This window comes from Ranitomeya imitator, chromosome 2, assembly GCF_032444005.1.
Source record: "Ranitomeya imitator isolate aRanImi1 chromosome 2, aRanImi1.pri, whole genome shotgun sequence".
NCBI classification, from domain to species: domain Eukaryota; kingdom Metazoa; phylum Chordata; class Amphibia; order Anura; family Dendrobatidae; genus Ranitomeya; species Ranitomeya imitator.
Genome location: NC_091283.1, coordinates 783,719,341 through 783,791,429, shown reverse-complemented (window position 1 = coordinate 783,791,429; position 72,089 = coordinate 783,719,341). Strand labels below are relative to the sequence as shown.

The 72,089-nt window shown below is 43.6% G+C and overlaps 1 protein-coding gene across 1 annotated transcript; it reads left to right on the top strand.

The window, feature by feature from the left end:
- The first annotated feature begins 13,929 nt into the window (after positions 1-13,929).
- On the top strand, positions 13,930-57,620 carry UBE2D1 (ubiquitin conjugating enzyme E2 D1). The gene is made up of 7 exons (XM_069753547.1): positions 13,930-14,122; positions 45,238-45,301; positions 45,400-45,431; positions 46,110-46,187; positions 49,534-49,639; positions 53,658-53,751; positions 55,301-57,620. The coding sequence occupies exons 1-7, from the start codon at positions 14,099-14,101 to the stop codon at positions 55,347-55,349; spliced, it is 447 nt and encodes a 148-aa protein (XP_069609648.1). The 5' UTR covers positions 13,930-14,098; the 3' UTR covers positions 55,350-57,620.
- The last annotated feature ends 14,469 nt before the right edge of the window (positions 57,621-72,089 follow it).

The following is a 72,089-nucleotide window of genomic DNA, read 5'->3' as shown; positions in this document are numbered from 1 at the left end:
CCAACCCCTGCGGTACCCCAATGGTCACAGCGACCCAGTTAGAGACTATACCATTTATAACCACCCTCTGCTTTCTATCACTAAGCCAGTTACTAACCCATTTACACACATTTTCCCCCAGACCAAGCATTCTCATTTTGTGTACCAACCTCTTGTGCGGCACGGTATCAAACGCTTTGGAAAAATCGAGATATACCACGTCCAATGACTCACCGTGGTCCAGCCTATAGCTTACCTCTTCATAAAAACTGATTAGATTGGTTTGACAGGAGCGATTTCTCATAAACCCATGCTGATATGGAGTTAAACAGTTATTCTCATTGAGATAATCCAGAATAACATCCCTCAGAAACCCTTCAAATATTTTACCAACAATAGAGGTTAGACTTACTGGCCTATAATTTCCAGGTTCACTTTTAGAGCAGACCCCGTCGCTATAGAGTCCCTAAAAATAAGAAATAATGGTTTATCTATTACATTACTTAGTTCTCTTAGTACTCGTGGGTGTATGCCATCCGGACCCGGAGATTTATCTATTTTAATCTTATTTAGCCGGTTTCGTACCTCTTCTTGGGTTAGATTAGTGACCCTTAATATAGGGTTTTCATTGTTTCTTGGGATTTCACCTAGCATTTCATTTTCCACCGTGAATACCGTGGAGAAGAAGGTGTTTAATATGTTAGCTTTTTCCTTGTCATCTACAACCATTCTTTCCTCACTATTTTTTAAGGGGCCTACATTTTCAGTTTTTATTCTTTTACTATTGATATAGTTGAAGAACAGTTTGGGATTAGTTTTACTCTCCTTAGCAATGTGCTTCTCTGTTTCCTTTTTGGCAGCTTTAATTAGTTTTTTAGATAAAGTATTTTTCTCCCTATAGTTTTTTTAGAGCTTCAATGGTGCCATCCTGCTTTAGTAGTGCAAATGCTTTCTTTTTACTGTTAATTGCCTGTCTTACTTCTTTGTTTAGCCACATTGGGTTTTTCCTATTTCTAGTCCTTTTATTCCCACAAGGTATAAACCGCTTACAGTGCCTATTTAGGATGTTCTTAAACATTTCCCATTTATTATCTGTATTCTTATTTCTGAGGATATTGTCCCAGTCTACCAGATTAAGGGCATCTCTAAGCTGGTCAAACTTTGCCTTCCTAAAGTTCAGTGTTTTTGTGACTCCCTGACAAGTCCCCCTAGTGAAAGAGAGGTGAAACTGTACAATATTGTGGTCGCTATTTCCTAGATGCCCGACCACCTGCAGATTTGTTATTCTGTCAGGTCTATAAGATAGTATTAGGTCTAAAAGTGCTGCTCCTCTGGTTGGATTCTGCATCAATTGTGAAAGATAATTTTTCTTGGTTATTAGCAGAAACCTGTTGCCTTTATGGGTTTCACAGGTTTCTGTTTCCCAATTAATATCCGGGTAGTTAAATGTTATGAGGTAATTCAGAACCACCATGGACCTTGAAGTTCAGAGCACACAAGGTGACCTGACCTTTACCAAAAACATAGGACGAGCTCTGAGACGTGGAAACTCTGCTGACCGCAATCCCTAATCCTAACATACCACACTAGAGGTAGCCGTGGATTGCGCCTAACGCTCCCTATGCAACTCGGCACAGTCTGAGAAACTAACTAGCCCTGAAGATAGAAAAATAAGCCTACCTTGCCTCAGAGAAATTCCCCAAAGGAAAAGGCAGCCCCCCACATATAATGACTGTGAGTAAAGATGAAATAAAAACACAGAGATGAAATAGATTTAGCAAAGTGAGGCCCGACTTACTGAATAGACCGAGGATAGGAAAGATAGCTTTGCGGTCAACACAAAAACCTACAAACAACCACGCAGAGGGGCAAAAAGACCCTCCACACCGACTAACGGTATGGAGGTGCTCCCTCTGCGTCTCAGAGCTTCCAGCAAGCAAGAAAAACCAATATAGCAAGCTGGACAGAAAATATAGCAAACAAAAATAAAACAAGCAGAACTTAGCTCATGCAGGATAGAGAGGCCACAGGAACGATCCAGGAGGAAGCAAGACCAATACTAGAACATTGACTGGAGGCCAGGATCAAAGCACCAGGTGGAGTTAAATAGAGCAGCACCTAACGACTTAACCTCATCACCTGAGGAAGGAAACTCAGAAGCCGCAGTACCACTCTCATCCACCAAAGGAAGCTTATAGACAGAACCAGCCGCAGTACCACTCACGACCACAGGAGGGAGCTTGGCCACAGAATTCACAACAGTTAAAGTCCCCCATAACCAGGACCTCATTATGGGTTGCAGCTTCATCTATCTGCTTTAGAAGTAGACTTTCCATGATTTCTGTTATATTTGGGGGTTTGTAACAGACCCCAATGAAAATTTTGTTACCATTTTTCCCTCTATGAATTTCGACCCATATGGACTCGACATCCTCATTCCCTTCGCTAATATCCTCCCTTAAAGTGGACTTTAGACAAGACTTTACATAGAGACAAACCACTCCTCCTCTCCGATTTTTACGATCCTTTCTAAACAGACTGTAACCCTGTAAGTTAACTGCCCAGTCATAGCTTTCATCTAACCATGTCTCGGTTATTCCCACTATGTCAAAGTTACCTGTAGATATTTCTGCTTCTAGTTCTTCCATCTTGTTTGTCAGGCTTCTGGCAATTGCGAGCATGCAGTTTAGAGGATTTTGTTTTGTTCCAGTCTCCTCGCTGTGGATTGTTTTAGATACTTCTGAGTATGTTTTCCTGGGTCTTCTTTGTTCGAGTCTAATGTTTTTCTTCCCGTCCCCTCTTCTTCTAGTTTAACGCCCTCCTGATGAGTGTAGCAAGTCTTCTAGCGAAGACTCGCTACAAAAGGTGTTACCTTTCGTTCTTCAATATATGGCTTAACCAGTGATCTTCCCAACTCCTCTACAAAAAGTCTTCTCTTATATAGTTTATTTTTGTTCCAATTTGGGTCTATTTCCTTCCATAGCACGAATGCATTGTATGCTGACACATCAAGCATATTGTAAAAAATCACCATTGGCCACCGATTTGTTTTGCGCTTACAGGTGTAAGTGCCTATCAGTTGATCTTCTATAGTATCAACAGCCCCTTTTGTAGCATTCTAATGTAAAATGATATCCGGTTTTCTGTCGTCTCTATTACTGATTTCACTATCATAATGAATTGTGCTCATCAGAATTACCTGCTTGTGTTTCTTTGGGACGTAATAAACTACTGTGGTATCCTTAGTAAAATAAAACATAGAACTTATCGTTTGTGCACATGTTCAGGATTTCTTGCAGAAATTTCCTGAGCAAAATAGGACATTTTCTACAAGAAATCCGCATGCGTTTTTTGCGCGTTTTTCTCGCGTTTTTACTGCGTTTTTTTGCGGATTTTTCCGGAGGTTCCCAATGCAATAATAAGCTGCCATCACATTCAGTATTTGGTCAGTATTTTACATCAGTATTTGTAAGCCAAAACCAGGAGTGGGTGATAAATGCAGAAGTGGTGCATATGTTTCTATTATACTTTTTCTCTATTTGTTCCACTCCTGGTTTTGGCTTACAAATACTGATGTAAAATACTGACCAAATACTGCTAGTGTGACGGCAGCCTCAGGCTGTGTGCACACGTTACAGATTTTTCGTGGTTTTTTTTTGCGTTCGCTATAAAAACACGAAAGAAACGCATACATTATGCATCCCATCATTTAGAATGCATTCCACAATTTTTGTGCACATGATGCATTTTTACATACTGCATAGTATGATGTTTGAAAAAAATTAACATCCATCAGGCAGGCACTGGCGCCTGTGATGTAGCATGATTAAGTGGATAATATGCCTGATTTCATTTGATTTTGTCATATAATTTTGTTGGAAAAAAAATTATCTTAATCAAAATGGTGCCGGCGGATGCGTTTGCGCAGTACCATCATCCGCAGGTGACATTTTGCTGGAGAAAAAAATATTGGCTCCATTAAGATGTTGCTGGTGCCGCCTGCGCAGTAGAATCTAATGGTCATTGACTTAGATACCTGTAGGTGAATATCTGCTAAACTGTACATTCATACTATACATAAGGAAAACAGTCACTTTCATTTTATACATCCAGTACCTCAAGAATCGGAAGACATTTTCAGCGTACCACAAAAACTACAACCACCAGAATTATCTGATGTCAAATTTGTCACCATTTATTGTTGGTTCAATGAACACAATGACTTTGGCTATGGAATCATCCAGCCTAATGATCACATAGACCAGGGGCGGTGAACCTATGGCACGTGTGCCAGAGGGGGAACACAGAGCCCTCCCAGTGGGCACGCACGCCTTCTCCTCAGGACTAGAAGACGGCAGGCAGGGGAAGCGGTGGAGCAGCTGGTCACAGGAGGCAGGAGCAGAATGTTCTGGCTAAAGCGTGTGCCTGCAGCTAAAGAGAAATGAATATTCACTGTACTGGCAGTGAGAATTCATTTTTCTTATAGCGCAGTTACAGCCGCAGGCGCCGGCTTCCAGCAGCTGCAGAGCTATCATGGGTGCCCGCTCAATAAGGTAACCACTCTCCACTCCCATAGGCGTGGAGTGAGGTTACTATTCATTCCCTTCATAAGCGGGGACATGTGATCACTTAGACGCAGATGCTGCTGGCATAGGAATAAGGTGCTGCGAGGGCGCAGGATGTGAGACAGGATGGAGACAGATGGGACAGGATGGAGACAGATGGGGCAGGATCATGGTGCAGGATCACGGGGCAGAATGGATACGATGCAGACAGATGGGGCGGCAGGATAATGGGACAGATGGGTCAAGATCATGGGACAGATGGGGCAGGATGGGGAGATCATATGGGGGCAGAATGTATACTCATGAGGGCAGGATGGGAGAACATATGGCTGGAGCCAGGAATGAGATACACGGGGGCCAGGATGTGGATATTATTACCATAGGGGCTAATTAAGGAATATTATTACTGCAGTGATGTATTTATTTTATTTTTTGAGGATACTGTTTTAAATGGGGGGGGGGCGGTTCTGTTACTGTGCAGTGCAACACTAGGTCACCTTTTTTTCTTCATCAGGGTGTAGTATAGAAGTCGGGAAAAATTAAGCAATGTGTTCTGCAAGCGGAGCTCTAGATAACTATGTTATTTCCTGCAGAGACGAGCCCTGGCTGGAAGAAGTGATGACGGTCTGTGCTGGATGAAGATGGAAAGCGAGGCTAAAGGACTTCACCAAGAGACGTCACTGGTGAGTTAGTGTGTTACCTGTACCCAGACACTGCATACTAAGTACAGATCTCCTATGTATAATGGCACTTATGGTGATAGTATTGTGTTTTTTTTATTATTAATGATCAGTATTGCAGTATTCAGTCCATATGCGGTGGTAATATGTTGTCCGGCCAAGGTGTGGTGGTATTTGTCCCTTGTATGTGCTATTATTTGGTCACTGTGGTGGTAATATGTGGTCTGGTCATGGTGTGGTGGTAGTTGTCCCTTGTATGTGGTATTATTGGTCACCATGTGGTGGTAATATGTGATCTGGACATGGTGTGGCAGTATTTGTTTCTTGTATGTGGTATTATAGGTTACTATGTGGTAGTAATATGGTGTCTGATCATGGTGTGGCGGTATTTTTCCTTGTTTTTTATATTATTGGTCATTTAAAAATTGAAAAATAAAACTATACCTCAATTGTATTGGATATTTTAACAAATGTTTAGTAGAGTCTGGCCAGAAGAGTCTACCTTGTCTTGGTGGTGGATTCAAAAATCTTTTGGCCAAAACAAAAGCTGCTGGCCATGTATGTGGTGATGGGAACTGTAAATGTGTGATTGGTGAGGATGTGGTGCAGAGTTTTTGCAAGAGAGGGCAGTGGGACTGTGGATGGTACGAGAGGTGGAGGTGGGGCTGTGGTGGAGCCTGGGCGGAGTCTCAAGGGGGGCCCCAAAAATTTTGCCAGTATAGGGCCCCGAAATTCCTAAAGGCAGCCCTCCACAGCAGTACTGTCAGGACAGGTATACTTTATTTATTTATATCTCGCGCCTTAATTTTATGACTCTTTGTAGTCACAGTATAATGGGCATGTTAGCAGGTTTTTTTTTAGGGCTTATTATAAAACTATATAGTCATTACCTGTTAGGCGGTTTTCTGATTCTCCTATTCAGATTCCTGGGTTACTAACCCTATAACTCTAATGCACTTTCTATTGCTAGTTGTAGACATCTCTTTAGTTTAATCTGAGCAGATGAGGAATATCAGTTGTTTTAGGCTACTTTCACACATCAGGTTTTCGCTGTTAGGCTCAATCCGGCTAAATTTCCAAAAACTGGATCCGGCGAATGTTACCGCGGGATCCGTTTTTTCCCCATAGACTTGTATTAGTGCCGGATTGCATCGAATGACATTGCGTTTCGTCCGGTTTTTGCTGGATCCGGCAAATCTGCCATTTCCGATTTCTGGAAAAAACGTCCATAGCAACGTTTTTTGTCTCCGGCGAAACAGCCGGAAGCGCAGGATCCGGCGCTCCGGCTGTTTGCTAGAATGGAAGCCTATGGGAGCCAGAAGGTGCTGGATCCGGAAAATGGTGGATTCCGGCGCCGGATTCTGTTTTTTTAAACTGAGCATGCTCCAAATTTTTTCTTATCCAATTATCTGAATATGATAGTCAGATCCGTCGAAAAAACGGTTCCTTGCATCAGTTTTTCACAATCAGACTGTGCCTGATGCAAAAAACCTGATGTGTGAAAGTAGCCTTACCGCTATTGGATTTTGTTGCACACTTTGGAATTAGATCCCTCTTTTTAGTCCTAGCACCTTTTGTTAGTTTAATTTTGTTGAATAAATTATGTTTTAATATTCATTTTTGTACTACACTTTATTTACCAGAGATTCATTGTGTGTAAATAGGGTTGGTATAACGCTAATAATAATAATCTTTATTTATTTACAGCGCTAACATATTCCGCAGCTCTTTACAGTTTGCACACATTATCATCGCTGTCCCCGATGGGGCTCACAATCTACATTCCCTATCGGTATGTCTTTGGAGTGTGGGAGGAAACCAGAGTACCCGGAGGAAACCCACACAAACACGGGGAGAACATACAAAACACTAACGCTAAAAAAATGTATTAACCCTCCACCAGGGCATTACAGCCATTACTACAGTATGGGGCCCGGTGATGAGGAGCAAAAATGGGGGCCCGAGCACGCTGGCAGCCCGGTCCGCGCTCCGCTTGGGCCCCTGACATTTTATTCAGACTGCCGAATGCCAACAACACTGTGGTGTAACAGAGACACACACAGTGCTGTAAATGCAGCGGAAATAAGCGCTGTAGCTTTAAGCCGCCGCCCGCGGCCTGGTGCATCATGGTCCAGTTCATGACGTCACACGCTGCCGTGCTCCACTTCCTCATTCCGGAGCAGAGCAGCGTGCGGTGTGCCACGTGGCTGCGGACGACGGAGCAGAAGAGGCAGCGGGGGACCACTCGGGGGATGAAGAATGCTGGAGACATGGAGGGGGGGGGGGGGGGGTATGAGGAAGATTGCTGGAGACACGGAGGTGGAGGAAGAATGCTGGAGACGCTGGGGGCAGAATCCTGGAGACACTGGGGACAGAATGCTGGAGACACTGGAGGCAGAATGCTGGAGACACTGGGGGCAGAATGCTGGAGACACTGGGGACAGAATGCTGGAGACACTGGGGGCAGAATCCTGGAGACGCTGGGGGCAGAATCCTGGAGACGCTGGGGGCAGAATAATGGGGGCGGAATCCTGGAGACACTGGGGGCAGAATCCTGGAGACACTGGGGGTAGAATCCTGGAGACACTGGGGGCAGAATCCTGGAGACACTGGGGGCAGAATGCTGGAGACACTGGGAGCAGAATGCTGGAGACACTGGGGGCAGAATACTGGGGGCAAAATCGTGGAGACGCTGGGGGCAGAATACTGGAGACACTCGGAGCAGAATCCTGGAGACACTGGGGGCAGAATCCTGGAGACACTCGGAGCAGAATCCTGGAGACACTGGGGGCAGAATCCTGGAGACACTGGGGGCAGAATCCTGGAGACACTGGGGGCAGAATGCTGGAGACACTGGGGGCAGAATGCTGGAGACACTGGAGGCAGAATGCTGGAGACACTGGTGGTAGAATGCTGGAGACAATGGGGGCAGAATGGAGATATGGGCATGATTGGAGATAAGGGGCAGAATGGAGATACGGGGCAGGATGAAAGACAATGGGGCATGATTGGAGACACTGGGGGCAGAATTGGAGACAGATCGTGCAGGATCATGGGGCAGGATGGATATTATGGAGACAGATGGGGCAGGATGGATACTCATGAGGGCAGGATGTGGGATCATATGGATGGAGCCAGAAATTAGACACACGGGGGCCAGGATGGGTAATATTGTTATCATAGGGGCTAATTAAAGGGATATTATTACTGCAGGGACATATTTATTTTATTTTTTTAGGATACTGCTTTAAATTGGGGGTCCTGTATGTCGCCTTTTTTTCTTCATGTGGTGTAATGTAGAAGTTGGGAAAAATTAAGTAATGTATTCTGCAAGCGGAGCTTGTTAGCTGTGTTATTTCCTGCAGCGACGAGCCCTGGCTGGAAGAAGTGACGGCGGTCTGTGCTGGATGAAAGTTGAAAGATGAAGGACTTCACCTACAGACATCACTGGTGAGTCAGTGTGTTACCTATACACTGACACTATACACTGTATACTATATACAGAGCTCCTGTGTATAATTTAACCGGTGATCACTGTATTACCTACATATTATATACAGAGCTCCTGTGTATAATACCACCAGTGATCACTATTATCTGTACACAGACACTGCATACTAAGTACAGATCTCCTGTGTATAATGGCACTTATGGTGATAGTATTGTGGTTTTTTTTTTACTGATAAGTATTGTAGTATTCAGTCACTATGTGGTGGTAATATGTGGTCTGGACATGGTGTTGCGGTATTTGTCCCTTGTATGTGCTATTTGGTCACTTTGTGGTGGTAATATGTGGTCTGGTCATGGTGTAGAGGTATTTGTCCCTTGTATGTGCTATTTGGTCACTTTGTGGTGGTAATAAGTGGTCTGGTCATGGTGTAGCGGTATTTGTTCCTTGTATGTGATAAATTTCTATCACTGTGGTGGTAATATGTGGTCTGGTCGTGGTGCGGTGGTATTTGTTCCTTGTATGTGATAAATTTCTATCACTGTGGTGGTAATATGTGGTCTGGTCATGGTGCGGTGGTATTTGTTCTTTGTATGTGATATTATTCGGTCACTGGTGGTATTAACCCCTCTGTGACCTTAGACGTACTATCCCGTCGAGGTTCCCTGGGCCTATCTGACCCTGGACGGGATAGTACGTCATAGCGATCGGCAGCGCTCACGGGGGGAGCGCCGCCGATCGCAGCTGACATCCGGCACTATGTGCCAGGAGCGGTCACGGACCGCCCCCGGCACATTAACCCCCGGCACACCGCGATCAAAGATGATCGCGATGTGCCGGCGGTACAGGGAAGCATCGCGCAGGGAGGGGGCTCCCTGCGGGCTTTCCTGAGCCCCCCGCAGCAATGCGATGTGATCGCGTTGCTGCGAGGGTCTTCCCTCCCTGCTTGCTCCAGGCCCGGATCCAAGATGGCCGCCGATCCGGGTCCTGCAGGGAGGGAGGTGGCTTCACTGAGCCTGCTCAGAGCAGGCACTGTGAAGCCTGCAGTGCTGCATGTCAGATCAGTGATCTGACAGAGTGCTGTGCAAACTGTCAGATCACTGATCTGTGATGTCCCCCCCTGGGACAAAGTAAAAAAGTAAAAAAAAATAATTTCCAAATGTGTAAAAAAAATAAAAAAAAATATTCCTAAATAATGAAAAAAAAAAAATATTATTCCCATAAATACATTTCTTCATCTAAATAAAAAAAAATAAACCAATAAAAGTGCACATATTTAGTATCGCCGCGTCTGTAACGACCCGACCTATAAAACTGGCCCACTAGTTAACCCCTTCAGTAAACACCGTAAGAAAAAAAAAAAAAACGAGGCAAAAAACAACGCTTTATTATCATACCGCCGAACAAAAAGTGGAATAACACGCGATCAAAAAGACAGATATAAATAACCATGGTACCGCTGAAAACGTCATCTTGTCCCGCAAAAAACGAACTGCCATACAGCATCATCAGCAAAAAAATAAAAAAGTTATAGTCCTGAGAATAAAACGATGCAAAAATAATTATTTTTTCTGTAAAATAGTTTTTATCGTATAAAAGCGCCAAAACATAAAAAAATGATATAAATGCAAAAAACAAGACCTCACATGACTCTGTGGACCAAAATATGGAAAAATTATAGCTCTCAAAATGTGGTAACGCAAAAAATATTTTTTGCAATAAAAAGCGTCTTTCAGTGTGTGACGGCTGCCAATCATAAAAATCCGCTAAAAAACTCGCTATAAAAGTAAATCAAACCCCCCTTCATCACCCCCTTAGTTAGGGAAAAATAAAAAAAATGTATTTATTTCCATTTTCCCATTAGGGCTAGGGTTAGGGCTAGGGTTAGGGCTAGGATTAGGGCTAGGGTTAGGGCTAGGGTTAGGGCTAGGGTTGGGGCTAGGGTTAGGGCTAGGGTTGGGGCTACAGTTAGGGTTGGGGCTAAAGTTAGGGTTTAGATTACATTTGCAGTTGGGAATAGGGTTGGGATTAGGGGTGTGTCAGGGTTAGAGGTGTGGTTGGGGTTACCGTTGGAATTAGGGTAAGGGGTGTGTTTGGATTAGGGTTTCAGTTATAATTGGGGGGTTATCACTGTTTAGGCACATCAGGGGCTCTCCAAACACGACATGGCGTCCGATCTCAATTCCAGCCAATTCTGCATTGAAAAAGTAAAACAGTGCTCCTTCCCTTCCGAGTTCTCCCGTGTGCCCAAACAGGGGTTTACCCCAACATATGGGGTATCAGCCTACTCTGGACAAATAGGACAACAACTTTTGGGGTCCAATTTCTCATGTTACCCTTGGGAAAATACAAAACTGGGGGCTAAAAAATAATTTTTGTGGGAAAACAAAAAGATTTTTTATTTTCACGGCTCTGCGTTATAAACTGTAGTGAAACACTTGGGGGTTCAAAGTTCTCACAACACATCTAGATAAGTTCATTGAGGGGTCTAGTTTCCAATATGGGGTCACTTGTGGGGGGTTTCTACTGTTTAGGTACATTAGGGGCTCTGCAAACGCAATATGACGCCTGCAGACAATCCATCTAAGTCTGCATTCCAAATGATGCTCCTTCCCTTTCGAGCCCTCCCATGCGCCCAAACGGTGGTTCCCCCTCACATATCGGGTATCAGCGTACTCAGGACAAATTGGACAACAACATTTAGGGTCCAATTTCTCCTGCTACCCTTGGAAAAATACAAAACTGGGGGCTAAAACATAATTTTTGTGGAAAAAAAATATTTTTTATTTGCACGGCTCTGCGTTATAAACTGTAGTGAAATACTTGGGGGTTCAAAGCTCTCACAACACATCGAGATGAGTTCCTTAGGGGGTCTACTTTCCAAAATGGTGTCACTTGTGGGGGGTTTCTACTGTTTAGGTACATTAGGGGCTCTGCAAACGCAATGTGACGCCTGCAGACCATTCCATCTAAGTCTGCATTCCAAATGGCGCTCCTTCCCTTTCGAGCCCTCCCATGTGGCCAAACGGTGGTTCCCCCCCACATATGGGGTATCAGCGTACTCAGGACAAATTGGACAACAACTTTTGGGGTCCAATTTCTCCTGTTACTCTAGGGAAAATACAAAACTGGGGGCTAAAAAATAATTTTTGTGGGAAAAAAATTTTGTTTTATTTTTATGGCTCTGCATTATAAACTTCTGTGAAGCCCTTGGTGGGTCAAAGTGCTCAAAACACATCTAGATAAGTTCCTTAGGGGGTCTACTTTCCAAAATGGTGTCACTTGTGGGGGGTTTCAATGTTTAGGCACATCAGTGGCTCTCCAAACGCAACATGGCGTCCCATCTCAATTCCTGTCAATTTTGCATTGAAAAGTCAAACGGCACTCCTTCCCTTCCGAGCTCTCCCATGCGCCCAAACAGTGGTTTACCGCCACATATGGGGTATCAGCGTACTCAGGACAAATTGGACAACAACTTGTAGGGTCCAATTTCTTCTGTTACCCTTCGGAAAATAAAAAATTGGGGGCGAAAAGATAATTTTTGTGAAAAAATATGATTTTTTATTTTTACGGTTCTGCATTATAAACTTCTGTGAAGCACTTGGTGGGTCAAAGTGCTCACCACACCTCTAGATAAGTTCCTTAGGGGGTCTACTTTCCAAAATGTTGTCACTTGTGGGGGGTTTCAATGTTTAGGCACATCAGTGGCTCTGCAAACGCAACATGGTGTCCCATCTCAATTCCTGTCAATTTTGCATTGAAAAGTCAAATGGCGCTCCTTCGCTTCCAAGCTCTGTCATGCGCCCAAACAGTGGTTTACCTCCACATATGGGGTATCGGCGTACTCAGGACAAATTGTACAACAACTTTTGGGGTCCATTTTCTCCTGTTACCCTTGGTAAAATAAAACAAATTGGAGCTGAAGTAAATTTTTTGTGAAAAAAAGTTAAATGTTCATTTTTATTTAAACATTCCAAAAATTCCTGTGAAACACCTGAAGGGTTAATAAACTTCTTGAATGTGGTTTTGAGAACCTTGAGGGTTTGCAGTTTTTAGAATGGTGTCACACTTGGGTATTTTCTATCATATAGACCCCTCAAAATGACTTCAAATGAGATGTGGTCCCTAAAAAAAAAATGGTGTTGTAAAAATGAGAAATTGCTGGTCAACTTTTAACCCTTATAACTCCCTAACAAAAAAAAATTTTGGTTCCAAAATTGTGCTGATGTAAAGTAGACATGTGGGAAATGTTACTTATTAAGTATTTTGTGTGACATATCTCTGTGATTTAATTGCATAAAAATTCAAAGTTTGAAAATTGTGAAATTTTCAAAATTTTCGCCAAATTTGTTTTTTTCACAAATAAACGCAGGTACTATCAAATAAATGTTACCAGTAACATGAAGTACAATATGTCACGAGAAAACAATGTCAGAATCACCGGGATCTACTGAAGCGTTCCAGAGTTATAACCTCATAAAGGGACAGTGGTCAGAATTGTAACGTGCAAACCACCCTTGGGGGAAAAGGGGTTAATATGTAGTTTGGACATGGTGTAGCGGTATTTGTTCCTTGTATGTAAGATTATTGGTCATTTTAAGAATTGAAAAATAAATAAAAATATACCTAAATTGTATTGCATAGTTTAACAAATATTTCATAGGTTACAGCAGAGTAGAGCTCGTGTCTACTGTGTTATGGTGGCGGCTTGAAAAATCTTTTGGCCAGAACAAAAGCTGCCGGCTATATGTGTGATCTGGTGATGGGAACTGTTAATGTGTGATAGGTGAGAAGTGGAGTTTTTCCAAGAGAGCGCGGTGGGACTGTGGACAGTTTGAGGGGTGGAGGCGGGGCAGAGTCTCAAGGGGGCCCCGAAACATTTGCCAGTATAGGGCCCCGAAATTTCTAGTGGCAGCCCCGCCCTCCTCTCTTGAGAACGGAGGATTTTTAGTAAGGAGTATATTGGATAGCTGCTGGTTGGTATAAGCACTGTGCATTTGTAGCCTTTGAGAACTTGAGGTAAAGGCACGCCTCGTTACTCAGGGACACACATTTCCGACGCCGTCTAGCTAGTTACGCTGACAAAAAAGGCGGGAAGTTGCAACAACTGTGCTTTGTTTCTTTGTCGTATTCCAATAAAGTTTCGTTAGTGAAAAAAAATCCCGCCGCAGACTACAATTCCCGAGATGCCGCCTCTGACGTCATCCATTGAAAGCGGAAAGAAGAAACGTTGTAAAAAGCCCCGCCTTCTGACGCCAAGCTCCGCCCACAGTGAATCAGGATACGCGCGCCGGCAGTTCTCGTGAGTGAGTCGCTTCCTCCTGAGAGCAGAGAGCCGCAGTGACAGGCCTGCGTCACCCCGGTCACCCGCGGCAGCACTCCCGCACCGTCCCGCCTTAGCTGCCGTTCTCCCGCTGAACTTCTCCATGGCACTGAAGAGGATACAGAAAGTAAGTGCGACTGAGGGGGAAACAATGGAGGCCGCCTGTGCTGGTGCTCTGTCATCTCCATCCATCTCCAGTCAATCACCTCGCTGTTGTAGCGCCCCCTTGTGGTGGAGTACTGTAATTACTCCCCTCCAGCACGTCATTTGTTTGCTGTCCCCTGTGATGACGTCACTGCTGTCATCCAGCATGGCCCCTTCCTATATATATCTGTGGGGGGCTGGGGATACTAATAACCATCATGTCTGCTGGGTCTGAACACTGTAAATACGTCTGGTCCCTCCAGGCCCTTTATTTGATATACTCTGAGTGGTTCCCACGCGACATAGTCCGGGTTACACACTCTGGGCCATTGCCCACACAAAGCATTTTCCACCCATGTATTGGGTTGGTCACTTGCACTGGAGGCAGAATGCGTGCCAAAATCCTGAACAGGACGGTAGAGATGAATGAAGATATGGGTCAGACCTAGCGATGAGCGAATGTGCTTGGGGCAAGGGGTTATCTGAGCATGCTCAGGTGTTAACAGAGTTTTCGGCGTGCTCGAATAATGTTAGTCACCTGCACCTGCATGTCTTGGGGCTGTTCAATAGCTACAACAATGCGGGGACTGCCTGATTGCTAGGTGGCCGCAGCAGCAACACATGCGGGGACTGCCTGATTGTTAGGTGGCGGCAGCAGCAACACATGCGGGGACTGCCTGATTGTTAGGTGGCGGCAGCAGCAACACATGCGGGGACTGCCTGATTGTTAGGTGGCGGCAGCAGCAACACATCCGGGGACTGCCTGACTGTTAGGTGGCGGCAGCAGCAACACATCCGGGGACTGCCTGACTGTTAGGTGGCGGCAGCAGCAACACATCCGGGGACTGCCTGACTGTTAGGTGGCGGCAGCAGCAACACATCCGGGGACTGCCTGACTGTTAGGTGGCGGCAGCAGCAACACATGCGGGGACTGCCTGATTGTTAGGTGGCGGCAGCAGCAACACATGCGGGGACTGCCTGATTGTTAGGTGGCAGCAGCAGCACATGTGGGGACTGCCTGATTGTTAGGCGGCAGCAGCAGCACGTGGGGACTGCCTGATTGTTAGGCGGCAGCAGCAGCACATGCGGGGACTGCCTGATTGTTAGGCGGCAGCAGCAGCACATGCGGGGACTGCCTGATTGTTAGGCGGCAGCAGCAGCACATGCGGGGACTGCCTGATTGTTAGGCGGCAGCAGCAGCACATGCGGGGACTGCCTGATTGTTTGGCAGCACATGCGGGGACTGCCTGATTGTTAGGCGGCAGCAGCAGCACATGCGGAGACTGCCTGATTGTTAGGCGGCAGCAGCAGCACATGCGGGGACTGCCTGATTGTTAGGCGGCAGCAGCAACACATGCGGGGACTGCCTGATTGTTAGGCGGTGGCAGCAGCAGCAACACATGCGGGGACTGTATAATTTAGACCTGGCCTATTCAAATGACTCTTCCCAAGAACACATGAAAAAAAACAAAAGGGCAGCGGAAGCAAATGTCATGGGTATCCAAAAACAGCAAAATTTTATTAAATACTATTAAAAAAAATTATTTTATATTATATTCTATACCGTCCTCTAGGAGATACACATGCAATATATAAGCGCAGGCGCAAGGCCATGTACAACAACCATAACATATGTAAGAAAGTCAGTATGCACAGAGACAACTATTACACAGTAAATTATTGGGCAGAGTAATATTATTATTCAAGATCAATCCAGACTAGTTAATGTCTCTTATTTGTGGGGGTCTCTATCCCCTTATCATAATATGCATGGACTGATACCAAAACAAGTAAACATTAAGTAAAGTGCTTAGTGCTGTGTAAACCAGTTTACATTGCTGCCACTAAATATTTAATTGTAATCACAGAAATACTGTGCATAAGGGGCTGGTAACCACGCCATGCCCCATACTTGGCACATATGAAAAAATAAGGAACATGGATGCAATACATAACCTGCACGTGCAGTCCTGAAGGCCCCAATGCGCGTTTCGCGTCTTGCTTCTTCCGGGGTAATTGTATGTGTGGGTGTCAGTGTCGGGTTTTTTTATAGCCCTGTCTTTCATTAGTGGCAGCGGCGTTATGGCGCTCACATCGCAGAGTCGGGTCCTAGCGCAGGTCAGCGTCCCACGTCACTACTCCGCTTCCCCGTCCGACGCGTACGCCCCCGGAAGAAGAATTTGGCGAAACGCGCGTCGGGACGTACTTCCAGACAAAGGCACACCATCCGGTAATATACCTATAACGTTATTCATTCTATTTATACTATGGAACCCGACTCCTATTGAGCTTCATTGAACGGTCAGAGGGTTTTTCCTGTTTAGTGCGCTCTCCACTTAGGTCTTATTTAGTTCAGGTGGCGTATGTGACGCTGTATGCAGGATTCTATTGCGCCCCCAAGCCATATTCTATATAAGGGTCTTAGGGTACCGTCACACTATAACATTTCGATCGCTACGACGGTACGATTCGTGACGTTCCAGCGATATCGTTACGATATCGCTGTGTCTGACACGCAGCAGCGATCAGGGATCCTGCTGAGAATCGTACGTCGTAGCAGATCGTATGGAACTTTCTTTCATCGCTGGATCTCCCGCTGTCATCGCTAGATCGGTGTGTGTGACACCGATCTAGCGATCTAGCGATGCGATCCAGCGATGCGTTCGCTTGTAACCAGGGTAAACATCGGGTAACTAAGCGCAGGACCGCGCTTAGTTACCCGATGTTTACCCTGGTTACAAGCGTTAAACTAAAAAAAACAAACAGCACATACTTACATTCTGGTGTCCGTCAGGTCCCTTGCCGTCTCTGCAAGACTGCAAGGGACCTGACGGACACCAGAATGTAAGTATGTGCTGTTTGTTTTTTTTTTTTAGTTTAACGCTTGTAACCAGGGTAAACATCGGGTTACTAAGCGCGGTCCTGCGCTTAGTTACCCGATGTTTACCCTGGTTACCCAGGGACCTCGGCATCGTTGGTCGCTGGAGAGCTGTCTGTGTGACAGCTCCCCAGCGACCACACTACGATTTACCTACGATCACGGCTGGTCGTGATCGTAGGTAAATCGTATAGTGTGACGGTACCCTTAGGAGTAGGATATAACATGCATTTGTATTGTTATTTGTTTTTTGCCTCTGCCTGGATGATTCTTGTTGTAATATGAGGTACCCTGTTATGTGTTTTTTAAGAAAATTTATAAATAAAGAATTTTGACATTTTTCATTCCTTGAGCTAACGTCTTGTTTCTATACGTAGCTTTTTGTGGTATTGATTGTAGTACGGAATGTGACCAGGCTCTGTTGAGTGTTGGGTCGTTTTTGGGATTAACATGTACAAATAAACAAACTACTACTGAAGATGGCTCATATATACATATAAAGTGACTAGTGCTCCCTAATTTATATATCTAGTTATGGATGTATATAATGCATCCATAATAACCTACGTACTACCTTAAAGCAGTGTGTTAAACAGTGCACAGTGTAATCGCATACTACATGGCTGTCCATATATTCCAATTCTTCTGTTCACAAATATTGAAGATATAGATATAAGATAATTTTTTGAGAGTTCATGTCTTCTCAAAAGGAGTCCTTATGTATGACTTTTACTCCTTAAGTCCTTTAGATTGCCTAATGAAGATGGTCCTATTCCAGACCCACTGGAATAGGACCATCTTCAGAGGACTATCTCCCATTAATGGAGCAGTGCTATGCAGGATTGACTAACGCCCATTTAGTCACGGCACTAAAAAGCACTGGTTTTCAGGATTCGAGGGGGCCACAGTGGCTAGAACCCTAACGATTAAAAATATTTCCTCTCCCATGGAGAGAGGATGACTTTCAAACTTGACACCACCCCTTTAATAACTCCAGGGCAGTTTAATATATAAATAAGCCTGTACTCCTCCACATCCTGTCCTGTCCCCCATCTCCGCACCTGATGGGGGGCACCACATGGCCTCTGGTGGACTCTGTCTTTGACATTCTGTCCTCCTCTCAGATGGAATATGATGGCTGCAGCGCTCATGCCACTCCCTCTGCCGGATGGTAATGCTGGGGGGCAGAGGAGCTGCACCCTGTGTCCATTAAAGTTTAATAGTGGAGAAACCCTTTAATGTCGACAGATCATGTTATAGTTACACACCGCTATATTACAGCATGTTGCCAAATACAGTAGGCGGCAGTCACATTGCTGACACAGACCTATAATATTAGCACGGCGTCAACGCCAAAAGTAATAAAACTATTCTATCTTTGTCATGTTCTATGGTGTAATGAAATAAAGTATAGGCGTACAAATGGGATGGAAGCAGTGGGCCATTAGTCACACGATGCCTACATAAGGGTTTATGGTGCCACGACAAGTAGTGGGTACCGGCATCAGGATGACGTGCAGCAGCTTGTGAGCCGGCCCTCGCTCCTGTATTGGAGTAGTGTTACTCTGTATTGTCAGGAATTGGCAGCGCTTTGGACGCAGTGAATATCCGCTGTATGCAAAGTTCTGTCGGCTATTGAACGCAGGTGAATCTGCATGTGTTCACTGAACCATGCGGATTCACCACTTCCACTACATTGTACGGGTGAAATGTTATCTAGTGGAGGCAAGATACATAAGCATGCTGAGGTCTGGAAAGACGCGCCGCATGTCAGTCTCCGTGGGCGTCTCTGGACTCATAGTGGACATAGGATTTCTTGAAGTCCCATCCACTATGCTGTAAGATCTGGACGCTGCAGGTCGGATGCAGCACAAGAACAGTGTCCAACCCTCCGTTTATTAATCGTGTACACGTACCCTAAAAGTCCTCTCTGAAGTGTAAAGTGCTTCAGCATATGTTGGCGCTATAGAAACAAATTATAAGTAGCGCATGCCACAAAATTATGAATTGAGTAGGCTGTATGTGGCACGGCTGGAACTTGTAGTCCTCAATTCTGTATACAGCATACAACGGTGCAAAACTGTCAATAAAAAAACCAAAAAAAACCCCAATGATTGAATGGAAGACCAGTGATTGTGTCCACCCCAATGTGCATGTTGGCTGACAAGCCTTTGTCTGGGGATGCAATATTAATATTTATTATTATTGTTGTTGTCCCATGTGGGTGCAATCACTGCCTCTGTAGCTAACAAGGACACTTGGCTTTCTGAGAATACATTATACCCCTATTTTTTTTTTTTCATCATGTGTTTTGTATTTTGGCATTTAGTCGCTATTTATTGTAAATTAGCTCTGTGTAATAAAAATTCTTTTGTTATTACATTTAAATGATTTGGGCTCTATTTATGTAAAATTGTACCCATGAGAGTATACTCCTGGTTCTCTGTAGGTTCAATATAAAGTGTATATAGTCTGTATCTGCCAGATCTGCTCTGACTCCATTCTTTGCCTGTGATTCACTGTCATGAGTAACCCCTGACTGGCCAGGAATCTGAGTCATCAGTCTGTAGATATGCAGGCTATTATGTTGGATCATCACCACCTTGGATAAAGAAGGCTGTTTCCTGGTTGAAGGGTTTTCAGAATTTATTGAACAGCTTGCGAGTCAATGAGCCATGAGGAACGTTCTTGAGCTGAAGGTAGGGGATGTGAGGTGAGAGCTCATGAAACTTCTCGTTTGAAAGGGAACCTGTCACCCCCCCCCCCCCAAAAAAAAAAAAAAAAAAAAAAGAAATCAAAGGTGAGCTAAGCCCACCAGCATCAGGGGCTTATCTACAGCATTCTGGAATGCTGTAGATAAGCGCCCTTCCCCCCCCCATCCCCGATGTATCCTGAATGATGAGGGAAAAGGGGATATATTACACTCACCCAGGGGCGGTTCGGTTCTGGTCCGATGGGTGTCCCGGTCTGTGGTGTCCCGGTCCGGGGCCTCCCATCTTCTTACGATGACGTCCTCTTCTTGTCTTCACGCTGCGGCTCCGGTGCAGGCGTACTTTGTCTGTCCTGTTTAGGGCAGAGCAAAGTACTGCAGTGCGCAGGCGCTGGGAAAGGTCAGAGAGGCCCGGCGCCTGCGCACTGCAGTACTTTTCTCTACCCTCAACAGGGCAGACAAAATGCGCCTGCGCCAGAGCCGCAGCATGAAAAAAAGAGGACGTAAGAAGATGGGAGGCCCCGGACTGGACCGCGACACCCATCGGACCAAAACCGGACCAGGACCTCCCCTGGGTGAGTATAATCTAACATCTTTTTCTCATCTTTCAGGTTACATCGGGGGCTTATCTACATCATTACAGAATGCTGTAGATAAGACCCTGATGCCGGTGGGCTTAGCTCACCTTCGATTTTGGGGGTGACTGGTTCCCTTTAATAAGGGAGCAGGAGGTGTGACCATACCTGGTAACATGGATCCTTGCTGTACCCATCTGTAATAAAGGCTGTGGGGTCATCTCAGACAAGTAAATGCTTCAATTAAAAAAAAAAAAAAAAAAAATGCATGTGATATATTTTATTTAGATTCAGGGTCTGTGTACAGCCATGCTGCAGTATACAAGACCACAAAGTTATATGAATCAACCCCAACTTATTAATTAGCTCTAGTATAGTATACTTGCAAAATAATTTGTGGAGTTGGACTAATCCAGAAGCCAAATCATTGTTTTTTTTTTTTGTTTTTAGTAAGCAGCACTTAAAGGGATTGTCAAGTAAAATGGTCTTATAAGGCTTGTACTGAAATTTGTCTTTTAGACATTTTCTGCAGTCTGCTTGTCTCTGCAGTCTCAAATGGCATGAATCCATGATAAAGTTGGCACAATTTAAGACTGTGTAGTCCAGGTTTATACTGCTTAAAAAAAAAAATGATTACAGGTTGTCCTTCTAATGTTTGACTGACTGTGACCCAACTTCTCCCAAATTACAAAAAGGGTTGTTCTTGGTAAATTTCAACATGCGTTCTCCTTTTATTCTCAATGGTGATGAGCCTCCACGAGATTAACTTCTTCCCTCACATTCTAAGAACTCGTGCTTGATCTCGCACTCTGAGCGTGCATAGATATAGGCGAGTCGGGAAGCTGGGCTGTTGATTGAACACCCTTTAGGCCAACAGTGTTGTAAAGTGTATAGCCACCTCTACGGCCTCGTTTAACCTTTATGATTTTGTAATCAAAACCAGTGGTATCAGTTGCGCAGGGAGGGGTCCCATTGTTGGCCCACCACCAATTACATGTTTAATGTAGTAAGGTATTGTAAAAGAGGCTTGCAGAATTTTCTGATCATTGTTAGAACGTGTGTAACATATTATGGAGTTGCTATTACCTAAAATATTTTTTTTTAAAGTCTCTTCTAAGCAGCCACTACCTCCCCTCTCTCCAATTCTCTTGTTTGTCAGAAAAACTTTTATGAAAATATAAATATATTTTTTTTTCCTTCTGTACACTGTCCAGGTACTTCAGGGATAATCAGACGGTTTGGATGATATTTGCTTCATTTGACACTGGGTGTAACAAGTACATAAATGCCTGGACTCGAGTATTTACATCTGGGCACTCGGCCCATTTCTCCAGTCCAATTGCTAGATGCTTGTTTTGTTAGAACATGCTGTTTGTAGCCAAAACAATGACCGTTTTCTCCTCTTCATATGTGGTCGGTGGGGTATAGAAAATCTTCTTGGGCTCTTGCTGTAATTGTAGTCTGGTCTTTTAGTCCATATTTTGAATGTAATATTTCAATCTCCTACAGTGGCATGTAAACGTTTTTTTTTTTTTTTTTTTTTTCATTTACTTTAAAACTTACAAAAAGGAAAATAGGCCAGTGCAACAGTTTGGGCAGTCTGCATTGTTAGTGCGCAGTAGCACCCCCACCCCCCCTTTGCAAGTATCACAGCTTGTATATAATTTTTGTACCCAGACAAGTTTTTCAATCCCCCTGCACCCTCGCTTTTACCTGTTGTGTCCCCCTAATGTCCTCAATCCAATGATGGAAAATAAAGGACTTTGATTGTAACACTACTTGGTGAGTGCCACATCTTCTCTTCCTTCTATTGTATATGGAACTTTTAATGGCTCTGATGAGCACCGCGATATAGTAGTGAAGGCTCTGCCATCAACAAACGACCACATGGATTATACAGGTAGGTCCATATATATTTGGACAGACAACATTTTTCTAATTTTGGATATAGACATTACCACAATGAATTTTAACCCCTTCACCCCCGGAGCTTTTTCATTTTCGTTTTTTGCTCCCCTCCTTCCCAGAGCTATAACTTTTTTATTTTTTTTATTTTTCCGTCAATATTGCCATATGAGGGCTTAAGTTTTGCAGGACGAGTTGTACTTTTGAACGATACCATTGGTTTTACCATGCCATGTAACGGAATAAAAATTCAAAGTGTGATGAAATTGCAAAAAAAGTGCAATCTCACACTTGTTTTTTGTTTGGCTTTTTTGCTCGGTTCACCAAATGCTAAAACTGACCTGCTATTATGATTCTCCAGGTCATTACGAGTTCATAGACACCTAACATGTCTAGGTTATTTTTTATCTAAGTGGTGAAAAAAAAATTCCAAAGTTTGCTTTAAAAAAAATTGTGCAATTTTCCGATACCCGTAGCGTCTCCAATTTTCGTTATCTGGGGTCATGTGAGGGCTTATTTTTTGCGTGCCGAGCTGTCGTTTTTAACGATACCGTTTTGGTGTAGATACGTTCTTTTGATCGCTTGTTATTGCATTTTAATGCAATGTCGCGGCGACCAAAAACGTAATTTTGGTGTTTTTGATTTTTTTTTTTTCTCGCTACGCCATTTAGCGGTCAGGTTAATCCTTTGTTTTTATTGATAGATCGGGCGATTCTGAACGCGGCGATACCAAATGTGTATGTTTGATTTTTTTTTTTTTTTTTTTTTTAATTTTATTTTGATTGGAGCATGCACAACTCTATCGCCTCTGCTACATAGAGGTTAAGTACAGATCACCTCTATGTAGCAGAAATGCAGGGTTGCTTTGAACGCCGACCACAGGGTGGCGCTCAAAGCAATCGGCCATCAACAACCATAGAGGTCTCAAGGAGACCTTTGGTTGTTATGGCGATGCACTGCTGACCCCCGATCATGTGACAAAACAGCTGACATGTCCCGGCTTTGAGGTGGGCTCATCGCCGGAGCCCGCCTCAAAGCGGGGGATCTGCCAGCTGACGTACTATTCCGTCAGCTGGCAGAAAGGGGTTAAACAAAACAATTCAGATGCAGTTGAAGTTCAGACTTTCAGCTTTCATTTGAGGGTATCCACATTAAAACTGGATGAAGGGTTTAGGAGTTTCAGCTCCTTAACATGTGCCACCCTGTTTTTAATGGGACCAAAAGTAATTGGACAGATTCAATAATGTTAACTAAAATGTTCATTTTTAGTACTTGGTTGAAAACCCTTTGTTGGCAATGACTGCCTGAAGTCTTGAACTCATGGACATCACCAGACGCTGTGTTTCCTCCTTTTTGATGCTCTTCCAGGCCTTCACTGCGGTGGTTTTCAGTTGCTGTTTGTTTGTTTCCTTTCTGTCTGAAGTTTAGTCTTTAACAAGTGAAATGCATGCTCAATTGGGTTGAGATCAGGTGACTGACTTGGCCATTCAAGAATATTCCACTTCTTTGCTTTAATAAACTCCTGGGTTGTTTTGGGTCATTGTCCATCTCGTCGTCATTTCATACTACAATCAGTTTTGCTGCATTTGGCTGGATCTGAGCACACAGTATGTCTCCGAATACCTCAGAATTCATTCACCTGCTTCTGTCCTGTGTCCCATCATCAATAAACACTAGTGACCCAGTGCCACTGGCAGCCATGCATGCCCAAGCCATCACACTGCCTCCGCCGTGTTTTACAGATGATGTGGTATGCTTTGGATCATGAGCTGTACCACGCCTTCGCCATACTTTTCTCTTTCCATCATTCTGGTAGAGGTTGATCTTTGTTTCATCTGTCCAAAGAATGTTCTTCCAGAACTGTGCTGGATTTTTTAGATGTTTTTTAGCAAAGTCCAGTCTTGCCTTTTTATTCATGATTCTTATGAGTGGCTTGCACCGTGCAGTGGACCCTCTGTATTTATTTTCATGCAGTCTTCTCTTTATGGTAGATTTGGATATTGATACGCCGACCTCCTGGAGTGTTGTTCACTTGCTTGACTGTTGTGAAGGGGTTTCTCTTCACTATGGAGATTATTCTGTGATCATCCACCACTGTTGTCTTCCGTGGGCGCCCAGGTCTTTTTGCATTGATGAGTTCACCAGTGCTTTCTTTCTTTCTCAGGATGTACCAAACTGTAGATTTTGCCACTCCTTTTACACAGGTCTGCAACTAAAAAGCTGTTTGATTATTTTCATCTAATTCCCATGTATTTTGGTGTGCTGAAAACAAAAAAAAAAATCGCAAAAAAAAAAAAAATCCTGGATGTCAGGATTTGCCACAATGCAAAATTCTCTTCAAATTTAGTATATTCTTTTTTTTTTTTTTTTTTTTTCTTAGGGTTTTGAAAGTCAAAATTGCTATTAATTAATTTACATCTTACGATGCCAAAAAAATATAACTTTCAAAGAAAAGAACTTTCAGAGTGAGCTAATGAAACCAGCATCCACATGTTGCAAGCTGAACGAGCAGGCTCTGACATGCCTGGGCTTGATTCAATTGTTTTTATCTTGGTTCTCGCCTGTTCACACTTTTTCATCTCCGTTCATGTTGGCTCATCATATTCAACCGTGTTTCCCAAAATTAGCATTATGCCTCAGCGGAAGTGTATTAATTCGCCTGACCGTTTCTGTTACATTTGTGGTGAATATCCTTAAAAAGAAGGGTTGTCTGCATTTCAAGAGGTTGTAGAGAAATTTTTAGGCAATAACAAAGACCCTGAATACAAAAAAATTGTCGGACGAATTCTGAAAGCATTTCAAGCTTTAGGTTGCCTGATGAGTTTGAAAGTGCATTTCCTCCATTCCCACCTTGACAACTTTCCTGAAAATTTGGGAGCTGTGAGTGAAGAGCCAAGTGAGCGATTCCACCAGGACATTAAAGAGATGGGAAGATGGAGCATTACAATGATGGCAGACTACTGTTGGAAGCTTCAGGGTATGTGCACACGTTGCGGATTCTCTGCGGATCCGCAGCGTTTTTTGCAGTGCAGAAACGCTGCAGATCCGCAATTTAGTTACAGTACAATGTAAATCAATGAGAAAAAAAATGCTGTGCACACTTTGTGGAAAATCCGCTGCGGAAACACTGCGGTTTAAAAGAAGTAGCATGTCACTACTTTTTTGTGAACCTGCAGCGTTTTTGTACCCATTCCATTATAGAAAACCACAGGGGTAAAAAACGCAGCAAATCCGCAAGAAAACCGCAGCAAAAACGCTGTGGATCCACAGGTGCGTTTTCTGCCAGGAGAGGCAGAATCCGCACCAGAAATTCCTAAGGCTAATCTGCAACGTGTGCACATTGCCTCAGAGAGACATTCCAGATGCTACTCACAGGCGTCCCTGACATCCTTAAAAAGCTCTCTGGTCTTGCCCATGTTGTAGAGGTTAGTGTCTGACAGACTGAGTCAGTGGATAGGAGCCTTTTATAAAGGTGATTATGTAAGACCGCTGTCTTTAATGCGGGTAACGAGTTGATTAGGAGCGTCTAACTGGTCTGTAGGAGCCAGAACCCTTAATGGTTGGTAGGGGATCAAATACTTATTTCTCTCTGCAAAATACAAATAAAATTATATAATTTATACAATGTGATTTTCTGGATTTTATTTTTGATATTCTACTTCAATGTTCAAATTAACCTACCCTTAACCCCTTTCTGCCAGCTGACGGAATAGTACGTCAGCTGGTAGATCCCCTGCTTTGAGGTGGGCTCCGGCGGTGAGCCCACCTCAAAGCCGCGACATATCAGCTGTTTTGTACAGCTGACATGTGTGCGCAATGAGCGCGAGCAGAATCGCGATCCGCCTGCGCCCATTAACTAGTTAAATGCCGCCGTCAAGCGCTGACAGCTGCATTTAACTAGCGCTCCCGGCCGCGTGGCCGGAGCTGCTCGCTCCGCTGACCCCGTCACATGATCGGGGGTCAGCAGTGCATTGCCATAACAACCAGAGGTCTCCTTAAGACCTCTATGGTTGTTGATGGCCGATTGCTTTGAGCGCCACCCTGTGGTCGGCGTTCAAAGTACACCTGCATTTCTGCTACATAGAGGTGATCTGTGCTTCACCTCTATGTAGCAGAGGCGATCGTGTAGTGCATGCTTCTAGCCTCCTATGGAGGCTATTGAAGCATGCCAAAATTAAAAAGTGTTTAACCCCTTTACCCCCAAGGGTGGTTTGCACGTCAATGACCAGGCCAATTTTTACAATTCTGACCACTGTCCCTTTATGAGGTTATAACTCTGGAACGCTTCAACGGATCCTGGTGATTCTGACATTGTTTTCTCGTGACATATTGTACTTCATGATAGTGGTAAAATTTCTTTGATAGTACCTGCGTTTATTTGTGAAAAAAACGGAAATTTGGCGAAAATTTTGAAAATTTCGCAATTTTCAAACTTTGAATTTTTATGCAACTAAATCACAGAGATATGTCACACAAAATACTTAATAAGTAACATTTCCCACATGTCTCCTTTACATCAGCACAATTTTGGAACCAAATTTTTTTTGTTGTTAGGGAGTTATAAGGGTTAAACGTTGACCAGCAATTTCTCATTTTTACAACACCATTTTTTTTTTTTTTAGGGACCACATCTCATTTGAAGTCATTTTGAGGGGTCTATATGATAGAAAATACCCAAGTGTGACACTATTCTAAAAACTGCACCCCTCAAGGTGCTCAAAACCACATTCAAGAAGTTTATTAACCCTTCAGGTGTTTAATAGGAATTTTTGGAATGTTTAAATAAAAATGAACATTTAACTTTTTTACACAAAAAATTTACTTCAGCTCCAATTTGTTTTATTTTACCAAGGGTAACAGGAGAAAATGGACCCCAAAAGTTGTTGTATAATTTGTCCTGAGTACGCTGATACCCCATATGTGGCAGTAAACCACTGTTTGGGCGCATGGGAGAGCTCAGAAGGGAAGGAGCGCCGTTTGACTTTTCAATGCAAAATTGACAGGAATTGAGATGGGACGCCATGTTGCGTTTGGAGAGCCACTGATGTGCCTAAACATTGAAACCCCCCACAAGTGACACCATTTTGGAAAGTAGACCCCCTAAGGAACTTATCTAGAGGTGTGGTGAGCACTTTGACCCACCAAGTGCTTCACAGAAGTTTATAATGCAGAACCGTAAAAATAAAAATCATATTTTTTCACAAAAATTATATTTTTGCCCCCAATTTTTTATTTTTCCAAGGGTAAGAGAAGAAATTGGACCTCAAAAGTTGTTGTCCAATTTGTCCTGAGTATGCTAATACCCCATATGTGGCAGTAAACCACTGTTTGGGCGCATGGGAGAGCTCGGAAGGGAAGGAGCGCCGTTTGACTTTTCAATGCAAAATTGACAGGAATTGAGATGGGACGCCATGTTGCGTTTGGAGAGCCACTGATGTGCCTAAACATTGAAACCCCCCACAAGTGACACCATTTTGGAAAGTAGACCCCCTAAGGAACTCATCTTGATGTGTTGTGAGAGCTTTGAACCCCCAAGTATTTCACTACAGTTTATAACGCAGAGCCGTGCAAATAAAAAATCTTTTTGTTTTCCCACAAAAATTATTTTTTAGCCCCCAGTTTTGTATTTTCCCAAGGGTAACAGGAGAAATTGGTCCACAAAAGTTGTTGTCCAATTTGTCCTGAGTACGCTGATACCCCATATGTTGGGGTAAACCCCTGTTTGGGCAAACAGGAGAGCTCGGAAGGGAAGGAGCACTGTTTTACTTTTTCAACGCAGAATTGGCTGGAATTGAGATCGGACGCCATGTCGTGTTTGGAGAGACCCTGATGTGCCGAAACAGTGGAAACCCCCCAATTATAACTGAAACCCTAATCTAAACACACCCCTAACCCTAATCCCAACAGTAACCCTAACCACACCTCTAACCCAGACACACCCCTAACCCTAATCCCAACCCTATTCCCAACTGTAAATGTAATCTAAACCCTAACTGTAGCCCCAACCCTAACTGTAGCCCCAACCCTAACTGTAGCCCCAGCCCTAGCCCTAATGGGAAAATGGAAATAAATACATTTTTTTTTTTATTTTTCCCTAACTAAGGGGGTGATGAAGGGGGGTTTGATTTACTTTTATAGCGGGTTTTTTAGCGGATTTTTATGATTGGCAGCCGTCACACACTGAGACGCTTTTTATTGCAAAAAATATTTTTTGCAATACCACATTTTTAGAGCTATAATTTTTCCATATTTTGGTCCAGAGTCATGTGAGGTCTTGTTTTTTGCGGGACGAGTTGACGTTTTTATTGGTAACATTTTCGGGCACGTGACATTTTTTGATCGCTTTTTATTCCGATTTTTGTGAGTAAGAATGTACAAAAACCAGCTATTCATGAATTTCTATTGGGGGAGGCGTTTATACCGTTCCGCGTTTGGTAAAATTGATAAATCAGTTTTATTCTTCGGGTCAGTACGATTACAGCGACACCTCATTTATATCATTTTTTTATGTTTTGGCGCTTTTATACGATAAAAACTTTACAGAAAAAATAATTATTTTTGCATCGCTTTATTCTCAGGACTATAACTTATTTTTTTGCTGATGCTGTATGGCGGCTCGTTTTTTGCGGGACAATATGACGTTTTCAGCGGTACCATGGTTATTTATATCTGTCCTTTTGATCGCGTGCTATTCCACTTTTTGTTCGGCGGTATGATAATAAAGCGTTGTTTTTTGCCTCGTTTTTTTTTTTCTTACGGTGTTTACTGAAGGGGTTAACTAGTGGGACAGTTTTATAGGTCGGGTCGTTACGGACGTGGCGATACTAAATATGTGTACTTTTATTGGGTTTTTTTTTATTTAGATGAAGAAATGTATTTATGGGAATAATATGTATTTTTTTTTTCATTATTTTGGAATATTTTTTTTTTTACACATTTGGAAAAATACTTTTTTACTTTGTCCCAGGGGGAGACATCACAGATCAGTGATCTGACAGTTTGCACAGCACTCTGTCAGATCACTGATCTGACATGCAGCGCTGCAGCCTTCACAGTGCCTGCTCTGAGCAGGCTCTGTGAAGCCACCTCCCTCCCTGCAGGACCCGGATCCGCGGCTATCTTGGATCCGGGGCTCGAGCAGGGAGGGAGGTAAGACCCCCGCAGCAACGCGATCACATCGCGTTGCTGCGGGGGGCTCAGGGAAGCCCGCAGGGAGCCCCCTCCCTGCGCGATGCTTCCTGCACCGCCGGCACATCGCGATCATGTTTGATCGCGGTGTGCCAGGGGTTAATGTGTCGGGGGCGGTCCATGACCGCTCCTGGCACATAGTGCCGGATGTCAGCTGCGATAAGCAGCTGACACCCGGCCGCGATCGGCGGCGCTCCCCCCGTGAGCGCTGCCGATCGCTATGACGTACTATCCCGTCCAGGGTCAGATAAGCCCAGGGCACCTCGACGGGATAGTACGTCTAAGGTCAGAGGGGTTAAAAATATAAAAAAATATATAAAAGTTCAAGTTAAAAAAAACCTCAAACATACACATTTGGTATTGCCGCGTTCAAAATCGCCCGATCTATCAATAAAAACAAAGGATTAACCTGACAGCTAAATGGCGTAGCGAGAAAAAAAAATAAACACCAAAATTACATTTTTTGGTCGCCAAGACATTGCATTAAAATGCAATAACGGGCGATCAAAAGAACGTATCTACACCAAAATGGTATCATTAAAAAATGCCAGCTCGGCACACAAAAATAAGCCCTCACCTGACCCAAGATCACGAAAATTGGAGACGCTACGGGTATCGGAAAATCGCGCATTTTTTTTTTTTTTTTTTTCAATAGCAAACTTTGGAAATTTTTTTCACCCCTTAGATAAAAAATAACCTAGACATGTTAGGTGTCTATGAACTCCTAATGACTTGGAGAATCATTACGGCAGGTTAGTTTTAGCATTTGGTGAATCTAGCAAAAAAGCCAAACAAAAAACGTGTGAGATTGCACTTTTGTTGCAATTTCATCACACTTGAAATTTTTTTTCCCGTTTTGTTACATGGCATGGTAAAACCAATGGTATCGTTAAAAAGTACATCTCGTCCCGCAAAAAATAAGCCCTCACATGCCCATATTGATGGAAAAATAAAAAAGTTATGGCTCTGGGAAGAGGGGAGCGAGAAACGAAAATGAAAAAACGGAAAAAGCTCCGGGGTCAAGGGGTTAAAATTATAAACTGTTCATGTCTTTGATAGTGGGAAAACTTACAAAATCAGCAAGGGATCAAATACTTATTTCCCCCTCTGTATCTTCTTTTAGCCTTTTCCTGCTTTGTGGCCCTCCACCATATTTTTGTTTTGAGTGCAAGGCAGCTGCTTAGAAGAACCCATGACTGCGGTTTTTTTATTTTATTTATTTATTTTGGCATGAGCTTAGAGGAGGTTGGGTTTTTATAAAGCTGGGAAATTTGCATCACCTGTCTTTTCCTAAAGATGGTAGTGAACAAGCTATAACAATAACAGGTGCTATTAAAGCAAACCTGTCAACAGGATTTTGCTAAGTAAGCTACAGGCATTGTCAGGTTGGCGTTAGTGCACTGATACCTGGGATGAAGAAATCCATCTTGTGGTTCTTGTGTAATCCGTGTTAGAAGTTTTCAGTTAATGAGATTCTCGTGGTTCAGGGTGGAACTATAGGCAGAGTATTATTTTCCTTCTCTAAGCCAGAGAAACCAAGGAGCGACCTGGCCACAGGCCACCACACAGCACAAACCACAAAGAACCACAAGACTGATTTCTTCACCCCAGGTATCATTTTAATCAGGGTAGCAATGCCAACCTGACAATGTCTGTAGTTTACTTGGCAAAATTCTTCTGACAGGTTCGCATTAAGGTCTGAAAACTTGGTGAAGGTTATCTGCGCACACACCACAGTAATATCATTCGTCCATTCTTCCTTCCTCTGTACTTTATGGCCAGTTTGTGTTAAACTGTTTCCATTTACTGATAGAGCACAGGCCTTGGAGCTGTTATATTGAAACAGATCATATGTGAGCAGTGCAGTATTCACCGAAAGCTATAATACCAACATAACTGGGGATGTTTCTGTGCTCCAGCTGTAATGTCCTCAGCAGTTTGCCAGTGGGAGTGGGCAGTGTCAGAATGAAGTGTATTCAAGAAGAACAGAGAGTAATTGTCTGCTACATACTGTACACATGATAGAGGCCTTCTTGTAATGCCACTCAATACCACATGCCATACTACCCGAAGTCCTTTATTAAAGGGAAACAAATATATATATTATCATGGCAAGTGATTGTGTATCTGCACATTAGAAGGAGCTGTGGGAGATCAACACTAAGGCCATGTTCACACAATCCTTTTTTTTTTTTTAATGCGGAACCGCCGCGATTTTGCCGCTGCGGGTCCACAGCTGTTTTCCATGCAGGGTACATTACAATGTACCCTATGGAAAACAGGAACTGCTGTGCCCACATTGCGGAATATCCCGAAAAAAACCGCGCTGAATAGCTGCGGTAAAAAAGAAGTACCATGTCACTTCTTTTTGCGGAACTGCAGTGGTTCTGCACCCATTGACCTCCATTGTGAAGTCAAACCCACAGACGAAAAAAATATCTGCGGGTTTTCTGCGGTTTTGTGGTGCAGAACCGCTGCAGCAGGAAGTGCGTGGGCGGAGTGTGGCTGTCCCCCCGTGCTCCGATGCCACCTCCCCGTGCTCCGACGCCCCCCCAGCCCCCCCCCCCGTGCCCTAATCCCCCCCCCTTTATACTTACCGGGCCTCCCGGTGTCCGTCTGGCCGCCATCTTCCAAAATGGCGGGCGCATGTGCAGTTCGCCCGCCGAATCGGCCGGCAGATTCGTTCCAGGCACATTTTGATCACTGCGATAACCTCACGGTGATCTAAATAAAAAAAAAAGGTAAATGCACCCTCCCCCCCCCCCCCCCCCTTTATCACCCCCATAGGTAGTAACAATAATAAAATAAAGAATTTTTTTTTTTTCCCCCACTACAGTTAGAACTAGGGGTAGGGTTAGGGTAGCCATTTTAACCCTAAAAAAAAAACTTCCTAGAAAACACACAGACTCTGCAGAGAAAACCGCACAAAAAACCGCATCAAAAACCGCACCTGCGTTTTCTGCCAAGAGCTGCGGTTTTTAGTGCAGAAAAAACAGCAGGGAAATCAGGAACGTGTGAACATGGCCTAAGTATTCGTTCTTCTACAGCACTTTCAATGGGTTATTTAATAAGGGCAGTTGAACACCTTATACACCAGCCATGCAAACCAGATAGTGTAAAGTTTGACAAAGCGTGTGCTCTGTATGGGGAGAGGAGAGTAGGCCGCGGTCACACATCTTTCGCAGCAGTTGATCTCCCCTGAAACAATAAGGATCTAGTGTTGAGATCCAACTGCCCAAATCTTCATTCATTCATTCATCCATCCATTCATCCGTCCGTCCGTCCGTCCGTCCGTCCGTCGAGTTGGCCTCAATACACATGAGACTTTTCCCAATTCTACTGAAATGTGACTGGTTTCTTAGAGGTTTCTGTTACCAGAAGAGGGGTCAGTAAAGGATAGTTATACACTTGGTGAGTCCGCAATGATGACAGAAGTAATGTTCAAGGGGTTTTCTACCACTTTGACATTAGCGACTTATCTTTAGGATAGGTCCTCAGTGCTAGATCCCCCAACGATTAGATGTTTGCAGGTGCTGAATGTAAAAGGTGTATAGGGCTCAATACCCTCTCTAGTGGTCGCTGCCAGGTACTGCAGATCAGCTCCTATTCTGATGGGACCCCTCCAATGTGACTCTGATGAACTAAGTGTTGAAGAACCCCTTTAATGCCAACTTGTCTTTGCCACTTGTGTGTATTTCTGGCTTTGCGGTGAGGTTCACATCGGGCATGTGATGTTTGCACTTCATAGTTTATACACTGAGGTCTTATCTTCAATTGAATATTTCCCGATACAGCTATGAGCATAAACTGGTTTTGTGACATTTCTTTTCCCTAGGATGAATAATCTGCACTTGTTTCACTCCGGCTTATAAATGAGTGGTCTGTGTAATATAGGAAAAAACCATAAAGGAATTAACCCCATGGGGCCGTTATTCGGTGCCCCTAGAATTTGGCTGCCGGTCCATAATTTTGACTATTGCTTTCCTAATATAAATATTTATATTTATCCAGCTCACAGATTGGAATAACTGCACTTTGTAATAGGCGAATGTACAGTAATAAGCCACAAAAAAAACAAGTAAAAAGAAAAACAACCCCTGAGCTCACCGCAGGTTAGAATCTTGTTGGCGTCCGTGGCCAAGAGGAACGATTGTCTTTAATACAGAAGGCGGGGTAGTGTGTGTCCAGGGTTTATAGGGGCAGGAGCAGGCGTGTGGCGGGATGTAAATGACTGCTAAGGCTAGGTTCACATGTGTACATTTGCTGACGTATGTGTCGGATGTATACGTCAAACATACCGCACACTTGCATAAGTTTTTATCGCTATCTGTCCAAATTTCAATGTATATGTCCATCCCTGTCTAGATACAAATTGTATTTTACTCAACTGGCTTTCAATGGTACAGACAGGAAACTTTTTTTTTTTTTTTTTTGTTCTGATGGAAACGTTCTGCTATAAGTTTCAGTAGACAAAATTAGACATCTGTCATGTGGTGTTTTTGGACCCTAAAGGTGTCAACAATATGATGTAAATCTAACGATTCATTCAAAAGAAGAGAATGTTTGTGTAACTAAGCATTGATATGTATTAAGGCTAGGTTCACATTTGTATAGCAAACTCCACTGGATATACACACCTGAATTACAAAACACTGTACTGAGACGTATATAAAGCATCCACAGGTTAAATTAAAAAAAGTATACACATACCGTAGATAGTATATTATATACATTGCGTCTTTGCACTTTTTTAAGGAAAACTCTAAGCTGCTTTCATAAAACTTCTTTTTTTTTTTTTTTTTTTAAATATATGGTAATAAAGTTTAGTGAGAAAAGCAGCTAGAAGAGCAAGAACCCACTATGATAAAACGTAACTTTTACTGATAACATTATAAAAAAGTAGACAAAACAATACAACATATACACAAAGTGCTCACGCCGAAAACCGTGCTCATATAAAAATTGGTTTGATCTCACCAATCATGGACGATAGGAACCCAAACCGATGTAGAAGGGTCCCAGGGAGAGTCCAGTAGTTGTGGGGTAATGAGGGAACGGGGGATTTCTGTCCTATGTTAACCCCTGTCGTGCCCAGGCAATGACTCCTGTCCTAACAAGGACAGGCCCAAATAGGCCCCACTATGGACGTCCCTCCACCGTGTAAGATGTAATATAGCGCCTCCCTACGCGTTTCCTCTCCAGTCTTGAAGATTCATCAGGGGAGTATATGGCTTACAAGTCCAAATCCTTAATAGTCCATCACTCGGAGTTAAATGCAGTGGCAGTATAACCCCCATATACCGGCAGTCCTGCGTGGTGTCTGCCACAGAAAGTGAGTCAGCCAAGTGTGACGCCAGCTCTCCCCCTTTTTAAGACACAATGCCACTCCCCCAGACTAATCTGTAATAAAGCGTACACTCCCACCAATCTATAGCCAAGCCATATATGAGGTACAGTTACCGTTATAGTTCCGGAACGCATGCTGTAGTCTCCCCATGCCACCATGCTGTCGGCGTCTGCGCTCCGTAAAACCGGAAGTAACGGCGCCATTTTGGACACGTCACTTCCGGTGAGCCACTCATATGGTGCGCTCCAGAAATGGAACGCATACCTAAGGCGCCGATCACTAATAGGGCGCCCAGGACTGGAAGTCTCAGCGCCACATTAGGGCGCAAACTCCAGTCTCCCCATGCCACCATGCTGGCGGCGTCTGTGCTCCGCAAAACCGGAAGTCCCGGCGCCATTTTGGATACATCATTTCCGGTACGCCACTCGCTCGGTGCGCTCCAGAGATGGAACGCATACCTAAGGCGCCGATCAATGATAGAATGACCAAGGCCCGGAAGTATCGGCGCCACACTAAGACGCACCATAATGGATGCGCCACTAGTGCGGTGCGTTTCAGAGATGGAACGCATACTTGAATCGCCAATTGATGATAAATTGTCCCAGACTCATAAGTACCTGTGCCATATAAAGGGCGCCGTTTAGACCACCCCGGTAAAACAGGTGAAAAAGTGTCGCCACAGGTGTGTTATCATGACGACATCCCAGGACCCATGATGTCTCACACTGCGAATCTATAGCGTTCCCAAAAAGTAGGACGCATAACCTGGGCACATTAAAATACCACAGTGTCGTTTCAACAATGTAGCCATGGCAGCATACATAATATGGTACCTCATATCCATGGATATATATTGGCAAATACAGTCCCATACAGTACATAACCACCCATAAACATTTAGATGTACACGTGTTTCGTAGACCGATGTTATGCCTATACACCAAACAGAGTATCGTATAGTGTGTATGAGAGGCTAGTAAGATGCCACACAAGCATATCACCCACATATAGTATACAGATGGAGATATGTGGCCGGAAGTGTCCGCTCACATAATTATATAACAACTGATATATGTAAAAAAATAGATGACGCACCACCCGTTTTCAAAACATAGTGCCTGCGGGAATAAGCAGACGCTGGAAGTGTCCAGACTAAGGGTTATGCCATCGGCACCTGTAAGGGGAGAAGGATCCGCATGGCTTAGTGAAGATTAACATACAGGAGTCTTGGGGGGAGGAGGAAGAATATATACGATTACAGAAAAATATACCATCACAATCTTCGTGATAGCGTGCAAGCGCCACTACTATTAAAAGTGTATAAAAAATGTCCACTCAAAACACCAATCTCCCCTCATTCCTGGAAGCTGCGTCCAATGAGCGTATCTAGTACCAGGAAAACTGTACTGAGGGGAGAAAGTACAGGGTAGTAACCCCGTACCTCCATATTGCAATAGTTTTGTTTAATCACAGCTGGCTTAAAAACAAAGAAACACAGAACACAAACCAACAACTAACGGAGAGCAAAACAAGCTAAGGGAATATAGGAACCAATCTCTGGAAACCAAGGTTACTCAAAAAACCTTAGAGGAAACAGCCAAAATTAAGCTGGTCATTAAGACCATGAGGGTGGCAAGTATCCAGCCGGAAAATCCACCTTGTTTCCCTCTGCAGTAGGATTTTATCAAAATCACCACCCCTTACTGGTGGGACAACTTTATCAATCCCCATAAAGCTCACGACTTTAGTATCGCCATCATGGCAGGTGTTGACATGTCTCGCAATGGGGGTATCCCTATTATTTCTGATATCCCCCAAATGCTCGCCCACCCTTCTCCTAAATTCCCGGATGGTTTTACCAATATATGTAACACCACAAATGCAGACAGCTCTATAAATGACTCCTCTGGATTTACAATTGATGAATTCTTTTATGACATATGTCTTTTGTGTTTGGGTGTCAAAAAAATCCTTGCCAGTCTGTATAGATGCGCACGCAACACAAGTGCCACACCTATAACAGCCACTAGGTCTATTTGGTAGCCACGTCCCTTTGTTTGGTGTCGTTAGGTGACTGTGCACTAATCGATCCCCCAATGTTTTGCATTTTCTATATGTGATTTGGGGTTGTGTGCCAACAGCCTCCCTCAAGTCGTCATCCATTGTAAGTATGCCCCAATGCTTCCTCAAAATCGCCCTGACAGATGGAGCCCCATTATCAAACGCACAAATCATTCTAATAGCATTGTGGTCTTCTCCCCCTCTCTCGCGTGGTGTCAGCAAATTGGTTCTATTCTGGAGGGGATCTCCCTGGAACCAGGGTCGTTCCTTGTGAGTATCGACGTCGAGTCATTGTATTCCTCTATCCCACATGTGTATGGTATGCAGGGAGTGCGGCATTTCTTGGGGACGAGGGGTCAACAACATACCCCCCATAACGAATTTGTGTTAAGCCTTCTTAACTTCGTCCTCAATAACAACTACTTCTGCTTTGATGGGCGGATCCTCCACCAGCTCAGGGGCACAGCCATGGGCAGTCCATGTGCGCCCAGCTACGCCAACTTGTTCCTGGGCTGGTGGGAGGATAGCATCGTATTCTCTGATGCCAACGATGAATTTACCGTCTATATCGACCTTTGGGTTCGTTATATAGACGATGTTTTTGTCATATGGAGGGGTACCAGAGAGACTTTTTCTAAATTCATGTCATCGCTTAATCAGAACCATATAGGTTTAAGGTTCACTTTCGAAATGGAGGAGAATAACCTACCATTTCTGGACATCATGATTTCCAAAGCTTGTGGTGGCGAGGGCCTGGATACTACCATCTTCAGAAAACCTACCTCGACCAATTCTGTGCTGAGATGGGACAGCCACCACCCATATTCTCTCAAAAAGGGTATCCCCAAAGGCCAATATCTTCGCCTAAGAAGAAATTGCTCTGATGACGCAGACTTTAAAATAAAGGCAAGAGACCTGAGATCTAGGTTTCTAGATAGAGGGTACCCGGATCGGGTGCTGAGGGAGGCATACCATCATGCTAGAGGACAGAATAGAACCAATTTGCTGACACCACGCGAGAGAGGGGGAGAAGACCACAATGCTATTAGAATGATTTGTGCGTTTGATAATGGGGCTCCATCTGTCAGGGCGATTTTGAGGAAGCATTGGGGCATACTTACAATGGATGACGACTTGAGGGAGGCTGTTGGCACACAACCCCAAATCACATATAGAAAATGCAAAACATTGGGGGATCGATTAGTGCACAGTCACCTAACGACACCAAACAAAGGGACGTGGCTACCAAATAGACCTAGTGGCTGTTATAGGTGTGGCACTTGTGTTGCGTGCGCATCTATACAGACTGGCAAGGATTTTTTTGACACCCAAACACAAAAGACATATGTCATAAAAGAATTCATCAATTGTAAATCCAGAGGAGTCATTTATAGAGCTGTCTGCATTTGTGGTGTTACATATATTGGTAAAACCATCCGGGAATTTAGGAGAAGGGTGGGCGAGCATTTGGGGGATATCAGAAATAATAGGGATACCCCCATTGCGAGACATGTCAACACCTGCCATGATGGCGATACTAAAGTCGTGAGCTTTATGGGGATTGATAAAGTTGTCCCACCAGTAAGGGGTGGTGATTTTGATAAAATCCTACTGCAGAGGGAAACAAGGTGGATTTTCCGGCTGGATACTTGCCACCCTCATGGTCTTAATGACCAGCTTAATTTTGGCTGTTTCCTCTAAGGTTTTTTGAGTAACCTTGGTTTCCAGAGATTGGTTCCTATATTCCCTTAGCTTGTTTTGCTCTCCGTTAGTTGTTGGTTTGTGTTCTGTGTTTCTTTGTTTTTAAGCCAGCTGTGATTAAACAAAACTATTGCAATATGGAGGTACGGGGTTACTACCCTGTACTTTCTCCCCTCAGTACAGTTTTCCTGGTACTAGATACGCTCATTGGACGCAGCTTCCAGGAATGAGGGGAGATTGGTGTTTTGAGTGGACATTTTTTATACACTTTTAATAGTAGTGGCGCTTGCACGCTATCACGAAGATTGTGATGGTATATTTTTCTGTAATCGTATATATTCTTCCTCCTCCCCCCAAGACTCCTGTATGTTAATCTTCACTAAGCCATGCGGATCCTTTTCCCCTTACAGGTGCCGATGGCATAACCCTTAGTCTGGACACTTCCAGCGTCTGCTTATTCCCGCAGGCACTATGTTTTGAAAACGGGTGGTGCGTCATCTATTTTTTTACATATATCAGTTGTTATATAATTATGTGAGCGGACACTTCCGGCCACATATCTCCATCTGTATACTATATGTGGGTGATATGCTTGTGTGGCATCTTACTAGCCTCTCATACACACTATACGATACTCTGTTTGGTGTATAGGCATAACATCGGTCTACGAAACACGTGTACATCTAAATGTTTATGGGTGGTTATGTACTGTATGGGACTGTATTTGCCAATATATATCCATGGATATGAGGTACCATATTATGTATGCTGCCATGGCTACATTGTTGAAACGACACTGTGGTATTTTAATGTGCCCAGGTTATGCGTCCTACTTTTTGGGAACGCTATAGATTCGCAGTGTGAGACATCATGGGTCCTGGGATGTCGTCATGATAACACACCTGTGGCGACACTTTTTCACCTGTTTTACCGGGGTGGTCTAAACGGCGCCCTTTATATGGCACAGGTACTTATGAGTCTGGGACAATTTATCATCAATTGGCGATTCAAGTATGCGTTCCATCTCTGAAACGCACCGCACTAGTGGCGCATCCATTATGGTGCGTCTTAGTGTGGCGCCGATACTTCCGGGCCTTGGTCATTCTATCATTGATCGGCGCCTTAGGTATGCGTTCCATCTCTGGAGCGCACCGAGCGAGTGGCGTACCGGAAATGATGTATCCAAAATGGCGCCGGGACTTCCGGTTTTGCGGAGCACAGACGCCGCCAGCATGGTGGCATGGGGAGACTGGAGTTTGCGCCCTAATGTGGCGCTGAGACTTCCAGTCCTGGGCGCCCTATTAGTGATCGGCGCCTTAGGTATGCGTTCCATTTCTGGAGCGCACCATATGAGTGGCTCACCGGAAGTGACGTGTCCAAAATGGCGCCGTTACTTCCGGTTTTACGGAGCGCAGACGCCGACAGCATGGTGGCATGGGGAGACTACAGCATGCGTTCCGGAACTATAACGGTAACTGTACCTCATATATGGCTTGGCTATAGATTGGTGGGAGTGTACGCTTTATTACAGATTAGTCTGGGGGAGTGGCATTGTGTCTTAAAAAGGGGGAGAGCTGGCGTCACACTTGGCTGACTCACTTTCTGTGGCAGACACCACGCAGGACTGCCGGTATATGGGGGTTATACTGCCACTGCATTTAACTCCGAGTGATGGACTATTAAGGATTTGGACTTGTAAGCCATATACTCCCCTGATGAATCTTCAAGACTGGAGAGGAAACGCGTAGGGAGGCGCTATATTACATCTTACACGGTGGAGGGACGTCCATAGTGGGGCCTATTTGGGCCTGTCCTTGTTAGGACAGGAGTCATTGCCTGGGCACGACAGGGGTTAACATAGGACAGAAATCCCCCGTTCCCTCATTACCCCACAACTACTGGACTCTCCCTGGGACCCTTCTACATCGGTTTGGGTTCCTATCGTCCATGATTGGTGAGATCAAACCAATTTTTATATGAGCACGGTTTTCGGCGTGAGCACTTTGTGTATATGTTGTATTGTTTTGTCTACTTTTTTATAATGTTATCAGTAAAAGTTACGTTTTATCATAGTGGGTTCTTGCTCTTCTAGCTGCTTTTCTGTCATTTACCCTAAGAGTTGTGCAACGGTCTGGTTATTCCAGCCGCAGCTGTTTTATAATAAAGTTTAGTGGCCCCAAAAAAGCACGATCTAGGTTTTTGCACCAAAATCGCTGCAATTACTGATGCGTGCGTTTTATACATTTACCCGTTGTTTCCTATGGGCGAATAACCGCTGAAAGTGACATGCTGCTGTTTTCGAAAACTCCTCAGTTTTCCAGATCGGTCAGGAAAATAAAACCTGTGTGCATGAGATTTCAGAAATATTCTACACTTTGATGGAAATGTAAAACGCAGCTTAAAACTTGCATAAAAAAAGCTGCAAAAATGCAACATGTGAACATAGCCTTAGAAAGCCTTCTATCTAGAGATGGTGGGAATCAATTCGCAGGGCAGGTACCGCAGCCACATCGGTCTTTAGCCACTGATGGGAACCTTTTACCGGACTGTATCCCTGGCTGCTTTTTCATTAGCCAGCTTGGTTCAACATCATCCTTGCAGTGTGCCACATGTGATGTGCCAGGCCGGCCAAACAAGAGTCGTGGAGGCTGACGAGTAGAAGAGCAGTCCTCAAGTCTGCCATCCAACGGCCAAAGATTTCCAATGTGGTTGCTGGACCGGGTCCTGCGAACTGATTTGCACCATCACTACTTCTGTGCCATTGTCATTCAAAATATGGAGGCCGATCATTGAATTGATGCATCTTCCCCAGTAATTTAGATCAGGTACAGTGGGAAGGTGCTGCGTGTTTCACTCCTGTAGGCAGCAGCCACATATAGTCACATACCCCAATATCTGCTGATATCGCAGTCTGCGAGTCGTATGTATACCAGTATATCTTATACTTTATTTCATGAAGTTCATCTTCCTCTTCCCTCCTTATCTTATCAGCCTCCATCTAGATTTCCAGAACTCAACTTATTCCACTGGGATTCAAAATAAATCCTATGATGCATTAGCACATCACCACACGGATGGGTAGAGCAAATACATCTCTGCTTGATGTGACGGTCTCCCCTCTACATTCTGTGAAATAAGCTAATGGCTATGTATACAGTCGGGGAGGTTGCGCTGTGATATGCTCCATTATAATTGTCACGCGTTGTATAATCATCATCAGCAACTGTGATAGAAATGTCTCTCCTCCTTGTGGGGAAAGTGTGGTGTAGTCCATGCAGAGTCTGACTTCTGGGACCTGCACCGTTCAGCAGAACAAGGCATTAGTGATTTGGCTTTCTGTAAACCGACCTTCCCCTTTTTTTTTTTTTTTTTTTAAATGGGATAAAAATTCCCCATTCTGCCGATCAGTGCAGGTCCCAGAGGACGGACCCTCGTTGATCAGCAAGCTATCACCTATTGTATTGATAACTTGTTTTTACCAGACAATCCCTTTTTTATAACTTTCTCCCATGATGCACTTTCTAGGGGAAGTCCATACTGCTATTTCTGTGTTTTTGTGAAATGTGTGGACATCCCCCTTATAAATCTCTGAACGTTTGTTCCTCATGATTTCTTTGTAGTCCTGGCGTAATGCTGCACCATGTAGGGCAGTTTTCATAAAGCCTTCCATGAGAAGATTGCTTTCCCTGATGTGAAGCTCCACAATCTGGAGAAGTTCTGCGCTGCATATATTTTCGTCTTCATGTGTCTGGGGGTGAAGTGTGAGGCTGCTAATAGCTTTTCTCCCACCTCGCTGCTTATAGATGGGAAATGTCACGCAGAGTCGTTTGGTTGCATTTTTCTTTCTTAGATGTATCACATTATCAAAGCTGCAAAAGGGGGGGAAAAAAATAAGCCGAAGGCTGCTGAGTTTTATCTCCGACTCTTTTCTTTTTTTTAAGGAGACTTCATAATCTACTTACTGTCTCCAAACCCTTTACTCCTTGTAACGATGGTTCCTTGTAATTGTAGACTGACACTTTTGAGAGTCAAATTCATCATTTGAAGGGTTTTTTTCTCCAATTTTTTTGTCTTGTGTGTTTTTTTTTTTTTTTTTTTTTTTACCAATTTCTTCTAAATAGTACACGAGCTTTGACTCTAAGGGTATGTTTCCACGGTCAGGAATGGCTCCGTATTTGACACAGGTAAAATCTGCACCAAATCTGCATCCCCGCAGGCGCTTTTTTTTTCTTTCAGCTAATTGAAAGTTGGCTTCTGGGAAGGAAAAAAAAGGGATTTCCTGTTTGCAGACATATTGAGATATGTTTCTAAGGTCAGTAAACGCTGCGGGTTGGATGCTGCGTGCATCCGCAGCGTCTAGCTGTTACAGCATAGTGGATGGGATTTCAAGAAATCCCATCTCCACTATGTGTGCACCAATGAAATCCCATCTCCACTATGTGTGCACCAATGCCCGCGGCTCACCTGCAGAGACGGACATGTGGCGCGTCTTTCCAGACCGCCGCATGTCCATTTAGGTAGTGAAGATGCTCAGTGTCCGCTGCGTAAATAACCCATACACTTTCATTAGATATTGTAAAAGCGCATATCTCCCTAGTCACATGCGTATTGTAAAAGCACATATCTCCCTAGTCACATGCGTATTAAGTGTAGTAACGCAGCTTAGTACGTATATGTACTAATGTACATAACGGTGAATCTTGTGACACAGAAAGCGGAGGAAAGCACAGAGATCCTCCTCCTTTTTTAATAAATAATATTAAAAAAAAAAAAGTGTGGGGTTCCATCTATATATTTTAACCAGCCAGAGTAAAGCAGACTACTGGGACTGGTATTTCAGGCTGGTAAGGATCCAATATCCATGAACCTTACCAGCCTGATAATATCAGGCTGCAGCATTCTGCTTACCTTGGATGGTTGGCAAAAATAGTGGGATCCCCTTCAAAAAAATTGCGTGCAGTCCCCCTATTTTTGATAACCAGCCAAGGAAAAGCAGACTTCTGCGGCTTGGTATTCCCAGGCTGGCGAGACCCATGGATTTTGAACCTCACCAGCCTAAAAATAGCAGCCCGCAGCCACCCCACAATTGGCATATCCAAAGATGCTCCAATTATGGCACTTTACCTGGCTCTTCCCACTTGCTCTGTAGCGGTGGCAAGTGGGGTAATATTTGTGGGGTTGATGTCACCTGTGTATTGTCAGGAGACATCAAGCCCACGGCTTAGTAATGGAGAATCATCTGTAAGACACCTATCCATTACTAATCCTATAGTTAAGATTATTAAAGGACTTTACTCTGGCTGTGTCTTTATTGACCATAATTTACCATATTTACGTCGCCTAATCCCAAACTCCCTCAATCTCCTGCAAAAAAAATAAATAAAATAAACCAACACAAATACTCCCTGTCCGTCGTAGTCCAATCCGTGTCCCACGACGAGTCTAGCTCTGCTACATCTGGATGCCTTTGGCTGAACGGTGGCATGCCACCATCCGGCCTGACATCCAGACACAGCAGAGCTTGTAGATAACTCCGTTCTCGCAGTCAGCTGATCTCATTGTGAGAACTGCAATGTACGCGAAGTTCTGGCTGAAACAAGGTTTGACATTATTTAAATTACCGTAGTACACATGCGTAGTAAGCTGCGTGTCAGTACTTACTACGCATGTGACTATAAAGATAATGTGGTTTTGCCACATCAATGATAAATTTTCCATAGACTATGTTGCGGAGACTGAGCGTCTCCACAACATAAATAGACATGTCCGTTTACGCAGGGAGCCTCCGTCGTCTAACGCATAGTGGAGGTGGGATTTCATGAAATCACTTCCACTATGCTTTAACATCAGGACGCTACGGTTTTGACACTGGCTGTACGCAGCGTTATACCCGCAGCATTTACTGACTGTGGAAACATACCCTAACAGAGCAAAAAAAATGCTTCATTTGTGGCTTTACTTTTCTTTGCACCCTTTTAAGTCATATTCTGCTAGTATGATACAAATTTCAGATGCACATAAAATCACAGGTGGTTTACGTTTTTGCAAAAACAGTGACTTTTTAACAAGTCACAACATCTGAAACCTCAAATTTTGCCCACAATGCAAACATTTTAAAAAAAACAAACAAATGCAATGAATCTGCCCACGGTTTGCATGATGTGACTTGTGTAAAAGCAGTAAGGTGGTGGGTGCTGATTTTGTCACTTTGACTGCAGATTGGCCAAAGCACACGTTTGTGAGTGGGGAAATCTTCCATTAGATTCGGCTCATGAATAACTATAGCTCATATGCTTCTGTAAGATACACTACTGAAATGCTGCCGCAAACAAGCTCAAGATGGCCTGCCACTTTCCAGAAAAACGTATACATCTATAACTTTTTATTCTTTTTTTTCTTGTTTTAAATGACACTATTCCTCTTAATCTGGTGGGTTTTTTTCCCTGAGATATGGCTCCTTATTCCTTGTATGTAAATGTAGTCTTTGGTCAACTCTGTGTAGCCTTCAAGGAAACACCCATAGCATTTGTTCACACCCACTTGGCTACTAACAACACTACAGCAAAGAGAGGGCCTGATCCCAGGAATGGAGAGGCACAGACACAAAAAACACACCAGATTCAGCAGGACGGCAGCATTCAGATCTGGTAAAATTACGTTTATATAATGATATATGGCCCTTTTTTTTCCATTTTGATAAAACTTCTTTTTTTTTTCTTCTTCTGCCTTTTAGGAGTTAACCGACTTGCAGCGTGACCCTCCGGCTCAGTGCTCGGCAGGACCAGTCGGCGAAGACTGTAAGCTGGATAAAATTTGCAGTTCTTTTACCACTTTATTCTCTATGAAGTGTTATAATATTTCTAACTTTTTTTCCACTTTGTTTTGCATTTTGCAGTGTTTCACTGGCAGGCAACAATTATGGGACCTGTAAGTATACCATTCACTGATTTATCCCCGTTTATGGCTTTCAGGAATAAGAGCTTGTGCATAAATAGTGGTGCATGAACCGCATCGGGGGTCTGTAATTTAGTCCTTGGTGCCAGTGATTTTTTTATTTTTTTTAAAGATCTGTCCCCCAAAAGCAATGTTTGTAGGGGAGATATTTTTTTACCTAATGGATTATTGAGGTCAAAAGCTTGGGCTTTACATCCAAGTATAGAATTTGTTTTTTTATATGCCAGAACGGTTTTAATGAAAGGCAGATGTGATTTTAAAAAATGTAGTAATGTTATAGAGAATTATAGTAAGGTTTTTAAAGGAACGCCATAAGTTTAGTAAGTATGGGATGTGTACCTGCAGGATGCGCGGATCCCTCTCCCACCTCGCTGCATCGGTGCAGAGCCCTCCGGTCATGTCTGACAGCTCAGTAAATGGAGAATCCACATGATCTCTTGTCTAATCGTTCTCTTCTCTAGCTGTAACATAGAAATTAATAGACACACGGCATCTATCCATTTATTCACCACTACAGAACCGGATCGCTTAGTGATGCCCCTTCTCTGAAGATGGGGAGATAATTAATAAATGTCTTATAGAATACCGCTTTCGCTTGTGTGTCTGTTAGACTAATTATATGTTGATTCTTGTTTTTATTTTCCCCCATAGTCTGACAGTCCGTATCAGGGTGGGGTCTTCTATCTCACAATCCAGTTTCCTACAGATTATCCGTTCAAGCCACCAAAGGTATGAAAATGTGCTCAACACGGCAGAGTATATTGTGCTATATGGTTGTAGAGACAGAATCTAGTCTCCAGGGCCGTCACCGGAGTCTTTACACTTTGTTGCCCCTAGAGATGGTGTGAATAGATACACGTTGCCTGGTCCATTCACCACAACGGTAAACTCCATCTGCTGAACTAACGCCATGAGATCCCACTCTAAGGCTACGTTCACATTTGCGTTGCGTCGGGCGCAACCGCGGCGACACATGCGTCATGCGCCCCTATATTTAACATGGGGGGCGCATGGACATGCGTTGTGCTGCGTTTTGAGACGCATGCGTTTTTTTTGCCGCAAGCGTGGGGTGCAGGGAACGCAGCAAGTTGCATTTTTTTTTTGCATGCAAAAAAGGACGCGTGCGTCGCAAAACGCTGCGTTTTAGCGTGCGTTTTGTTAGCGTTGCGTCTCGGACGCAACATCGCACAACACAAATGTGAACGTAGCCTTAGCTGACAGCATCCGCGACTTTTCTTTTAACTGACATGACATGAACACCGAAGCTTCGATGATGACGTCGCACTAATCAATAGGAGAGCTAAGAGCTGGTTCTCATGGCTTTAATCCAGTGGCTCCAAGTTATTGATCTAGCTGGAGGACGAGGTCATGAGTATCGCTGTGCACCAATTCTAGCTGCCACTATTGTCTATATAGCAAGGAGAAAGGAATGGTAGCGGCACTCCAACTTGATAAAAAAAAATGCAAAAAAATGTATTTAAAGCATGTAGCCATATTTAAATTTTTATTTTTTTTTTGCAATTATCTGGTTAGAGTGCCTCTCCCATTCCTTTCTCGTTGTTGCTGTGCTCACCAGTGGAATCTGGCACCCACCGGTGTTCCACTGACTAGACCCAGCCTCATTTGGACGGATGTGTGGATCGCGTGGCAAGCTCCCATACCTCTCTCTCGTATTGTCTGTATAGCAGAGCTAGTCCTTGGGTAAGCAGGGTGGTACAGCCTCAGTGCAGAATATATGCCACAATCCCTGGATGTGTCATTAAAGGGGTAATTTGGCTCCCTCTATTGGGGATGAATGTGTGGCGGGTGACCTTACATCTAGACGTTGGCTCACGTGTGCGATTGGCAGGGCTCACACTTGCACCTTTCCCATTCTAGTGCTTCATAATGACTGGAGGAAGTGAAGCATTGTGTGTATCTGACATACGGGTGAATAAGGCACTAGCTTTCGGCTTATCTTTGGAGTGCTGCTTTCTTCTTCTGTATTGTCTGCTGGAATCAGAGGCTTGGAGTTCACCCCCGGAGTGTGTGCGTTTGATGTAACCGTAAACCTGTTCCTGACTGTCCATAAGTCAGGATCCCTGCAGAATGTTTACCTAGCGAGCCAAAATGTTTTGTCCTAGTCCTCCGGATTAGAGGACAACTCGACAGAATGTTGGACTGTATCGCCAAATATCTATTGTGTAAAGGAGTCCACTAACCAGGCTTTTTTGCTATTTAATTAGAGTTGCATGATGTAGGAGCAGAGACCTTGATTCCAGCAATGTGTCACTTACTGGTTTTTGTGCAGTTATTTTGATACAATCAGGTTGTCTCTGATGCAGATCTATCATTGCTCAGAATATTTACAAAAAGCTGTCCGTGGTTAGGTGGGGTTTTTAGCACAGCAGGAGGACTAGGAAACGCGAGACACCTAGTCCTGTAGTGATGATTTCCTACTGCTAAAACACTGAATGCATTGAAACAGCAAAACATCCCAGTAAGTGATACATCATTGATATTTGAGTCTCTGCCCTTCATCATGCTGCTCAGATTCCCTTCAAATGAATGTCCACTTTTGCACATATTAATTTATTTTTTTTATTCATTTGATTACTAAATGTAAAGTTAAGCAACCAACATTCTAAATAGTTTTCGTAAAGAAAGCGGGAGGAAAATGTTACATTTACTGAGTGTCTTTTAGGGCTTAATATAGCTGAATGCTTTGCTAAAAGGGTTAAAAATCCATCAGAGCGCCTGTTCAGTTTTGGAGGCCTTCCTCCCTTCTTCAGAGCTGGAGATGTCTGCAGGGAAAAGGGAGGGTGGGTGAGAAAGCATGCGCAGATTCAGAGAGGGCAGAGAATACAGGCTATATAAACGGAAGAAAGCACTTGAAGATATGAATACAATATATAGAACTAATGAAGTAAGCAGCACCCCAACATCCAGCCTGCATTACTGATGGGACATGTGCACAAAAGAAAAATCTGACACTTGGATAAAGGTACCTTCACACTGAACGATATCGCTAGCGATCCGTGACGTTGCAGCATCCTGGCTAGCGATATCGTTCAGTTTGACAGGCAGCAGCGATCAGGATCCTATTGTGATGTCGTTGGTCGCTGCAGAAAGTCCAGCACTTTGTTTCATCGCTGGACTCCCTGCAGACATCGCTGAATCGGTGTGTGTGACGCCGATTCAGCGATGTCTTCACTGGTAACCAGGGTAAACATCGGGTTACTAAGCGCAGGGCCGCGCTTAGTAACCCGATGTCTACCCTGGTTACCAGCGTTAAAGTAAAAAAACAACCACTACATACTTACCTTCCGCTGTCTGTCCCCGGCGCTCTGCTTCTCTGCACTGTGAGCGCCGGCCAGCCGGAAAGCAGAGCACAGCGGTGACATCACCGTTCTGCTTTCCGGCCGCTGTGCTTACACCGTGCAGGAAAGCAGAACGCCGGGGGACAGACAGCGGAATGTAAGTATGTAGTGTTTTTTATTTTTTTTTACTTTTACGCTGGTAACCAGGGTAAACATCGGGTTACTAAGCACGGCCCTGCGCTTAGTAACCTGATGTTTGCCCTGGTTACCGGCATCGTTGGTCGCTGGAGAGCTGTCTGTGTGATAGCTCTCCAGCGACCAAACAGCGACGCTGCAGCGATCGACATCGTTGTCGGTATCGCTGCAGCGTCGCTTAGTGTGACGGTACCTTAAGGCTACAAACTGTGGGTCAGGAAGTCTGAAAATGAAGGAAGGAATGACTGCACCAATGCAGTTAGACTTGGTGCAGTTTTTTAAACTATAGATAACCACTAACACATGTAGAACACTTTTGTCCATGTAAATGTTGTCCATAACATTTCAGCTTTATAGGCTCCCTTTTCCAAATGTCAATCATTGGGGATAAAATGCTCATTTTATGTACGTAGTTATCGGCTTTTTCATTCTACTATGTTCTGTAGAGCTAACTAAAGAGCTATGTTTTCACCCCCGTGCTCATATTGCAGGTCTGAGGTCGTACCTGTGGGTGCAAACTGAACAATTTATTCCCTATGTTGCGCTGATCATTTGTTTTTTGTTTTTTTGTTTTTTTTCAGGTGGCATTCACAACAAAAATCTATCATCCAAATATAAACAGTAATGGAAGTATTTGTCTTGATATTTTGAGGTCGCAGTGGTCCCCAGCCCTGACTATATCAAAAGGTAAATGACACAATGTGAGATCACCGGATTCATTGTCATGTCGGCCAAAAGAAGCCAAGCACCACTGCAGTTACCAGCACAGCTAAGGCTTCTTTCACACTAGCGTCGGGCTCGGCCCGTTGCAGTGCGTCGGGTCGAGGTTACCGACGCTAGCGTTGTCTCCGCCGCACAACGGGGGCAGCGGATGCTGCTTTTCAGCGCATCCGCTGCCCCATTGGGAGGTGGGGGCGGAGTTTCGGCCGCGCATGCGCGGTCGGAAAAGACGGTCCGTCGGCTGCAAGAAACGTTACATGGAACGTTTTTTTGCGGCCGACGGTCTGCCACAACACGGCGCAACCGTCACGCGACGGTTGCGACGTGTGGCAATGCGTCGCGTAATGTTAGTCAATGGAGGAAAAAACGCATCCTGCATACACTTTTGCAGGATGCGTTTTTTTTTCTGCAAAATGACGCATTGTGACGGATTGCAGTTAACGCTAGTGTGAAAGTAGCCTTAATTAATGCAACCACATCTATACATTTAGATAATGTAGCACCTTTACCTCTGCAGTTACAGTAAAATGGTAGATGGGAAGGAAACAATGGGAACGGAATCTCTGGAAAGTTGGTGCACTTGATCCGGTGGTGCTCCAGTGCATGAACTGTTGCGCAGAGGGCACCCTGATGCAAACCTTTCTCGGGCAAGGACTGTTTCTCCATTTGAGCTCATTATCGTCTGTATTGGAGGCAGTGCATGTAAACCACTCGTCCATGTGACATATTTTCCAAAATCTGATTCCCAAGCTGTCCAGGATGAGTGTTACATCAGAGATACTGTGTGTGCCAGAGGCCATATTGGGCTTCGAAGTGAAGGCTCTTACCTGGCAGGTGTGTGGTGGACTGAAGGGGATGCATAAATAATATATTGTTATATTAAAGGGGTTTCTGCCTCTGCTTTTTCTTCATACCCCCACTGATCACCGGCAGTGGCGAGCACACAATGCCACCAATCAGAATACCAAACGTTTAGTAGTGGCTCTGACTATTTTTGCAACTCCTTTCAGGTTGAAATGGGCTCAGCTTCAAACCTGTTCAGTACCAAGCACAGTCACAACACGATGTACAGATGTAGAAAGTGCGTAGCACTACCCGAAGGAGTCAGATGATCTGTGCAGGTGACAAGTGAGCCCTAGTAATGACCCACAAGTTTGTTTTTTTGGATTAATTTTTAATTGTGAAACATTTCAAGAATGCAGCTAAAACTGTGCGGCAGTTAGCCATTGTGGTGGGCAGTATATCCCACACTGGTCGTACTCAACATAGAATCTCTTTAGTGCACAAATTACCGTATGTACTCAAGTATAAGCCGAGATTTTCAGCCCCAAAAAATGGGCTGAAAGTGCCCCTCTCGGCTTATACTTGAGTCATGGTCGGTGGGTGAGGGGGAGCGACGACTGTCAAATACTCACCTGCTCCTGACGCGGTCCCTGGATGTCCTATGGTCCCGGCAGCTTCTTCCCCTGTTCAGCGGTCACATGGTACCACTCATTAAAGTAATGAATATGGACTCCACTCCCATAGGGGTGGAGCCGCAGATTCATTACTGTAATGAGTGGTACCATGTGACCACTCACTACAGGAAGAAGCTGCCAGAGATGTGGGACATGCAGGGACCGCGTCAGGAGCAGGTGAGTATTTCATATTCACCTTTCTGCGTTCCACCGACGCTCCGTCTTCTGCCTCCTCTGCACTGACTGTTCAGGTCAGAGGGCGCTATGAAGTATTAGGCTGTGTGCACACAATGCGGATCAGCACTGATTTACAGTACAATGTAAATCAATGTTTAAAAAAAAAAAAATTGTGCAGATGGTGCGGACAAATCAGTGCGAAATTGCTGCGGATTTAAAAGAAGTGCATGTCACTACTTTTGTGCGGATCTGCAGCGTTTCTGCACCCCTCCATGATAAAAATCCGCAGTGGCAAAAATGGCAGAAAATCCGCATCAATTCCGTACAAAATCCGCAGCTGTACCGAGGTGAGTATGTCATAATTATTTTTTTTCTTTCTTAGTGCAGCAGCATTATATGTGGCACAATGTTATGTGGAGCATCTATGGGGCCATAAAGAACTGCATGGAGCATTATATGGGGCATCTATGAGGCCATCATAAACTGTGTGGAGCATTATATGGGGCTCCTGATTCAATATGGATATTCAAAAACATTTAACCTACTGATGTCTCAATAAATTTTACTTTTATTGGTATCTATCTTTATTTTTGACATTTACCGGTGGCTGCTGCATTTTCCACCCTAGGCTTCTACTCGAGGAGTAAGTTTTCCCAGTTTTTTTGTTGCAAAATTAGGGGGTTCGGCTTATACTCGAGTATATACGGTACTAACTTTCCAAGTAAGGAAACGGGTGGCAATAAAACATGCTTGTCATCCTACTGAAAGACATTTGGGATGGGTACTGAATAAAGTGCTGTAGAAGGGAAATGCCCCAAAATGGATATCTCTATATAGAGATGCGTTTAGTGCATGTTCTACATACATACTCACTCACTCACTCACTTTTAAAGGCGCCATGAGCTAGAAAAACAAGTTTCATTTAGGACTGAGGGGATGTATCTCAGTGGACAATAGACCGTGACCTCATCCCCCACACCTGGGGCTGGTCACACCTCTTTTAGTTGGTCACATATAAGGGACAAGACCAGGTGGTTCTTGCTTTGCTGGATTCCTGGGACAAGGATAGACTTACACACATGGCTGAGTATACTAGGCCTCGGGGATAGCTGAGACACAGGTGGGAGGGCTGATATTGTATGTGTGACTTGGGTGATTTAGACAGGTAATTCAGGGTGGGTTTTTACTGTGATATTGTTATATTGTATACAGTAGTGAGATTACTCTATGAGAGTTGTGTGTGTGTATATATATATATATATATATATATATATATATATATATATAATTTTTTTTTTTTTATTATTAGTATGCATGTCGCCAGCTTGGGTATAAATATATATGTATGCTATAGACTGCATTCTGTAATGCTGTAGATAAGCCCCAATGTATCCTGAAAGATGAGAAAAAGACGTTAGATTATACTCACCCAGGGGCGGTACTGGTCTGGTTTTGGTCCGATGGACGTCACGGTCCGTTCCGGGGCCTCCCATCTTCTTACTATCACGTCCTCTTCTTGTCTTCACGCTGCAGCTCCGGCGCGGGCGTACTGATTTGCCCTGTTGAGGGCAGAGCAAAGTACTGCAGTGTGCAGGCACCAGGAAAGGTCAGAGGCCTAGCACCTGCGCACTGCAGTACTTGGCTCTGCCCTCAACAGGACAGACAAAGTACGCCTGCGCCGCAGCATGAAGACAAGAAGAGGACGTCATCCTATGAAGATGGGAGGCCCCGGACTGGACCGCAACTCCCTTCGGATTGGACTGCCCGCCCAGGTGAGTATAATCGAACTTTTTTTTTCTTATCTTTCAGGATACATCGGGGGCTTATCTACAGCATTCCAGAATGCTGTAGATAAGCCCCTGATGCCGGTGGTCTTGGCTCACCTTCGATTTTGGGGGTGACAGGTTCCCTTTAATTTCTAAATCCATATGCCTTTTCTCTTTTTATACATTTGCTGTGGTTTTGGCATGCTAGATTTGCCTCTTGTGCATGTAAAGTTTAGTGTTGGGGAAAAAAAAAATCCTATTTTATAGAATCAGGTTTTGGCACAAAAAAAGCAGAAAAACTTGCAGGTTTTTTTTTTTTTTTTTTAACCCCCTTTCTTTCGTGACAAACACTGAAAAAACGCTGTCATGCTCCATTGTGCAAAAAACAAAAACACTCAAACACAAAATCCTGATGACAAGATGACAAAAAAAAAGCTGTGCACATGAGATTTCTGAAACCTCACTTTGCTGGTACTGTAAAATAAAGCTAAAAATTTGCGGGAAAAAAAAGCTTAATTGCCTAGTGTGAACTTGGCCTTAATGCAATACTTGTGTTCTCCAACTTGTTTTTTTTTTATTTTCCAGTGTTGTTGTCTATATGCTCCCTACTTTGTGATCCCAATCCAGATGATCCTTTAGTACCAGATATTGCACAGATCTACAAGACAGACAAGGAAAAGTAAGTTTTAATTCAGTGACATTTTGTAACCATCCCCATCAGACACTTTACAATTGGAATATGGCCTAAAGATGTTTTTAGTTGCTTTGTCTTGGGTTTTTCCACCAAGGGTATGTGCAAGATGGATTCCTCCTAAAAATCTGTTTATTAAAAAAAAAAAAAGTTGTACATATTTTAGCCACATTAGAATTAAAATTTTCTTTTTAGCCTGAGATCCCAAACACTGACCTGACGGCACCATACTTAAAGGGATTGTCCACTGCTTTTTCTATTGAGTAAAACAAAAAAGCAGTACTACCCAAAAGTAACAATGTACACTAATCTACAGCTTCCCAGATGTTTCTCTCATACCTATTTGTCCACAACCAGTCTCCTCGCTTCCTCTTCTTGCAGATGGCTGTTCTGCTGCCAATGATTAGCTGCAGCAGTCTCATGTCTGTACAACAGGAGGAGGATCTTATTCCCATAAACAGCACTTGTAGATATTGTCCATCCTATGGGCAGATAATAATTGCTGGGGTTTTGGCTGCTCACACCTCTACTGATATTAAAAAAGGAGGTCCAATGTCACCTGGTGGATTAAGTGATCCTATAGACCGTGAATGGAGCAGTAGGTGCGCATGCGTACTACCTCTCCATCAAAATGCTGACTTTTGGGACACTCTCCCTCATGAGGGATGGAACTTTTAGCAGGCAAAACCCCAGCAATCATAAAGTCATCATCCATCCTGTGGATATGTAATATGTTTTATAAAAAAACCACTATAGTAAATAATCAATGTATAACATATATTATAGTTGGGCATGGCCCTGATAAAATAGAAAAGCCTATACTCCCCTCCTTTGTCGGCACTCGCGGTCCCGAGGTTTTCGTGTGGTTGTATGACACGTGACCCCACCGCCCAGTCAGCATGGTCCCCACCTTCCGACAAATTGAACATGTAGAGGAAGTGCGGTCTACAGCTGCTCTCGGATTTCCGCTTCGTGTTCATTTTAATATGAAGGCGGGGACAGTGGCTCCAGCACTGATTGGGCGCTGGGTACCATATGTCATACAGCTGCACAAGGGCCCTGGGACCACGAGTGCCGACACCGCAGGAACGACGCTGGCATGGGAGGAGAGTATAAGGTTGTGTATTTTTTTTTAATTTTATCGTGGGTAATGAATAGGGGTTGTACAAGTAGTGGGCAACGCCTTTAAGAACCTTAAAGTGAAGCGACAAATCATAGAAAGAGGACATCACAATATAGGTGATACAGTTTCCATAGCATAGCAACATATTGCCCAATAAAGGTATGGGAAAAATATAAGTGGCTAGTAGAGCACAATAAATTGTCAGGTATAAAAGTATAATGGTCAAAACTGGAGTAACATGTGAAAAAGGGGGTTTAAATTGTGCAGTTACCTGTATCCATGTTCTGCTGGAATGGTGCCTGACCCCGACGTGAGTTTCGGCACTTGCCTTAGTTAGGGGGTGACTTATTTATTTTTTATTTATTTATTTATTTATTTTTTTTAAGATTTGTAAATCTTCTTTTCTCATTACAGATACAACAGAATAGCAAAAGACTGGACTCAGAGATACGCAGGCGTGTGAACCTGTAGTCCAGCGTACTGTACATTCTAGGTTTTTCAAGATTTGGGGCGCAGTTTACTGTTTCAGAGGCCGAAACAAAAAAAATCTTCTTTGAGTTTTAGACCTTTATGTACTTCTCCAGAAGTTCCAAAACTATGTATAAATATCAATTGTGGGAATCTCACTTTTTGCATTAGGGCCCAATAGACTGGCCACACAAAGTGTTAAAAGTTTCATATTGAGAGCAGCAGCAGACATGATTTGGGAGTATTTTCCTCGTGTTTTAGGCATTTTCTTTAGTGCAGAGTATTGTCTTTGGTCCTCGTCATCACCATGATCACGTTAGTCAACAAGTAAGATCCTCTTCTCCTGAATATAACACCTACAAAATGGAGTAATGTGGCCTTATCGCGTACACTGGAGAAATGCTATGAATGCTTGATCCTGCTAGATAAAATCCACTGGTGGGCACCACTCACAAATCTGCAGATCTGATATGTGGGACAGAGGACACCGCAGTATTTGGCTATGAGGACAATTTGCCGACATTCCACTCTATCCGCAGCTTCTTTTTGGAGCCATATATGTGGATTGTGTAGTATGCATGACCACAGCTGCTGCCTCTTTGAGATGTTTTTTTTGTGTCCAGTTTTGTAGGCCTTATTATTGGAAGTTTTAACACTTCAGGTGCCAATTCTAATGCCCCCTAATTGATAAATGTGAAAATCCTTTAAGTTACTGTTTCAAAGTGCCGATCATTTTGTATTTTTATTAGAGAAATTGATGTAGAATGATTCACTACCCAATGTACATGTTTTTTTTTGTCTGATCCCATTCCCAAGTCAAGTTTGCATTTGTTACATACTCGAAGCCCCTAGGACAATACATGAAAGGTTATGTACACTATTTTTTTTTATTTTTATTTTTTTCAATTTATATATACATGTCCCAATACATTGGAGTCCCAGCTTCTATGCAGACCTATGTGCTTCCTTGGCTATAAAATACAATGAAACCTCGTGTAGTCTGAGCCTGACGCCTACTCCCATGTGTCACCTACTTTTTGCTGAGAAACATTTGCTAGGTGAACCAGAAGTAGAGAAAAGATGAGACTGCGGGATCTGACTACACAGGGTTTGTTGTCTGTTACCGTGGCGTCACATAGAAGCTATAGACATTAACATAGTAGCTGGCTATTTGTATAAAAAATAAACTTTCCAGTTTTGATTCATAGTTGGTGCGATAAAAAAGGTGCTAAGGTGGATATTTCCTTTTAAAGACAATCTGACACCATCTAAGCAGCATAAAGTAGTGGCAGAGACACTTATTGCTATGTCATTTACTCTTTTTACTGTAGTTATGATAACACTGACTGCAGCTCTGCTACTCCTCTCAATGATGCGCTCCCTCTACGCAGACTGTATATTCATAAGCCCTGGCACTTATCACTGGCTGCTTTTTGCCTATGCAAAAAGCCGTCAATTATATGATGTGTATGGAGTTAAACACAGCTCCTCACTGAGAGGACTAACAGAGCTGCAGCAGATAAATTGGAGAATTCATCAAAACTACACCAAGAACCCCAGTAATCCCGGTGCTTTAATTGGGGTCTGTCCGTTTTTATGGTGCACTCAGATTGGGACGCATAAACCCGTCTTAAGAGTCCCTTTAAGAAACGTGAGTGAGTTGTTCACCTATTTCTGTAGTAAAATATCAATCTATGGGTACTTTAAATTTTCTGTACTTTGCAAAAGACATTTAATGCTGTTTTTAAGACACCTGTATTTCCGCATCTCCTAATGATACAAGCTTTGAGGACGTTGTCTGTGTTGAGATTTGGTTAGCTCACTATTTAATTTGTATTTTTTACTGTATAGTCTTAATTTAACTTTAAGTTAACTCATTTAGGTGTTTTTTTGTTTTATTTTTAAGCACTTCAAGGTGAAATTGTCTAAAAAGTTTAGACTCCTCGTGAAATTAAAGATGACAGATTTCTTAAAAACTTCAAATGATCTTTGCACTTATAATTCCCCATTCCCCCTACTTACAGGGGAGAGTTTATTCTTTCATTTTTTTTTTCATTATTTTGCTGCATATTTGACCAGTTTAATGCAATGGGAACACGAGTTGCACTGCTGAGAAGAATACATGTTTATCTTTGTGTTTCTAGCTCTTTTTGCATTTTTGTTTTTCTAGTTTGATTTTCATATGGACAATATAATACAGATCACAAATCTTTTACAAATCTTACTGTCGCTTTTTCCATACAAATAAAAGTGCATTTTCTACTAATTCTGATGTCTGTATTTTTTTTTTCCCCTTGAACTAGATTGACCTAGTTAACCCTTTCACCGCCAAGCCTGTTTGCACCTTCGTGACCAGGCAAGATTTTACAATTCTGACCAGTGTCACTGTGGTAACAACGATAGAACGCTTTAATGGATCCCAGTGATTCTGAGGGTTTTTTTTTTTTTTTTTTAATACACATTGTACTTCATCTTAATGATAAATTTAGGCTGATTTTTTATTTTTTTTGCATTAATTTGTGAAAATATCTGAATGTTGAAAATTTTGCCGTTTTTATGCCCTTAAATCAGATTGTCACACAACAGTTAATAACATTTACCACATGTTTACATCTGCATCATTAAAAATGTGGTGTTTTTTTTGTTAGGAAGTTAGAAGGATTAAAAGTTTATCAGCAATTTTTGACAGAATTTACAAAACCAATTTTTGTAGGGACCGCATCACATTTTGAGGGGTCTATGCGACAGAAAATACCCAAATTGACACCATTCTAAAAACTGGACCCCTCAAGGTGCTCAAAACAACATTTCATAAGTGTTAACTCTTCAGGTGCTTCATAGGAATTAAAGCTATGTGGACGGAAAAAATTAAATGTAAACGTTTTCACTCAAAAATGTGGAGCTTGGCACCAAATCTTTCATTTTACAATGGTAACAGGAGAAAATGGACCGTACAATTTGTTGTGCACTTTCTCCTCAGTATAGGGATACCCCATATGTAGTGGAAAAGTATTGCACAGTGCGCTATCTCACTTTTAGAGTGCAAAACTAGCTGGGCTCATTAGCAGATGTGGAAACCTCCCTTAAATGACTCCATTTTGGAAACGAGACCCCTCATGGAATTTATCTAGAGGTGTGACGAGCACCTTGAATCAGCAGGTGCTTCGCAGAAGTTTATAACTTTTGGTTTTGTCCACATTTTATCACAAGATAACCGGAGAAAATGGGGCCATACAACTTGTATACTGAAACCCCATTGTAGTTAAACGATTATTTGGGCATGCACGGCTCGGAACGGAAGGAGCTCCTACTGATTTCTGAAGCTCCGTTTCGGCTGGAATAGATTGCAGATGCCATGTCACATTTGAAGAGCTCCTGAGAGAAAAGCAGACGCCTCCACAAGTGATTCCATTTTGGAAACTACCCCGCTTGAGGAATTCATCTAGTGATGTAGTGAGCATTATTAATAGTGACCTCCGAGTATTTGTTATTGCTCAGGTAGTTTTCATCACCTCAGTTGCACGATTTACAGCTTCCAGATACGCTGAATACATGTGAGGAAAGCCTGTTTGTTAGGGAATTGCCACAGGTATTCAGCGTATCTGGAAGCCGTAAATCGTGCAACTAAGGCGATAAAAACTATCTCCGAGCAATAACAAATACCCGGAGATCACCCGAGTAACGAGTATACTCGCTCATCACTAATTATTAACCCCTTTCTGACATCGGACGTACTATCCCGTCCATGTGGGGTGGGCCCCTATGACCATGGACGGGATAGTACGTCCAGCGCGATCGGCGGCGCTCACGGGGGGAGCGCGGCCGGGTGTCAGCTGCCTATCGCAGCTGACATCCGGCACTATGTGCCAGGAGCGGTCACGGACCGCCCCGGCACATTAACCCCTGGCACACCGCGATCAAAGATGATCGCGATGTGCCAGCGGTGCAGGGAAGCACCGCGCAGGGAGGGGGCTCCCTGCGGGCTTCCCTGAGCCCCCCGCAGCAACGCGATGTGATCGTGTTGCTGCGAGGGTCTTACCTCCCTCCCTCCCTGCTCGAGCCCCGGATCCAAGATGGCCGCGGATCCGGGTCCTGCAGGGAGGGAGGTGGCTTCACAGAGCCTGCTCAGAGCAGGCACTGTGAAGCAGCCTGCACTTCTCTCAGATCAGTGATCTGACAGAGTGCTGTGCAAACTGTCAGATCACTGATCTGTGATGTCCCCCCCTGGGACAAAGTAAAAAAAAAAAAAAAAAATATTATTCCCATAAATACATTTCTTTATCTAAATAAAAAACAAAAACAAAAGTACACATATTTAGTATCGCCGGGTCCGTAACGGCCCGACCTATAAAACTGGCCCACTAGTTAACCCCTTCAGTAAACACCGTAAGAAAAAAAAAAAACGAGGCAAAAAACAACGCTTTATTATCATACCGCCGAACAAAAAGTGGAATAACACGCGATCAAAAAGACAGATATAAATAACCATGGTACCGCTGAAAACGTCATCTTGTCCCGCAAAAAACAAGCCGCCATACAGCATCATCAGCAAAAAAATAAAGTTATAGTCCTGAGAATAAAGCGATGCCAAAATTATTTTTTCTATAAAATAGTTTTTATCGTATAAAAGCGCCAAAACATAAAAAAAGATATAAATGAGGTGTCGCTGTATCCGTACTGACCCGAAGAATAAAACTGCTTTATCAATTTTACCAAACGCAGAACGGTATAAACGCCTCCCCCAAAAGAAATTCATGAATAGCTGGTTTTTGGTCATTCTGCCTCATAAAAATCGGAATAAAAAGCGATCAAAAAATATCACGTGCCCGAAAATGTTACCAATAAAAACATCAACTCGTCCCGCAAAAAACAAGACCTCACATGACTCTGTGGACCAAAATATAGAAAAATTATAGCTCTCAAAATGTGGTAACGCAAAAAATATTTTTTGCAATAAAAAGCGTTTTTCAGTGTGTGACGGCTGCCAATCATAAAAATCCGCTAAAAAACCCGCTATAAAAGTAAATCAAACCCCCCTTCATCATCCCCTTAGTTAGGGAAAAATTAAAAAAATGTATTTATTTCCATTTTCCGGCTAGGGTTAGGGCTAGGGCTACAGTTTGGGTTGGGGCTAAAGTTAGTTAGGGTTTAGATTACATTTACGGTTGGGATTAGGGTTAGGGGTGTGTCTGGGTTAGAGGTGTGGTTAGGGTTACTGTTGGGATTAGGGTTAGGGGTGTGTTTGGATTAGGGTTTCAGTCATAATTGTGGGGTTTCCACTGTTTAGGCACATCAGGGTCTCTCCAAACGCGACATGGCGTCCGATCTCAATTCCAGCCAATTTTGCGTTGAAAAAGTAAAACCGTGCTTCCCTTCCGAGCTCTCCCGTGTGCCCAAACGGGTTTACCCCAACATATGGGGTATCAGCGTACTCAGGACAAATAGGACAACAACTTTTGGGGTCCAATTTCTCCTGTTACCCTTGGGAAAATACAAAACTCGGGGCTAAAACATTTTTTGTGGGGGGAAAAAAAGATTTTTTATTTTCACGGCTCTGCGTTATAAACTGTAGTGAAACACTTGGGGGTTCAAAGTTCTCACAACACATCTAGATTAGTTCCCTGGGGGGTCTAGTTTCCAATATGGGGTCACTTGTGGGGGGTTTCTACTGTTTAGGTACATTAGGGGTTCTGCAAACGCAATGTGACGTCTGCAGACCATTCCATCTAAGTCTGCATTCCAAATGGCGCTCCTTCCCTTCTGAGCCCTTCCATGTGCCCAAACAGTGGTTCCCCCCACATATGGTGTATCATCGCACTCAGGACAAATTGGGCAACAAATTTTGGGGTCCAATTTCTCCTGTTACCCTCAGGAAAATACAAAACTGGGGGCTAAAAAAATAATTTTTGTGGGAAAAAAATTGTTTCATTTTTACGGCTCTAGATTATAAACTTCTGTGAAGCACTTGGTGGGTCAAAGTGCTCACCACACCTCTAGATAAGTTCCTTAGGGGGTCTACTTTCCAAAATGGTGTCATTTGTGGGGGGTTTCAATGTTTAGGCACATCAGTGGCTCTTCAAACGCAACATGGCGTTCTCTCAATTCCTGTCAATTTTGCTTTGAAAAGTCAAATGGCGCTCCTTCCCTTCCGAGCTCTCCCATCCGCCCAAACAGTGGTTTACCCCCACATATGGGGTATCAGCGTACTCAGGACAAATTGTACAACAACTTTTGGGGTCCAATTTCTTTTCTTACCCTTGGGGAAAATAAAAAATTGGGGGCGAAAAGATGATTTTTGTGAAAAAATATGATTTTTTATTTTTACGGTTCTACATTATAAACTTCTGTGAAGCACTTGGTGGGTCAAAGTGCTCACCACACCTCTAGATAAGTTCCTTAGGGGGTCTACTTTCCAAAATGGTGTCACTTGTGGGGGGTTTCAATGTTTAGCCACATCAGGGGCTCTCCAAACGAAACATGGCGTCCCATCTCAATTCCAGTCAATTTTGCATTGAAAAGTCAAATGGCACTCCTTCGCTTCCGAGCTCTGCCATGCGCCCAAACAGTGGTTTACCCCCACATGTGGGGTATTGGCATACTCAGGACAAATTGTACAACAATGTTTGGGGTCCATTTTCTCCTGTTACCCTTGGTAAAATAAAACAAATTGGAGCTGAATTAAATTTTTTGTGAAAAAGTTAAATGTTCATTTTTATTTAAACATTCAAAAAATTCCTGTGAAGCACCAGAAGGGTTAATAAACTTCTTGAATATGGTTTTGAGCACCTTGAGGGGTGTAGTTTTTAGAATGGTGTCACACTTGGGTATTTTCTATCATATAGACCCCTCAAAATGACTTCAAATGAGATGTGGTCCCTAAAATAAAATGGTGTTGTAGAAATGAGAAATTGCTGGTCAACTTTTAACCCTTATAACTCCCTAACAAAAAAAAATTTTGGTTCCAAAATTGTGCTGATGTAAAGTAGACATGTGGGAAATGTTACTTATTAAGTATTTTGTGTGACATATCTCTGTGATTTAATTGCATAAAAATTCAAAGTTGGAAAATTGCGAAATTTTCATAATTTTCGCCAAATTTCCGTTTTTTTCACAAATAAACGCAGGTACTATCAAAGAATTTACCATTGTCATGAAGTACAATATGTCACGAGAAAACAATGTCAGAATCACCAGGATCCATTGAAGCGTTCCAGAGTTATAACCTCATAAAGGGACAGTGGTCAGAATTGTAAAAATTGGCCCGGTCATTAACGTGCAAACCACCCTTGGGGGTAAAGGGGTTAACCTTCAGCCGATTCAGAATTGTATAATATTATGCTGAGTAAATTGAAAACTACCAGTTTTTTTTTTCCTCTAATAAAACGTTGTTTTGGTCACAAGTTTTTAATTTTCAAAAGGATAAGAGGAGAAAATGAATGGTGCAGTTTCTCCTGAGTGCGCCAATACCCCTTATGTGGCCGAAAATGACTTTTGAAGCACAAAACAGAAGCGCCATATTAGAGTTCAGATTTTGCTCAACTGGTTTGAGGGTGCCATGTCACATTCGCAGAGCCCCTGAGGGGCCAGAAAACTTGAATTCCCCCCCCACCCAAACTGACCACATTATGCAACCTATACCCTCCCCAATGAATCTATCTAGGGGTGCAGTGAGCATGTTGACTACATTTGTCTTACAGAATTTTATACCATTGGGCAGTGAATAGAGAATAACCACTAAAATGTTTTGGCCCCAAGCTTTTAATTTACTAGTTTTATCACTGATATATTTTAATGCTTTATACCGGTCAGTGCTGCACTGTCAGCAGCCTCATAGTCTAACGGGTGTCGTAGCTGGTTGACCCGGATGTCATTGAATTATTATGGCAAGGATTGGGCCCTTACGATGATATTGAGGGGGTGCCGATCTGAAGGTGAGAGGGATCACCCTCCCTCTCCCTGCCTTCTAAAATGGTGCAGTAGCTATCGATCGTGGCATTCAGGAGGTTAAACGGCCCGGGCAATGCGAGCGCTGTGCCTGGAGGTCGCAGCCTAGGCTGAGCTTTCTCTTAGGCCGGTTTCACACGTCAGTGGCTCCGGTACGTGAGGTGTCCGTTTCCTCACGTACCGGAGACACTGACTCACGTAGACACATTAAAATCAATGTGTCTCTACACATGTCAGCGTGTTTTCACGGACCGTGTGTCCGTTTGGAAAACACGGACCCATTAAAGTCAATGGGTCCGTGTAAAACACGGATGCAGTCCGTGTGCTGTGCAGGAGACGGCGCTACTGTAAGCGCTGTCCCCCCAGCTTGTGGTGCTGAAGCCCCATTCATTTCTTCTCTCCAGCAGCGTTCGCTGGTGAGAAGGAATGAAATCCTTTTTTTTTTTTTTTTTAAATTTGTTTTAAAAATAGTAAGTTCCCGGTAATCTCCCCCCTCCCGCCCCCTGTACGCCCACCCGCTGGCATTAAAATACTTACCCAGCTCCCTCGATGCTTCCATCCTCTCAGCGTCGCAGCTCTTCCTGTATGAGCGGTCACGTGGTGCCGCACATTAGTGATGAATATTCGGCTCCACCTCACATAGTGGTGGAGCCGCATATTCATCACTGTAATAAGCGGCACCACGTGACCGCTCATACAGGAAGAGCTGCGACGCTGAGAGGATGGAAGCATCGAGGGAGCTGGGTAAGTATTTTAATGCCAGCGGGTGGGCGTACAGGGGGTGGGAGGGGGGAGATTACCGGGAACTTCATTTTTACAAAAAAAAAAATTTTCATTCCTTCTCTCCAGCGAACGCTGCTGGAGAGAAAAAATGACTTCTGGATTCAGCACCCAAAGCAGGGGACAGCGCTTAACTCTAGCGCGGTCTCCTGCACGGTGCGTGTGGTACCCAGTCGGCACATGGCTGCCGCACGTGTGCCACACTGATGTGCCACGTGAGCGCACGGACACGGATAACTCCTGTACCGATTTTTTTTTTTTTTTTTTCTCTCCCCGGTACCGGAATTATCTGGACATGTGGGACAGGCCTTAAGCAGAATATCCGGGAAGCGATCATGCTGGCACTAGGCCTATGCCTGCATTATCACCATGACTTGACTAAAAGGGGTTTTCCCCATGAACAAAAGATCATTTTATTCACTAGATCTTGGAATAAAAATAAGTTCCACAATAGGAAGTGATTAAAAAATAATTTCCCTGTGCCAAGAGTCTTATAAATGTGCTCCTGCTGTGCACTGTGTAATGGCCGTGTCTGACCGTACAGGAACATGGGCTGATCATACCACAGCTCCTGGGCAGGAGAGGAAGCAAAAGAGTACACAGATGTTGATAACTGTGTGATTGTTTATCTTTATCTTTTTATATTTTTCTATTACTGATACCATTTTGGAGTACTTACAATCTCAGCGCTGAAATCTCGTCTCCCGAGATCTCCATCTGCGCATGTGCCGCCTCCTGGTGGCCATTTTACCAGAGTCCAGCTCCGCACAGGAAACCATAGGACTGCTGGGGGCTCTGGCCTTTCACAAAATGTCAGCAGAGCCCCCTGCAGCATCGGGGACACAGCGCAGCACCGCCACCGGCGTGCCTCACATCGGAACACCATCCCAGCCTGCGGCAACTTTCCACTCTTGCCTCCTCCAGCAGCGACCCTGGGACCTCGCTTCACTGCAGCCACCACCTCGGTAAGCAATAAGACGCATGGATTATAAGCACCACCTATTTATAAAAAAAAAAAACCTTTTTCCTATTTTTCTCATCAAAATTTGGGGTGATTCTTATAATCCGGAGCGTTTTATAATCCGAAGAATACGGTAATCTCCGATTGGCGTTTTGAATGTGTCTTGTCATCTTATTTTTATTTGCAATACAGCTTTTTCATATGGAGCATTTGCATATTTCTGCCTCTGTTCAGTTTCTCCATACAGGAGGCATCTTGAAGCAATCATCATCAGCAACAAAGACTTTTGTATGAAGTTTTAATTACCGTATATATCAGTTAGTGTTCAATACTTTTTCCCTGTGTAATTACGGATAACTTAATGTATGGACATCTATAGATGATTTCTTTGTGTGGATTGGATGGGTTGTTACTGACATCTGATGAGAATTTCATGTCAATAGCACCTTTAGAAATATATTTACTTAGAAAATTGGTGACGTGTTCAATACTACTTTCGTCCGCTGTATACGGGATATTTCTAGCAGAGAAGAGAAAATTTAGAACAGTAACTGCATTTAGATGGTTGTTTCCCACCCACTCCAGTCTGGTGCGTACAATGGCACACACAGAGGAAGACATAATCGATATCAAGATGTAAACCTTCTCTTTATTTAACCCCCTTTGGTCTCGGTTTTGGGTGTTCTACCCCAATCCATTTGTGCTGCTATTCGTAAAAAGGTTTTGCCTCCGTCCCTGTTAGCAGGGTGGAAAAGGGGGTCATCTGGGATTGGAAAAACTGGATTGTCTATTTTTCCATTCCACATAAGTTCACATGGTATTTTGTGATCAGAGGGGGCATAAGTATCACGGCACACGGTAGCTGGAGACCCCATTAGACATTTTGTAGTAGGCAAAGGTGAATCAAGTTACAGCACTTTGTCTTAGTAGTAATTCCTTTAGACGTTTCTATAAGGGGACACTAAAGTGATTACTTCGGAACTCCCCATTATTAGTGATGAGCGAATATACGCGTTACTCGAGATTTCTCCAGCACGCTCGGGTGTCCTCCGAGTATTTTTTTAGTGCTCGGAGATTTAGTTTTTCTTGCCGCAGCTGAATGATTTACACCTGTTAGCCAGCATAATTACATGTGGGGATTGCTAGGGAATCCCCACATATATTTATGCTGGCCAACAGATGTAAATCATTCAGCTGCGGCAAGAAAAACGAAATCTCCGAGCACTTACAAATACTCGGAGGACCCTCGAGCGTGCTGGAGAAATCTCGACTAACGCGTATATTCGCTCATCACTACCCATTATACCAGTATCAGAAAGGATCAGTCAACAGCAGATTGGATGGCTTCATCTGTACCCAATTATTTCTATTAAGTATCATTATTGTTTCACTTTACTGGAACTAATTTCCCCATTATAAAGCCCTGGGTGATATATTTTACATCTGGAAAGCCCTTGCATCTAGGGAAAGTGGCACTGGGCAGGGGTCTCTTGGTATTTGAAGGATTTGTACTGAAGGGCTCTACATACAGGTAGCTTCGTGCTCTTCGTGCACTTTTATACTTTCATGAAGTTATAGAATTAATTGGAAAGTTGAAGATTTTCATCCAAAATTGGACCCAAAATCTTCAATTATTTTCTGTAAGAAAAGAGAAGGATCAGGTCATCATCGTCTGAAATTCTTACAATATAATAGAAACCGCTATGTGCCATGTTAAATGCTTTAGATATATATATATATATTTTGACATTTCATGTAAAGCTGGAATGTCGGTCATGTTACCATACTGCAGGAAAAAAAGATCATTAGGTACAGAGGTTTTTTTTTTATGTTTCTAGCAGTAGGCGATGACAGTCACGGGCACATGGTGGTATGAACCTTCTCCTAGAACATTGACCCTTTTGATGAACCTTGAAATATGAGGGAAACGCGTTGAGGGGCAAGCAATGAACGATAAGTTATCTCTATACTTATGATCACTTTTCAGACTTTAGGCTCTTCAGAATCTATGTCCTATACCATTGTTATTATTAACCCTGACTTTGGGGGATATTCTGATTACATCAGGGCTACTCAGGGAGAGCCACAGTCTGAGCAGGGGTGCCACATCTCGTTTAATATTTTTAGGGTGCCAACCTCTGCAGCTAGGCTGTACCAGTTTGGGGATTCACAGGGTCCTTGTATTTTGGTGGATTAAGCTATATCCTCACTGTATTCTAGTACAGTTAGGTATTTTAACCCCTTAGTGACAGAGCCAATTTGGTACTTGATGACCAGGCCAATTTTTGCAATTCTGACCACTGTCACTTTATGAGGTTATAACTCTGGAACGCTTCAACGGATCCCGCTGATTCTGAGATTGTTTTTTCGTGACATATTGTACTTCATGTTAGTGGTAACATTTCTTCGATATTACTTGCGATTATTTATGAAAAAAACGGAAATATGGCGAAAATTTTTAAAATTTTGCAATTTTCAAACTTTGTATTTTTATGCCCTTAAATCAGAGAGATATGTCATGAAAAATAGTTAATAAATAACATTTCCCACATGTCTACTTTACATCAGCACAATTTTGGAAACAAAATTTTTTTTTGTTAGGGAGTTATAAGGGTTAAAAGTTGACCAGCAATTTCTCATTTTTACAACACCATTTTTTTTTAGGGACCACATCACATTTGAAGTCATTTTGAGGGGTCTATATGATAGAAAATAATGAAGTGTGACACCATTCTAAAAACTACACCCCTCAAGGTTCTCAAAACCACATTCAAGAAGTTTATTAACCCTTTACGTGCTTCACAGGAACTGAAACAATGTGGAAGGAAAAAATGAACATTTAACTTTTTTTTGCAAACATCTTAATTCAGAACCATTTTTTTTATTTTCACAAGTGTAAAAACAGAAATGTAACCATAAATTTTGTTATGCAATTTCTCCTGAATACGCCAATACCCCATATGTGGGGGTAAACCACTGTTAGGGCGCACCGCAGAACTTAGAAGTGAAGGAGCGCCGTTTGACTTTTTCAATGCAGAATTGGCTGGAATTGAGATCGGACACCATGTCACATTTAGAGAGCCCCTGATGTGCCTAAACAGTGGAAACCCCCCACAAGTGACACCATTTTGGAAACTAGACCCCTTAAGGAACTTATCTAGATGTGTGGCGAGCACTTTGAACCCCCATGTGCTTCACAGAAGTTTATAACGTAGAGCCGTGAAAAAAAAAAATTGCATTTTTTCTACAAAAATGATCTTTTTGCCCACAAATTTTTATTTTCACAAGGGTAACAGGAGAAATTAGACCACTAAAGTTGTTGTGCAATTTCTCCTGAGTACGTCGATACCCAATATGTGGGGGTAAACCACTGTTTGGGCGCACCGCAGAGCTTGGAAGAGAAAGAGTGCCGTTTTACTTTTTCAATGTAGAATTGGCTGGAATTGAGATCGGACGCCATGTCGCGTTTGGAGAGCCCCTGATGTGCCTAAACAGTAGAAATCCCCCACAAGTGACCCCATTTTGGAAACTAGACCCCCCATGGAACTTATCTAGATGTGTGGTGAGAACCTTGAATGCCCAAGTGCTTCACAGAAGTTTATAATGCAGAGCCGTGAAAATAAAAAATATTTTTTTTTTCCACAAAAAAGATATTGTAGCCCCCAAGTTTTTATTTTCACAAGGGTAACAGGAGAAATTGGACTGCAATAGTTGTTGTCCAATTTATCCCGAGTACGCTGATGCGCCATATGTGGGGGTAAACCACTGTTTGGGCGCACGGCAGAGCTCGGAAGGGAAGGAGCGCCTTTTTGGAATGCAGACTTTGATAGAATGGTCTGTGGGCATTATGTTGCGATTGCAGAGCCCCTGATGTACCTAAACTGTAGTAACCCCCCACAAGTGACCCCATTTTGGAAACTAGACCCCCCAAGGAACTTATCTAGATGTGTGGTGAGAACTTTGAATGCCCAAGTGCTTCACAGAAGTTTAGAATGCAGAGTCGTGAAAATAAAAAATATTTTTTTCACAAAAGATTTTGTAGCCCCCAAGTTTTTATTTTCACAAGGGTAACAAGAGAAATTGGACCCCAGAAGTTGTTGTCCAATTTATCCCGAGTACGCTGATGCCCCATATGTGGGGGTAACCCACTGTTTGGGCGCACGGCAGAGCTCAGAAGGGAGGGAGCACCATTTGACTTTTTGAGCGCAAAATTGGCTGTCGTATTTGGAGACCCCCTGATGTACCTAAACAGTGGAAACCCCCCAATTCTAGCTCCAACCCTAACCCCAACACACCCCTAACCCTAATCCCAACCTCATCCATAATCCTAATCACTAACCCTAACCATAATCACAACCCTTACCCCAAAACAACCCTAATGTCAACCCTAACCATAACCCTAATCAAAACCCTAAATCCAACACACCCCTAATCCTAATCTCAACCCTAACCTCAAACCTAACCCTAATCCCAATACACCCCTAATCACAACCCTAACCTTAACCCTAATCCCAAACCTAACCCTAATCCCAAGCGTAACCCTAATGCCAACCCTAACCCTAATACGAACCCTAATCCAAACCCTAACCCTAATCCCAGCTCTAACCCTAACTTTAGCCCCAACCCTAACCCTAACTTTAGCCCCAACCCTAACCCTAGCCCTAGGGCTACTTTCACACTTGCGTCGTTTGGCATTCCATCGCAATCCGTCGTTTTGGACAAGAAACGGATCCTGCAAATGTGCCCGCAGGATGCGTTTTTTGCCCATAGACTTGTATTGCCGACGGATCGTGACGGATGGCCACACGTCGCGTCCGTCGTGCACTGGATCAGTTGTGTTTTGGCGGAGCGTCGGCACAAAAAAAGTTCAATGAAACGTTTTTTTGTACGTCGTATCCGCCATTTCTGACCGCACATGCGTGGCCGTAACTCCGCCCCCTCCTCCCCAGGACATAGATTGGGCAGCGGATGTGTTGAAAAACTACAGCTGCTGCCCACGTTGTGCACAATTTTCACAACGTGCGTCGGTATGTCGGGCCGACGCATTGCGACGGCCCCGTACCGACGTAAGTGTGAAAGAAGCCTAACCCTAAGTTTAGCCCCAACCCTAACCCTAAATTTAGCCCCAACCCTAAATTTAGCCCCAACCCTAGCCCTAACCCTAGCCCTACCCCTAACCCTACCCCTAACCCTACCCCTAACCCTACCCTAACCCTAACCCTAATTTTAGCCCCAACTGCTGTTCTCCTGCCGGCCGGCAGATGGAGACAGATGGCGGGCGCACTGGGCATGCGTCCGCCATGTTCTGCTGCCGGCGGCCAGGAGGAGCAGCAAGAGGATCCAGGGACCTAGGTGAGTATGCTAGGGTCCCCGAATCCCCCTATTTCTCTGTCCTCTGATGTGCGATCACATCAGAGGACAGAGAATTACACTTTACTTTTTTTTTTTTTTGCGGTCGCCGGTAAACAGTTAATTACCGGCGATCGCAAAACAGGGGTCGGTAATACCGACCCCGATCGTGCACTTTGGGGTCTCGGCTACCCCCGGCAGCCGAGACCCCAAAGATTCTCCCGGTGCCGGCCGGCGGGCGCACTGCGCATGCGCCCGCCATTTTGAAGATGGCGGCGCCCACCAGGAGACACGAGGAGCATCGGGGGAGCTAGGTGAGTATTGGGGGGCCACCTGGGACCCCTTTTCTCTGTCCTCCGATGTGCGATCACATCGGAGGACAGAGAAATTAAAAAGAGATCGCTTTTTTTTTTTTTTTTTTTTTGCGATCGCCGGTAAACGGTTAATTACCGGCGATCGCAAATGCGGAGTGGGTTAAAAACCCCCCGAATCATGTTCTCTGGGGTCTCGGCTACCCTCGGCAGCCGAGACCCCGGAGAAAATCGGTCTCTGGGGGGCGCTATGGACTTTTTCCACAGCGCCGTTAATTAACGGCGCTGTGGTTTAAGTACCCTTAGCGGCCGCCGTTAAAAGGCGTATCGGCGGTCGCTAAGGGGTTAAAGGTATCTGCCCATGATCAGGAATAATAGCGTTTTGGACACTGTATTTTTGCTGCGTTCTACATACACATTTGTCTTGTAGATCTATGCGGATTTACCGCATCTAACGACCGTCTATTCAGTGAAAGTACGCAGAGGAGGCAGGCGGCTCCACTACAGAAATGAACATGCTGCGTCTCGTAAACCCGCACAGCAGGTCAGTTTGCGCAGTGTTAAAAAAAAGCACATTGGGCATGAAATGTCTCTAAATCCCATCCACTGCGCTTCTAATGCAGAATTCAGCATTTTGGAGGCAGCGAAAATACGCTGTGTCAAAAACACTATTATTCCTGATCGTGGGCACATAGCTGTTTATGCATTTTTTATATTTTTGTGTTTATCATTTGCACAGTCTTTTTTTTAAAGATATACAATAAATATTTACTTTAAGGGAATTGCATGTTTCCTATATTTCCGCACTTGTGAATAAGCCCATACACCAATCGTCCTGTTCTTGGCAAGTGATATACTGGCCCAACATGGACTAAGAAGGCAGCTCTGTGAATGCCAGGCAGCCATAATGTGCCACAAACAAATCCGTCTGATGGAAGATTGTGAGGACGATCTGCTTCTGTTACCGCTCGCTGTAAGCGCAGAGCGACTGCGCCTGTAGTCAGTAACCTGCCACATGCAGAGGATACAGAGTAATCCATTATCACCTCCCCCAGGATCACAGCTACTCCGAGCACTGAATATTAGCACTGACTTCATTACACAGATCTATAACCCTGCGCCCTCCGTCCAGAGACACATTTATTTGTTTAGAACACGTTAATACAATTCACCAAAACTGCATCAGTTTTGTCACCTAAAACACAGATTATTTATTATGCGCTGCTATTCAGTTCCTGATCCGAGATCTTGAGAAAATCGCTATATGGGGGAAATGTTTTTTTTTTCTTTTTCTTTTAGATCTTTACAACACAAAGATTCTTGTTATCGGAGATCAGGAGGTTTCCCACCAACAAAGTAAATTTTAATAAATAGATCTTGGAATAAATTC

What these genes read in the sequence shown, in the direction of transcription:
- UBE2D1 (XM_069753547.1), top strand. Translation starts at nt 14,099, where the DNA reads ATGGCACTGAAGAGGATACAGAAA. An exon ending in AGGCAACAATTATGGGACCT is followed by an intron (nt 45,432 to 46,109) that starts GTAAGTATACCA and finishes TTTCCCCCATAG; the next exon opens with TCTGACAGTCCGTATCAGGG. An exon ending in TACAAGACAGACAAGGAAAA is followed by an intron (nt 53,752 to 55,300) that starts GTAAGTTTTAAT and finishes TTCTCATTACAG; the next exon opens with ATACAACAGAATAGCAAAAG.